Consider the following 72,089-nt stretch of genomic DNA (forward strand, 5'->3'; position numbering starts at 1 on the left):
CATACTACCTCGCCGTAAAGGCAGGGATAAAACAACTCGGACATATACATATGATCTTCAGCAGGACCTAGACAGTAGAGCAGGACATACCATATCGTTCTACGGATCGCGGGGGTGTGCCCCCACACGTGACAACGGCTATCTATTTGGACGCGACAAGCTTAATCATGCACAAGCCAAATGCCGCAAGCGGACTCCATCTGAGCTATGTCGCAATGTGGCCCGATATAGAGGCGCCGCACACCCTCTTTGCTTCACTGATGAAGTAATGGAGCACGAATTCCCAGAAAGGTTTAAACCCATGAATATCAAATCATACGATGGAACAACAGATCCCGTGGTATGGATTGAAGATTTTCTTCTCCATATCCACATGGCCCGCGATGATGATCTCCACGCCATCAAATACCTCCCATTACAACTAAAGGGACCATCGCGGCACTGGCTAAACAGCCTTCCAGAGAACTCCGTTGCAGCTGGGAAGACCTGGAAGACGCCTTTTGCGATAACTTCCAAGGTACATATGTCCGGCCACCAGATGCCAATGACTTAAGTCACATCATCCAACAGCCTAGAGAGTCAGCCAGGAAGCTCTGGACTAGATTCCTAATTAAAAAGAACCAAATTGTCGATTGTCCGGATGCCGAAGCCCTCGCGGCTTTCAAACACAGCATCCGGGATGAGTGGCTCGCCCGCCACCTCGGTCAAGAAAAACCAAAGTCCATGGCAGCCCTTACCGCTCTAATGACCCGCTTTTGCATGGGAGAAGACAGTTGTCTCACTCATAGAAGTAACAACACCAGTGATCCAGGCACTTCCGAAGTCCGAGACGGCAACAGCAAGCCACGATGAAATAAACACAAACGTCGCAATTATAATGAAAGAATGCAAAACACGGTGGTTAATGCCGGATTCAATGGCTCCAAACCTGGTCAACGGAAAAAGCCATTCAAGGCAAATAGAGGAGGACCATCCAATCTAGACAAAATACTGGATCGGCCCTGCCAGATTCATGGCACCCCCGATAAACCAGCTACTCACACCAACAGAAGCTGTTGGTTCTTCAAACAAGCCGACAAGCTTAATGCTGAACACAAGGGGAAGGGGCCGCCTAGTGATAGCGATGACGAAGAGACTTGCCAGCCGAATACCAGGGGTAAGAAACAATTTCCCCCCAAAGTAAAACCCATAAACATGGTATGCATGACGCACACCCCTACAAGGGAGTGCACGCGCGCACTACGGGACGCATACGCCATAGAGTCGGTTCCCCCAAAATTTCGCCATATCCGTCCCGAAGGTTCAGCGGGTCTGATCATCGATCTAATTATCGATAGGTTCCATCTCACGAAAGTCCTTATGGATGGCGACAGTATCCTTCAAGAACCAAGCTCACCACAACTACCCTCATGGGAGCAGTATTCGGCGTAGAAGCTCACTCTAGGGGCTCCATTACACTGGAAGTCATTTTCGGTTTGCCGAACAACTTCCGAAGCGAAGGCTTGACCTTTGATATTGTCTCGTTTAGCAGTAGCTACCACGCACTTCTGGGGCGTACCGCTTTTGCTCGTTTTAATGCGGTCCCACTCTACGATCGCGCAAAACTTAAGATGCCCGGTCCACGTGGTGTCATAACAATAAATGGAAATACGGAACACTCCCTCCGTACGGAGGGTCATACTACGGTTGCTACAGTCGAAGTACCAAGCGGCCTCATGAAGCTGCATATTTCATCAGCCATTAAGCCGCCGGCCTCTATTAAATGGGGCCGATCAATCTCAGAGCTGGATTAGCATTCGGCCTCCGTCATGCGCCTCATATACCCATGAAGCTTGTACCGCGCGTACATAATGATGTACTTAGAAAAACCTAGTCATCGGGAAAGGCACAATACAGACAGGCCTACAAGATCTCCCATAGCCTCCTTTTCTTCGTTTTTTGAACTATTTTTTATCTTTTACCACAGGTGGCTCAAAGACTGGTCATCTCACAGACTCTTTCGGAGTTCGGCTTCGTTCACCTACCCAAAGGATATCCCTGATAAATAGTACTTTCACTAAGGCAAGGCGGCGCAGACGTTCGACAGGAGGTCCAAGTAATTCTTAGTAGACCGCACTCTCTATTTAGAGCCTGTAAAGTGCCTTCTCCCTAAGCCTTCGACCACCGACATGTCAAATAGTCTGGGTCATGGCGTTATTATCTGTAAAATGGCAATCACATATCAACCAGGTTCCAGTGAACATAATGTATATTCAGTATTCACTTTTTCTAGAAAAACTGAATTTTGCTTCTTCGGTTGTTTCACACACACACCTCAGCACAAATTGCCAGGGGATCAATATGGGAACAAATAAGTTGCCGGCAAGTCCGAACAGCTTTATAGCACACTTCGGCGTCACGAGTTCGGCCTTATATGCATCAGCTCCGAATCATGTCTTTGGTCAATAGTTGGGTTGCCCGGCTCCTGTGCTTACTACCTTACGTTCCGCTCTATCGGCTAGGGTAGTAAAGGGAGAACTACCGCGATTGTGTCCCGGTTTATCCGGATGAGCTCCTTAGTAGAGAAAGCCAAAAACTGACTGTCATGATGCCAGGAGAGCTGGTCAACCACTCAATGACTAATCAGAATCTTTCATGATTCCTCCCGTATTACACGAAGGACCATCCTTCCGGTCACCTATGTAACGCACCGTATTCGGATAGCTGCGTACATACCAGGGGCTATATCGTAGACCCACCGTCAAACTCCTATGGCTAAGTGAAAGTGTTAAAGACCTAGAGTCCGATTGCCTAGTTCGCCGCATTGACACCTCCTTCACGGACCAAGATGTTGGGTCAAGAGTGATCAAGTGCTTTTCCGAATAGCCCCGTATTTTATGCGAGTGGGCTGAAGCCGACGACTGGAAAACTTTCAGATTATACAAAAATGGCCACACAGGAGGAGCCAAAACTTTTAGCCATAGCCTTAAAATATCATAATATTGTTTTTACAATTTCGGAACATTCACTCGAAGACCATATCCTTTGAGAACTGAACCTCTATTAAGCAGGCGCCCTCTAGGACATCTTCAAAATAATGCTGTGGCGTGTGTTTGTCCGTGCCCCCGGGTGTACTCTTCGCTGCAAATATCGGTGGCCTTCATTTCCGGCCAATACGTCTTGACTCGGGCAAAGGCCATCCGTGCACCTTCAATGCACGCCGATCGCTTCACGGCGTCGATACGCGACACCGCATCCATAAGTCACTACACCAAACCGAAATAAATATTCAGAATCGACTCAGTCGGCCATAGCCGGACCACGACGTCCTTCATGGCGGAACCAGATATCTTGTGGAGCTCGGCCCACTAGGCCATATGTTCGTTAAGCAACAGCGTGCGCTTTGGCATGCCGAATTGTGTCCAGAAAAGCTTCTCCGTTGCATACCCCTCTTGCGCTTGGTAAATTGCGCTGCATCGGAGGCGCTCTTCAGCAAGTCCAAGCATGCGTCTAGAGAGCTCCACATTTGATTAAGCGGGGCACATTTCGGATTGTCGAATTTAGTCTGTAATAAGAAGGGCTTACCGGCCGCTATCTCCCCAGCTTGTCGGATCTCCTCCCGAGCTGCCCTAGACTCGGATCATGCTTCCCTCGCCTCTTGTAAGGCATTGTCGAGATCGACCGTTTTGGCTTTGTTATACCTCTCGAGCAACTCGCACCGGACAGTGGCTTCCTTTAGCTCGTGAGCCATGGTAGACATTCTGTCCTCGCACTGGCACCGAGCAGCCTGTTCAGCTTTTAACTCATCATCTGCCATCTTGGCAGCCACATTACTCATCCGGGCTTTCTCCTTGGCTCGAGTAAGTTTAGCCCGAAAGGCCTCCACCACAGCAGCACTATCTGCAGTTATGCATGTCTCAGTATACAATTATTAGCTTTGTGCTCATGTTATTATACATACATACACTGACCGCCTCAAAACATACCTTGCGCCTCGTCGAGCCGCCGGTTAATAAGCATGATGTCGTCATTCGCCACATCAAGTTTCTGCTCCAGACATGCAACCTCTATACCGTCGGCAGTCATCGTGGATGTAATAGCCTGTGTTCCAATTAATTAGATTATTTCCTGAGTATATCTTTTTCGATCCTCTGATTGCCTCCATTGGGATGTCAACTGGAGTCTTAGGGGCTACTATCTATACACAGGAGCACTTCGCGTATAGAGCACAATCGAAAATATTACATTACGTACCTCGAAGCCTCTTATCAGGCCCATGAAAGCCTCATTGAATCCACTTTTCATGGACGTAATCCTCTCAACCACCATACCCATCAAGGTACGATGTTCCTATGAGATGGACGAATATCGCAACATGTCCATCAATGTATCCGGTGCCTTCAGACCCCGGGAAGTAGCTGTGGGAGTACAGACTCCCTTTGAAGGATATGTTTGCCCGACCCTAGAGTCGTCTCCGGCTGTAAACCAGATAGTCCTGGGCCTTTATTGCTGGTCCCCATAGGGACCGCACTCCCCGGACCCTGGGTGACCGAAGTTTCACCTTTGGGTGTTGTCTTCATTATCCTCTGCACCACTTGTTGATCGGGAGAGATCCTCCGGGACAACACCTCGAAGTTGTCCGCCCTATTAGGCGAGGAATCCTGTGGAGGCATCTCGCTCTCCATCATCTCCGGAAGAAGGTCCCCCGAAGAGGATTGTTGAGGAAGACTGCGTGCCGAACTGCAAACACATGTATTGTAGATGTTACCCTTGTAATAGGAAAAGGAACAGGATATGTTTAAAACACCCTTGTTCAATTACGATTCGGCTAAAGGCTCGTCCTTATGGAGGAACTGTGCAACAACATTGTCTTCTGAGCCCGAACCGCCTAATAGGAGTGTCTTACCTTGCTTAGGAGCCTTTACCTCCCAACCTTTGTAGGCGGCCCTTTTCTTACCATGGGGAGAAAGGATGTCAGCTTCTCCTTTCCTTTTACCTTCGGAAGAGGGAACCTTAATCTCCCTGGACATCGTGTTTGGTGTACCTTCGGATTGGGGGCCACCTTTGGCCTTCCTGCTTTCCTCATTGTCCTCCTTCTCCGGCACCTGGAATGGTGCCGGGACCAGCATCCTTGTTAGCACAGGACTAGCTAAGTCTTCAGGAAGAGGGGCCGAACACCTAATTCACTCTGCCTTCTTCGTCCAGCCCTGGAAAAAGATGGTTTCCTCAGTATCTTATCACGGGATATTTAACTAAGCTATGTTCGGGAGTCAAGTGCTTACCGAGGTATCCGGATGATTGCAGTCAAGGCCGATGTCCTCGGCAGTGTCCGGCCACTGTTTTCATGTCCCGAAAAATAACTTCCACATTCCTCTGTGCATCATGCCGAAGAAATGCTGAAGGGTTCATGGTCCTTCCATATTAAATTCCCACATACGGAGGGGATGTCGCTGGCACAGGAGGACCCGGTGGACTAATAATACTTGGATCACGTCGGTGAGATCGGTGTCCTTCTCAAGGAGACTCCGGATGCGGCTCTGTATAGTCTGCACTTTGTCGATTGATCCCCAGTCCAGTCCCTTGTTGATCCATGATGCGAGCTGAATTGGAGGGCTAGACCGGAACGCAGGTGTAGCTGCCCACTTGGTACCATGGGGTTCAGTAATGTAAAACCACTCCCGCTTCCATAAGATGGAAGATTCTGTGAAGGAACCTTTTAGCCAAAGAGCGTTGGTGAGCTTGCTCACCGTGGCGCCACCACACTCCGCTTGCTTCCCCTCGATCACCTTCGGCTTCACATTAAAGGTCTTGAGCCATAAGCCGAAGTGTGGGGGAATACAGAGAAAGGCCTCGCACATAATGATGAACGCCGAGGTGGGAAGAAAAGAGTCCGGGGCTAGATCGTGGAAATCTAGCTCGTAATAGAACATGAGCCCTCGAACAAAGGGGTGAAGAGCGAACCCTAGCCCTCGGAGGAAGTGGGAGATGAATACAACCCTCTCGCCGTGTTTGGGAGTAGGAATAACCTGCCCTTGAGCAGGAAGCCTGTGGGGGATTTCCGCGGTCAGGTACCTTGCCGCCCGGAGCTTCACAATATCCTCCTCTACGACAGAGGAAGCCACCCACCAGCCTTGAGGGCTAGGTCCGAACATGACTGGGAAGCTCAAAGCAATTAGATTGAACCTTGGGTGCTAGAACTCGAGGTTGGAGAGGTTGAGGAAAGGATTGGTGTAAAAGAGAAAGCCGGGTCGTAGCCCCTTTATAAAGGCAATGAATATCGAACGCCTCCTCCTAGGCCTTAAAAACTGCCTATTCCCAAGGAATCATGTCAACAAAAGGGTTGAGATAACCACACCCGTATTAATGAGAATCCACAATAAGGGGACATGATCTCTGCTTCGACAAGATGTGCCAATAAAACCGTGTCTCGAAACATGGAGCGACAAGCTAAAAAAGATTCGAAATAATAACCGGGAAGGGACGTGATGTCACGTTACAAAAAAGTTGTCAGCAGATTGGACTCGTGAAATATTATACCCTCTGTGGTGGTTTGTGGTACTTGTTTTGCAGATCCGGACATGTTCGTTGTGTTCGAATACTGTGTTGGAGTATTCGGAGGAGGAACCCGCCTTGCAATGCCGAAGACAATCTGCGTGCCGGACACCTCATCATTGAAGCCTGGTTTAGGGGCTACTAAGGGAGTCCTGGACTAAGGGGTCCTCGGGCGTCCGACCTGTTGGACATGGGCCGAACTGATGGGCTATGAAGATACAATACCGAAGACTCTCACCCGTGTCCGGATGGTACTCTCCTTGGCGTGGATGGCAAGCTTGGCGTTCGGATATGAAGATTCCTTTCTCTGTAACCGACTTTGTATAGCCCTAGTCCCCTCCGGTGTCTATATAAACTGGAGGGTTTAGTCCGTAGAGACAATCATAATCTTATAGGCTAGACTTCTAGGGTATTAGCCGTTACGATCTCGTGGTATATCAACTCATGTAATACTCATATTCATCAAGATCAATCAAGCAGGAAGTATGGTATTACCTCCATAGAGAGGGCCCGAACCAGGGTAAACATCGTGTCCCCTGTCTCCTGTTACCATCGACCCTAGAAGCACAGTTCGGGACCCCCTACCCGAGATCCGTCGGTTTTGACACTGACATGGATCCATATACCTTTTGATCGAAGTCAATACCATTTTCATCAGTGCATAGATGGCCATTTATGGGCATAGGGATTTTCATGCCTTTGCAATCTTGCATGCCGAATTTCCTCAACACATCCTTGAGGTATTTCTCCTGAGATATGAAGATGCCATTTCGTTGTTGACGAATCTAAAGACCTAAGAAGAATTTCAATTCTCCCATCATATACATTTGATATTCTTCACTCATCATATAGGCAAATTCATCACTGTAATGTTGGTTAGTACAACCAAAAATGATATCATCAACATATATTTGACACACGAATAATTCATCATCATAAGCTTGGTGAAAAGAGTTGGGTCAAGTGAACCGGGTTTGAAGCCTTTCTTCATGAGGAATTCCTTCAAAGTGTCATACCACGCCCGACGGGCCTGCTTGATGCCATAGGGGGCCTTATTGAGTCTGAAGACTTTGTCAAGATGCTTTGGATCCTCAAAACCTGGGGGTTGAGCAACATATACTTCTTCCTCAAGCTTACCATTGAGGAATGCACTTTTCACATCCATGTGATATAAGATGATATTATTATGGTTAGCATAAGCAAGTAATATGCGAATAGCAACAAGTCTAGCAACAGGTGCAAAAGTTTCATTGACATCAATTCCTTCAACCTGTGTGTAGCCTTGAGCTACAAGCCGTGCCTTATTCCTCACCACAAGGCCATTTTCATCTTGCGTGTAGCGGTAGATCCATTTTGTGCCGATGATATTGTTCTTGCGAGGGTCTGGTCGCTTGACAAGTTCCCACACATTGTTGAGCTCGAACTGATGAAATTCTGGTTGCATCGCTTGAATCCACTCAGGCTCCAGACATGCTTCATCTACCTTAGTGGGCTCTGTGATAGAGACGAAAGCAAAGTGCCCACAAAAGTTAGACAAATGTGGAGCTTTTGAGCGTGTGAGAGGACCTAGTGCTTTGATGTCGTTGATGATTCTCTCAATCTGCACTTCGTTAGCAACACGAGGATGAGCTGGTTGACGATGAGGAATCTGCTCAACATTTCTTCAGAGCCATTTTCTTCAGGTGCACCAGCATGATGTTCTCAATGTTCTAGAATGACTTCTTCAGCAGATTCTTCAGTAGGAATGACATCCTCAGTAGCCTTGAACTTAATGGATTCCTCGGGTGGTATTTCATCTAGCACATGAGGTAGGTGCTCTCTTTGCGAGCCATTAGTCTCATCGAACCGCACATCTACAGTTTCAACAACCTTGTGGTGATAGGTGTTGGAGACTCTGTAGGTGTGCGAGTCCTTACCATAACCAAGCATAAAACCTTCATGTGTTTTCGGTGCAAATTTAGAATTGTGATGAGGACCTGTAATCCAACATTTAGCACCGAAGACTTTGAAATAACTCACATTGGATTTCTTGTCCGTGAGGAGTTCATATGAGGTCTTTCTGAAGAATTTGTGAAGATATACCCTGTTGATGTTGTGGCACGCAGTATCAATTGCCTCAGGCTAGAAGCGAGAAGGCATCTTGTACTCATCAAGCATAGTGCGAGCCATCTCAACAAGAGTCCTGTTCTTGCGCTCCACGACGCCATTCTGCTGAAGAGTATAAGGAGCAGATAACTCATGAGTAATACCAAGTTCATCAAGATAGTCATCAAGACTAGTGTTCTTGAACTCAGTTCCATTGTCACTTCTAATGTGCTTGATCTTCACACCAAAGTTGGTTGAAGCCCTCGAGGAAAATCGTTTGAAGACTTCCTGCACTTCAGTTTTGTAAGTGATGATATGCACCCATGCATAAAGAGAATAATCATAAACAATGACAAAGCCATATAGAGATGGAGCATTGGTAAATGTGGCATAATGAGTAGGGCCAAAGAGATCCATGTTAAGCAATTCGAATGGACGAGTGGTAGTCATGATGGTATTTGAGGGATGCTTGGCCTTGTTCATCTTTCCGGCTTCACAAGCTCGACACAAATGGTCCTTGAGGAATTTGACATCCTCGATGCTGATGACATGCTTCTTCTTCGTGAGCGTGTGCAAGTTCCTCATGCTAGCAAGATCAAGTCATCGATGCCATAGCCAGCCTTCTGAAGCTTTTGCAAGTAGACATGTAGCAGGTTGTGGTCCTGTAGAGAAATCAACAATATACAAATCTCCTCTCCTAAAGCCTTCGAAGACTTTGGAATTGTCAGCTTCCATGATCACAACACAATGATACTTGCCAAAGACAACAACCATATCAAGATCACAAAGCATTGAGACAAACATGAGGTTGAACCCTAAGGACTCGACAAGCATGACTTTGTCCATGTGTCGATCCTTTGAGATTGCAACATTACCTAGACCCAATACCTTGCTTTTGCCTTTGTCAGCGTAGGTGATATGCTTCAGATGCGATGGAGATAAAGCAGTGTCCATCAATAAGCTCCTGTCACCAGTCATGTGATTTGTACATCCACTATCGAGGACCCACTCAGTGGCTTTGGGTTGATCATCCTGCAGATGAATTAGTGCAGCTTACGAACTCATACACTTCATCAATGAAGAATATGATATCAAATTCATCAGATCAATTTCATCAAGCGATAAAACAGGTAAAGTAGTATGAGGATGTGTGAAATGAAAATTCATTTCTTTGTGATTAGCTTGCGTCCTTTAAAGCATATTCAGGTCTCCAGCAAATTCTTTAGACGTTTAGGTTCGTTTGGAGACCTGACCCTGCATAAGAATTTAGTTCTTTTTCTTCACCACCCACATCTGGAGGGGTCGCAAAGAGTTCATTATTCTGCAAGCTCCATATGAGAAAGGTGGCAGAGATGCCAAACCACTTCATTTCACATAAGAGGGGTTAGGATAAGCATATGAATAAGCAGAGAAATTCTTCGAGGATTTATGAACAGAGTGATTTAAAGAATAATGCACATATCCATAACCCTTAGCCTTTCCCTGCGAAACAGAGGTGTTAGCACGACGATGTTCATATGAGAACTTTGATCCATGTGAGGAATGTGGTCCATATGAGGACTTGGATCCATATGAAGACTTCGGTCCCTATGAAGAATTTGACCTGGGGTTCCTATTCTTCACAGGTGGTGTCATGATGACATTCACCTGAAGACTATCAAGGCACCTTTTGGGAACCCAAATTTTCTTCATAGGAGGACCGTTCTTGTAGTTAGTGCCAACATATCTAGCAAATACTTCACCATTCTGTTTTTTGAACAGCTTATAATTGGAGTCAAATGACTCATCAAAAGAATATGAAGATTCACATGTAAAGCCAGATAAAGTAGATGGATCCACTAAAGGTCCCATTGCAGCAACCCATGAGGTTTTGGGATACCGCTCAGGCTTCCAATAGGTCCCATCAGCATTGAGTTTCCTCTCAAAGGCAATACCCTCTTTCCTAGGGTTCATGTTGAGGATCTGCTTCTTAAGCACATCACAAAGAGCCTGGTGCCCTTTGAGGCTTTTGTACACGCCTGTCACATACAATTCCTTCAGCCCTGCATGGTCAGTGATACTAGCAGCATCCTCAGATAAGGAATTTGTGACAACATAGTCAGGTGAAGAATTTGCAGCAATGGAAGCATTTGAACTTTCAGGTGAAGAATTAGCAGATTCACGTTCAATGCACTTCAAACATGGAGGAATAAATTATTCCTGAGTAGCGCTGATTTGTTGAGCAAGTAATGAATCACGCTCATTCTGAAGATCTTCATAACTCACTCTTAACTTCTCAAGATCTTGCTTTCTTTCAAAAAATCCATAAGAAAGCTTCTCGTGATCAGATAAGAGAGTGTTGTGATGACTCTGAAGATTATCAAACTTAGTCTGAAGTCTTTGAAGATTTTCAGTCAACGTTTTAGCGCGATCCATTTCTTCACCCAACATATCATTGCTTTTGTATAGCATATTTTGAACCTTTTCAAGAGCCTTTTGTTGTTTCACAGCAATGTTAGCAAGTTTACAATAGCTAGGCTTGAGGTTTTCATCAGATTCATTCTCACTTGATTCAGAGGAGGGATATTTGAGTACCTTTGCACCTTTTGCCATGAAGCAATAGGTGGGAGCATAGTTATCATCATCGTCGTCAGTGGTGTTGGGGAGGTCCTTTTCCTTAGAGTTGAAGATGGACTTGCTGACGAACGCAGTAGCGAGGGCTAGGCTCGCCACATCAGAGTCTGACTCCTCATATGCCTCCACTTCCTCATTTTCCTCAGATTCAGCCTCAGAGTCCATTTCCTTGCCAATAAATGCCCGAGCCTTCTTGGAGCTACTCTTCTTGTGAGATGAAGACCTTGAAGGTTTTGATGAAGAGGACTTTCAAGATTTATTCTTCTTCTTTGAATCATCAGAACTGTAGTCCTCGTACTTCTTCTTCTTTGATTCCTTTTCCCACTGAGGACAATCTTGAATGTAGTGACCGGGTTTCTTGCATTTGTGGCAAAGTCTCTTATTGTAATCACGGGATGAGGAATCTGATCTTAAGTCATCACTTCTTGAGGATTTTCCAAAACGACCATGTCTTGAGAACTTCTGGAATTTCCTCACGAGCATTGCTAGCTCCTGGCTCAGTTCTTCAGGATGACCAAGGCTGCTACCAGAATCTTCACCTTCAGATTCAGACACTGCCTTGTCCTTTAGAGCTCGTGATCTGCCATAGCTCGCTCCATAGAGATCTCTCTTCTCAGCAAGCTGGAACTCATGAGTTTTTAGCCTCTCGAGGATATCAGCGGGATCAAGTGACTTGTAGTCTCCACGTTCTTGTATCATTAGTGCAAGGGTGTCAAATGAGGAATCAAGTGATCAAAGCAATTTCTTCACCACCTCATGGTCTGTGATGTCAGAGACACCAAGTGCTTGAATCTCATTTGAAATGTCAGTGAGACAATCGAAGTTTTGCTAAACATTTTCATTATCAGGTCTTTTGAAGTGGTTGAAGAGTTTGTGAAGAATGTGAACTCAAGAGTCACGCTGTGTTGAGACTCCTTCATTGACCTTGGACAGCCTATCCCGGATAAGCTTTGCTGTCTCCAAAGCACTCACTCTACCATACTGCCCTTTGCTCAGATGGCCACATATGATGTTCTTCTCTTGAGAGTCGAGTTGCTTGAATCTCTTCACATCAGCAGCGTTGATGGTAGGAGTGAAAGAGGGAACGCCATTCTCCACAACGTACCAGAGATCGTTGTCAATTGCCTCAAGATGCATTCGCATCTTATTCTTCCAGAAGGGGTAGTCTGTCCCATCGAAGGTAGGACACCTAGCAGAGACCTTGATCATACATACGGTCGACATAACTAAAACCCCAGGCGGTTAAACCAAAATCACACAGAACAAGGGAGTACCTTGCTCTGATACCAATTGATAGTGCGTTAAGTCTACTAGAGGGGGGATAGGCGACTTTTATGAATTCTTCACTAAGGAACTTCAGGGTGAGGAAATTCATAAGCAAAGAACTACTTGCAGCGGAATAAGTACTCAGATGCAGACATGACATAACATAAGCATGGACATCATGATGAAATGAAAACAAACACAGAGTACAGAAAGCGTAAGCACAAGATACAATAGGGTGAAGACAAACAGACTGAGGAAATTGAACTGAGGAAATTGAGAAAGTCTTCAGTCAAAGCCTTCAAACAGATATGAACAGGTACAGAACACAGTAATGAAAAAATGAAAGGGTTGAGGAAATAGAACCAGTTAGCTCGGTGAACAAAGATTTGGTAGACCAGTTCCAACTGTTGTGACAGTTGTACGTCTAGTTAGAGCGTCTCGGTATTTAAACTTGAGGACACACAGTCCTCACCATATTCTCCTTGAACTAAGGTCACACAGACCTCATCCAATCACTCGTGGTAAGTCTTCAGGTGACTACCAAACCTTCACAAACTCGGTCACCCGGCGATCCACAATTTCCTCTTGGATGCTCTAGACCATGACGCCTAACCGTCTGAAGGATGCACAGTCCTCAAAGGTAACAAGCGTCGGTTCCACACATGAACAATCTCTTCAGTGATGCTCAATCACTTTGGGTTTGTAGGTGTTTGGTTTGGGGTTTTGGGTTTTTCCTCACTTGATAATTTTCGCTCAAAGTCCTCAGAGGATGGGATGCTCTCAATGACAAGTGTCAGTTTCTCGCAGAGCAGCCAACCAGCTAGTGGTTGTAGGCGGCGGATATTTATAGCCTAGGGAACAACCCGACATGATAAGACATAGATGCCCTTTAATGATATGACCGTTAGGATGGTAGATATTTTGGGACAGTTGGCGCATAGCACAACAACGGTCGGAAATTTGAGGTTCAAATTCCTCAGGGTTATCATGTTCCTCACTTGTAGGCAATCCACACTAGCGAATTCCTAACTCCTCAGTGAGAACAAATTCCTTAGAGACCAAAAGAACTATGTCTCTGTCACTGAAGAAATTGACTGAACTATATGATATTTCCAATGGCTTCACTCAAAGGGATTGGTAGGTGTAGGATTTTGAGTTGAGCATCACCTGGAAACCTTTCCTTAGTTTTACCTCGACCCCCTTTAATAGTACGATGTTTCCTATGTCTCCAGAAAGATAAAATGAAACTACAAAAACGAAAGTCTTCACGCCTCATGTTCCTCGCATGAATATCAAGTATTCACGGTCACACCAATTTCTTCACTTTCAAAGTCTTCAGAAATCCAAGGTCTTCAATTGAAGACATTCATTTTTAGGGGTTGACTTTCTCTGTAAATATCAAACTCCTCATAGACTTATAGTCTTGTGTACACTCACAAGCGCATTAGTCCCTTACCTATAAGTCTTCAATACACCAAAATCACTAAGGGGCACTAGATGCACTTACACCTCCCCCCCCCCCAAAAATACACTCACGAGCCCACGCACTATATCACTCTACATTTGTATCTCTCTCACACAACCCCACGTAGGTGGTGTACGTACACGAAGAGAATAGGTGCACGTAATCATGCTTAGTGCCTAGCCACACCCGCTCGGGTACACGGTGGAGCTCATTTCTGTACGAAATGGTAGCCCACGTGCTAATTTGTATGCGTGTAGCGGTTGTTTACCTACGGAGGTCGTGTACCACATGAGCACGAAACAAAGTTCGACTTGATGCGTTGGCGCGTTATTTTTAAATGAAGTTATATCGCTCAATGGCACATACACAGAATATAAAACAATTTTTATGGAGAGAAAGGTAGTCCGCTCCACTATATACAATGGAGCCTGCCTGCGTAGGTTTGTCTCTCTTCAGAGTATTTCACACAAGGCGGCGGTGGCCTCTCTCTCTCTCACCGTTGGTCACTGATCCGGCCGCATCCCGTCCGCCGACGGAAAGGGAGGATATGCACCATTGCTCCGTTGGATGGCGCCGAGGCACCACGTCCCATCTGCGGTAGTCGCCGTTCTCTCTGACCAAGCTCCGGCGTGGTAGGGCCTACGCCAGCTGCTTGCTGCCGCAGTATGGGCGGATCCCGCCCGCCACCGCTTACCTAGTTACAACCCGACAACCCCCAGGTATCCCCTCCGGCCTTGCTCCATTGCCCGTCTTCCCGTCTCGCTGCATGTGGAAAATCTTGCATGTGGATCTTCCATGGTTCTTTGCCCAAAATGTAGCTCGTCCAGCGTACTTTCCATATTACAATTTCGTCCTCACACCGTTTTAGACAAACACAACCGTGTTGTTATCTTCCCTTAGGACAAGGAATATGCTTCTTTTTGTTGTCGTATGTGTTATATGTGTCATCAATTGTTATTGGCCAATAATTGTTTCCTTTTTACCTCTTTTTTGCAAACAGGGCTATCCATTTCACCTTGTTACAATTGTGACCTTTTGGTGAACTGCAGAAGTCACTTTTTACTTAAGAGTGTTTTGTGCAGTTGTACTAAAATGTCACACGGGCAACGTCTCTAGATTTCAGTGCGACTTCACAAAGGGAGATTGGTTTTGCTCTATCCTCCTCATCCAACTCCGAGCCTAATCTTCTCCAACTATTTGCTTAATCTTCTCCAACTAGTTAGTCTTGAGAGAGACTGGAAAGGTGACCGACTTCTATTTGTGTGTTTATTGTTTCATCAACAGTCCTCTATTATCGTTATCACACTTAATATCTTTGGAACAGGGACGCTCAGCTCTATTTTAGTGGAACTGCACAAAATGATCGGAATGTTCCATGCTCCAGACAGCTACTTTTTTTCCCAACATGCCTTGTTGATTTAGACAGAGCTGGGGGGACGTTGCTGCCAATGGAAGCATGGATCAATTTTAATTTAACACCTTCTCACAACTTTGTCTTCAGTTGTGATGTAAATATTAGCTCTGATCTACTAATCATTGAGATGCATTAGCAAGGAAGTTAGTTTTTTATTGTTTCTGAAAGAGCATTGATGGCAAGACACATGAAACAGAAGTTCAAAGCTTAGAGCATTGTACAATTTCATGTCACTGCAAAATTATTTGTATAGTACGTCAATTATGTAAACAAATGTTGGAAGCTTGATGGCATTGACAGAAGCCTCTTCAGCATCCGGGTCCATGTGCCATGCACAAAATTATACTCCTCCGTTCCTAAATATTTGTCTTTTTACAAATTTCAAGTGTGCATATTTTAGACTGTAGATTCACTCATTTTGCTTCATATGTAGTCACTCATTGAAATCTCTAGAAAGACAAATACCCCGGAGTATATTTAAGAACCGAGAGAGTAGTGCACAACCGCATGGGAGACTCGGCCCGGTCATTGTGCCGCATTAATAGTGAGTAATGAGTAGTTAAACCATAAGCCCCACCTTTCCCACCGTAAGTTGCTCGGAAGAAGCAACCATCAATACGCTCTTCTTTGAATCCGCTCATACTACTCCATCTTTGACTATTTATAGAGCGTGCTTCAAAAAAAATCTCTCGGACCAAGGTGACTAGCGATCGGCCTGAAAAGTAGCATTGGTAGTTATAGCACGGCGTCTATTAGTGTACACACATGCATGCAGTGCTTCCACCCTGGGTACACAAATGCATGCACTTACTCCACTCCGTAGTACATCGAGAGAGAATTGTGGACTTGATTGCGGTTACCACGCCCTAATTAATTGAGCATTAAACCAAACGCGTCTAAAGTCTCTCTGGTGGTGGAAATGCATGGAGAGAATTGCATTAGAATGAAGCGCGCCCTGTAAACTATGACAGAGGGAGGAGTAGTATGAAGGTGCAAAACCAAGTACGCGTATGGCTAGTTGGTCAACACATTTCCTCTTGGCATATCACTGACATGTGGGACCGGAGTGTGAGAAAACCGATCTCAATTGATGGCAAAATGGCGAACCCGCCGTTCCTTGAGAGAGACGAGGAGCGAAAACACACAAACGGGCTCACACGGAGGTCAAGATATATTCGAGCATGGTTGATCGATATCATCATTACATGTTCGATGTTTTTTAATACTACTATTGGGCTGTCGTTTTCCGCCCTTCTCCCGAATAAATGTGTACTTTATCTGAGGTTAAAATAAAATAAGAGTATAGACGCTCCACCATGCGGTTCTAGTGGTAGTACTACTCGTACTACTAAACCTTGCGCTTGGCTCTTCGCCTCCTCGTGAAGTCGAACAATGATGGTACTCCGCATGTTGGGTACTACAGTGTATGCATCTGGCAACCTGACACCGAATGAACTGATGCATGTCCACCACCTGGGCGAGGGTAGGTTGAATTAGTCAAAAGGCGTAAGCGAGCTTCACCTTGTCCTGCAAGCTTCTCCTCATTCTGCGAGTTGACGGGACACACCGAAAAGTAGTGCTAGTCCATACTCCCTCCTTTCCGGTTAATATGGCTTAATCTTTTTTGCGGGTAAATGAGAGGGCTTAATTCATATATAAGCATTCTTAGGACGATCAGCCAAGAGACTGGTCACTAGGAAGCGAGGTACCCCGCAAAAAAAGAAGAATGAAGCGAGGTGTTTCATCAAGACAGCTCTCGGCCACATTCAAAGTGCAGCAAGCACGGTTCGCACAAAGATGCGCCACAAGGTTTCTGGCCTGTTTACATGTTGAATAAAAAAAAGAGGAAATAGTACCGAGCGCTCCTATTCGTAACAGGATATGAGCCAGAATTAAGCGAGAATTGTGGCGAGTTTTCCATGCAATCAACTTTCATTATCACATGCGAGAATCCTCGAGGAGAATCAAATGTGTTGAAGATTGCTTTATCACATTTTTAAAATATAATAAGAGTGCAGACGCTCCTCCATCCGGTTCCTAGTAGTATAGTACATACCTCTATAGTAGTATTACTAGTACTAGTAAACTTTGTGATTGGTTGTTCGCCTCTTCGGGAAGTCGAACAATAATAGTACTAGTATAGTGTATGCTTCTGGCTATTTGACACCGAATTAACTGTTGCACGTCCACTACCTGAGTGAGGGAGAGCTTGCATTAGTCAAAATTTTCTCCTTGTCCTGCGAGCCACCGCACGCAAGCTTCTCCCGTCCTGCAAGCTTGTCCTCGTTTGGCAAGTTGACGGGACACATCAAAGTAATGCTAGTCCATACTGCCTCCTTTCTGGTTAATTTGTCTTAATTTAAACGGGATAAATACACTATCAGTCACTGTATATTTGTAAAAATATGGTCAATGGACTTCATAATACGCTCATTGCGCTCATATATACATTTTATAGTGTTTATACGGTCACTAGCTCACCCTGGCTGAGTATGTGTGTGCATGCACGTGTAGGTTGAGCACTTGAGCGTGACCGTGTGTGTTCCGTCGTGTGCTCGGACATGCATTCATTAGGGTGGCACACGCGTTTTTGCATCCATGTGTACGGGTGACTGTTGCATGCATGCACGAGGTTGTAGTCCCTCACATTCACATGTTCATAAGTCAATGCTTTGTCAAAATGTTGCATGCAAGGTTTAATCATTCGTTGTTCATGCATGCATTCCCGATATTAATACATTGGTAAAGACAATTTCTTGAGGAAAACGAGCCCATGAATTGATACAAAGGGGACCAATAAGCCAGGATGGAGGGAGTACCAGTAGTGAACTGGAAGGAGGGAGTAGGTACTAGTAGTACTACATAACAAAATTCCTCTATGTTCATCATGTCTACGTGTCATGCAAAAAATTAGAGATAAGTACACGTGAGACTCAGGAACGGTCATACACGTAGGGGGAGTACATGTAGGGGCCACTAAGGAGCAGTCAAATCACACAGTAAGTTAGGGGCTATTTGGATTGTGACTATCATTCCCATATATTGCCACATGATTTTTGCCACACTTGCCTTAGTTGAGTTGCTCAAATTGTTAGCCACACTTTGGCTTGCCTAGGGGAATCTTGTCACACTTCTTGTGTCTATGACATGTGGGGTTCACTGCTCATAAAAAATAATCTTTCCTTAGGTGTGGCTAGAACCAAACTCCTACCTAACTTGGTCAAACTTGCCTAAGGTTAGTTGTGGCAGAGTGTGGCAAGGTGTGGCTAGGAACCAAACAACCCCTTAGTCGGAAGAAGCAACCATCATTTCACTCTTCAATGATACATACACAATATAAAATGGTTGATATGGAGAGAAAAAGAAAACCACTACATATACACTAGCAGGAGCCTAAGCTACAAGCCCGCTTGCTTGGGTTTCTCCCTTCACAAGTATAGAACGACAGTGGCCACACCGCTGGTCACATATCCGGCCCGATCCTGCCGGTGCGGGAAGGGAACAATGTTCTGCGTAGACGCAGTCGACATCGGCGAGGGAGAAAACCCACAGTAGGTGCATCCCAATCAGGGGTCCCCATGGTATCGGCTGATGCCGCGTCCCAACCGCCCTTATAGCTACAACCCAACATCCCAGGTAGTACATCTTCCTTTTGGAGCTGGCTTGCTCCACTGCCGTAGCTCCCCACATAGCTCCATCTCCATGTCGATCTTTCTCTACTTCTACTGGCTTCTATTTGTGATGAGTTTATGTCTCATGAACTACTGCTAGTACTATTATTCTAATCACACTTCTTCAATCTTTTCCATCAGGGATGCTCATCTCAATTTTAGTGGAACTGCACAAAAGCATCATATGATCCGAGGGTGCCAGCCGTCTTTCCTTCGACATGTTCTTCTTAGCTAGGAAATTAAATCATGTTTAGGGTTTAGGGTTTAAGTCATAGTGACCTCATCAGTAGTTTTTCTTTTGTACACGCTCTCACAACTTTTGTCTTTAGTTGTGAAGTAAATATTGGCTATGATCTGTGAATCATTGAGATGCATCAGCATGCGTGTTAGTTTTCCTTTGTATTTTATGGAATGTTGTAAAGAGGCAACCTTGGAGTAGGAATGAAAATGGAGTGGAAAGTTTTCGATTTTCCGCAGAAAAATGGAAACGGAGAGAAACCAACGTTTCGTTTCCTTGGATCGCGCCATCAAGCAAAACCAACATTTAAATCACGTCTGTCGCGTTCGTGTCTCACCTCCTCCACGGCTCCACCCCACACGGTCGCTCGGCATGCCACTCACCGCAAACTGAATATACAATAACTTTCCCGCCTTCTTGTCGATGGATTGCGCCATGGAGTACTAGCACTACTGGAAGAGATTAACGAGTTGGGGGAGGAAAGCTAGTTGTAGCACGGACTCCCAAGAACTTTTTACATGCATGTTGTGGCTGGCTATTATGACCTTTGAACGCGGAGCAGTCGCGTGCACCAGGAAGCGGCACGGGCGACACTCTCGGCCGGCGCGCCGCTTCAATGCTGGCGCCAGTGAGAGGTCGCGTCTGTCGTGGTTCTAAGCCTGACAGTAGAGTGGGGGTAGGTATGGAGAGGCAAGGTCCTAGCTATGGAGAGGTTGTAAACACAAGGGATGTACGAGTTCAGGCCCTTCTCGGAAGAAGTAATAGCCCTACGTCTCGGAGCCCAGAGGCGGTCGAGTGGATTATGAGTATATGAGTTACAAGGTGCCGAACCCTTCTACCTGTGGAAGGGGGGTGGCTTATATAGAGTGCGCCAGGACCCCAGCCAGCCCACGTAGGAGAGGGTTTAAGGTGAGTTAAGTCTGGGGCGTTACTGGTAACGCCCCACATAAAGTGTCTTTACTATCATAAAGTCTACTTAATTACAGGCCGTTGCAGTGCAGAGTGCCTCTTGACCTTCTGGTGGTCGAGTGAGTCTTCGTGGTCGAGTCCTTCAAGTCAGTCGAGTGAGTCCCTCGTTGGTCGACTGGAAGGCGACCTCTTCTAAGGGTGTCCTTGGGCAAGGTACTTAGATCAGGTCCATGACCCTACCCTAGGTACATGACCCCATCATTAGCCCCCGAATGGATTGAGGCTTCGAGTGAGGAAGGAGTTGATGTCGTTTCCGATTAACCTTTGCACTCTGGTCGTGCGTTGTTCTGGACCAAAGAATCTCTTCGTCGATAGTGAGCAACTTGTCTTCAGTCGACTCGATCCATTCTCTTCTTTCGTCGAGTGATCTTTCGGGCTTCGACGATCTCCGAGCGACGGATCGCGGGAAACCCCGCGTCTGACAGACTGATCTGCCGTTCGCGGATTCCGCGGGATGCGAAATTTGGGGACGCGCGCGAAGCGGAGCGGACCGCGGCGTTCGGATGGGACGGGACATAGACGCCTCGATCTCCGCGCCGCTTTCTTCGCCACGTATCCCGTCTGCATAACTGTTCCTGGATATGATTAGATCGACCGGGCCCACCTGTCATCCACTCGGAAGGGACCTTATAAATGCGCCCGGCGAGGATTTTTGTACTGTGCCTCAGCATTCTCTCTCTCTCTTGCTCCCTTCGTCCCCGTCCAGCGCGCTCGCTCTCGCCCCCGCACAACTTCCCCTCGCGCATCTCGCCGGCAACCATGGCCAAGGAGAAGACGGCGGCGCTGGAACGTGCGAAGAAGGCGTCGGCGTCGGAGAAGGCGAAGGGGAGATCTACCAGCCGCGGCGGGTCTTCGTCCAGATCCCGCCTGCCGAAGGGCTGGGTCCAAGGAGACTGGATCCAGTCGACCATCACAGAAAAAGATCTCCTCGACATGGCCAACGAGGGCTTGATCCCTCATGGAGCTGCGAGGCTTCCGGGGAAGGAGTGGCAGCCCCAGCCAGAAGAGGGTGAGTGTGTGCTCTTGGCCACCCATGTTGATCGTGGATTTTCTTTGCCGCCGAGTATTTTCTTCCGTGGCTTCTTGAACTTCTTTGGAGCGCAGCTCCACCACTTTACCCCAAATTCTATCGCCTATCTTGCCGCGTTCGTGTCCATGTGTGAGGGTTTCCTGGGCTGTCGACCGCACTGGGGTTTGTTCAAGCATATATTCACGTGTCGCTCTCAGACCGTGAAGAAGGCGAGCCCAGGCGATGAAAGAACCCGAGTCGTCCAAATGTGTGGGGGTCTGGGGATCCAGGTGAGGAATAAGAGCACCTTCCCGCCCATGACCTTTCCCGAGTCAGTCAGAGGCTGGCAGTCGACCTGGTTCTACTGCCAGGACCAGTCGACGCCGGGGCAGTCGAGTGGACTCCCTCAGTTTACCATGGACCGAGTGAACAAGCCCTCCTCTCTGAAGTTGATTCCGGAGGAGAAAGCTGACGTGAAGATGTTGATGGAGCGCGTGGTGCAGTTGGTTCGGGAGGGAGTGACGGGCATGGATCTCCTGGAGGTCTTCCTTAGGCGTCGCATCCAGCCCCTTCAGTTCCGGAGCCACTGCATGTGGTTGTACTGTGGGACTGAAGACGAGACTCGAGTCCATCCAGAAGCAGTCGACGATGTCACTCTGGAAAGATGGATGGTAGCCGTTACCGGAAACAAGGATAACCCACGCGGAGCCAGAAGGATTCCTCCACTCGACCACAACAGCGATCCAAACAAGGTACGCTTGCTCTGCTCTCCACTGTGTTCTTGTCACATTCATTTCTGTTTATCCTGCCGACTGGTCGATTGATCCTTGTCTTGATATCTGCTAGGCCCTCACCGAGCTGTACTCGATGCCCAATGGGGCACAAGCTCCGACTGAGGAGGGTGAGGCGAGTGGGGGCGAGAGCCAGGAAGAGGAGGAATGGGACTCGGACGTTGCAGAGGATGATGATGACGATGACGATGATGACGGTGATGAAGATGACGTTGAAGACGAGGAAGAAGAGGAGGAGGAGGTCGTACCACCGCGCTCGGAAAGGCGGTCGAAGCTTGTCCACGACCCTTCGACTGAACGTGGTAAGGGGGTTGCGACCGCCGCTCAGTCGACCAAACGCCCTCGGACCACCTCTCCAGTGCCGACTGAAAAGGCGCCGAAGCAGCCCAGGGCGGCCTCGTCGAAGCCGATCAAGCTCCTGCCGAAGATGAAGGTGTCCATCCCCACCATATCAGGGTAATCGTGCTGCTTAAGTCTTCTTATTTTGTGTGAACTTTGTCTCTGGTTGACGCTGAAGTTAGTCGACTGATTCTTTGGAGTTGCAGTGCTGCTACTTCTGAGACCTCAGCCCGGGCTGATGACCATGAGATGGAGGACGCAGCAACTTCAAAACCAGGTACTATATTCTTAACGCCGTTTTTAGTCGACTGACTCGCGATCTCTGATCCTGATTCTTCTCCGTAGCTCCACCCAACGCTGTTATCAATCTCCCTGATGATGATGAGGATGAGGAACCGCTGAAGCGCAGAAGGAGTAGGAAAGCGTCTGCCAGCAAGGTGCCCCAGGATGTGACGGCGCCTGAGATTCTGATTGCGGAGGAAGAGAACACCACTCGACACACGGTGTCCTTCGCAGATCCATTGACGAGTGCTCAGCAGCCCTCCCTCTTCACGACGCACCACGTCCCAGAGGACCAAGCTGGCGCGGCGAAGGAGGCAATACGCCAGGCGGGAATCATGATGGAGCAGTTGAAGACCATCCGGGATGCGAGCCAGGCAGCTTATGACGCCAGTTCTGCCCTCCAAAGCAATGTTCAGGTCAGTCGACCACCGTTTGTTCTGTTGGATATGCTACCAAAAACTTTTCCTTTCCGGAATTTATAGTAGTCACCCACTTGGTGTGTCGATTAAACTCCGTGTTAGCGGGGGCACGCTGAGTGCACCCGCTGGGTGTAGTCCCCAAGGCTAAGGTCGACTGCTGGCAGTCGGCCTTAGGCTTTATGATGTCAATCTTTCTGTTAGTCGACTATGCCGAGTGTGTCGATTAAACTCCGTGTTAGCGGGGGCACGCTGAGTGCACCCGCTGGGTGTAGTCCCCAAGGCTAAGGTCGACTGCTGGCAGTCGGCCTTAGGCTTTATGATGTCAATCTTTCTGTTAGTCGACTATGTCGACTGGATTTCACAAACCGGTGGGGGCACGCTAAGTGCACCCACTGGGTGTAGTCCCCGAGACTGTGGTCGACTGCTTGCAGTTGATTACAGTCTTAAAGAATACATCTCTCTCTTTTTTTTGAGGTCGACTGGTCGACTTTGTCTTCAACAGGATTAGTGGGGGCACGCTGAGTGCACCCACTGGGTGTAGTCCCCGAGACTACGGTCGAATGCTTGTATTCGGCTGTAGTCTTAGAAACGTGTGATTTTTCCTTTTTCACTCGGAAGTGAATTATATTTGACATTTAGTCGATTGGTTCTTCGCAGAACTCCTGTGATCTTGTGGCTCGCTACTCTGAGCTGGAAAACAAGCACACTCAACTCGAGCTGAGCTTGAAGCTGGTTCAGGAGAAGCTGACGAAGGCAAAGGAGGAGACCGAAGGTATGTTTGGTGAGACCCTGACGACTGCTTTTCCCCTTGCTTGTTTCAAAATCTGATCTTGCTGTAACTTGCAGGTAAGGTAAGGGAGGCCCAACAGAAGAAAGACCTCGAACTAGCTGAGAAGATCAAGCTTGCTGACGAGAAGTTAGCTTCAGTCACCAAGCTTGAACAAGACAATACCAATCTGAAAGCTGCTCTTGGGATCGCCAACAAGGAGGTCAGTCGACTAAAAACTGATAAAGCTGCCCTGACCGACCAAGTCAGTAAGTTGACTGGGAAGAAAAATGATCTGGAGGCCTTCCTGAGTGGTCTTGCCAAGAAGCTGTTTCTTATGCTTGAAGGTAAACCTCTATGCTCGGCAAACATTTCCAATTGTGGTTTTTCCATTCGACCATCCCCTTGACTTAGTGATCATCCTTGCAGAATTTTGTCAAAACTTTGAAGAAGAAACTAGCCGGCTGGAGCCAAACCTCGACCCCGTCAATTCTCCGGTGAACGACGAAGTTGCCATGGATGTTTTCCGACTGGAGTCTCGTGTTGCAGCTGTCGTGGACTATCTCGCAAGGCTGAAGGCCGCCACATCTCGCATCGACTCGACGCTCTGGCCTGAGGAGACACTTCAGAATGACCTTGAGTCGCTGATGGCCCGCTTGAACACGATCCCTGGTCGAGTGCAGGAATGGAAGAAGTCCTCGGCTCGGTGTGGTGCAGATGTTGCTCTGTGTCTGGCCCGAGTCCATTGTAAAGATGCGCGAGAAGAGAAGCTGGCGGCCCTTCGGGTGGCCAACACCAAGAAACACGACTTCAGGTCCTTTATGGAAACTTTCCTTGCGGCTGCCACTCGGATCGCCGACGGAATTGACCTTGATGAATTCGTTGCACCTTCCAGCCCTCCACAGGAGGGGTAAAAAACTTCTTCTGGCTCGACGCTTTAAATTTGCCTCGGTATGCCGAGTGGAATTGTAACCGATAAACCTCAACAGGCTTAACGCCTGAGCACTTTCGGTTCCTTTAGATACCGATTCAAACTTGAATTTGGTGCTTGAATACGATTTCTTTTGGCTCGAAACGTCTTTTGCAGGTTCAAAGCAAGGCGTCTTTACTGCAATCGACTTATTCTTTAGTCCACTTAGGCGAGCACTGGGCTGCAGCTAAGCCTCCGAGTGGAAGCCCGGCTTACCACTCGGTAGGATTTCTATAGCTTAGGCGAGTGCTTGGACTGCAGCTAAGCCTCCGAGTGAGAGGGTTGCTCTTCACTCGGTAGGATTTTTGTAACTTAGGCGAGTGCTTGGACTGCAGCTAAGCCTCCGAGTGAGAGGGTTGCTCTTCACTCGGTAGGATTTTTGTAACTTAGGCGAGTGCTTGGACTGCAGCTAAGCCCCCGAGTGAGAGGGTTGCTCTTCACTCGGTAGGATTTTTCTAACTTAGGCGAGTGCTTGGACTGCAGCTAAGCCCCCGAGTGAGAGGCTTGCTCTTCACTCGGTAGGATTTTTATAACTTAGGCTAGCACTGGGCTGCAGCTAAGCCTCCGAGTGAGAGGTTTGCTCTTCACTCGGAAGGATTTTTGTAACTTAGGCGAGTGCTTGGACTGCAGCTAAGCCTCCGAGTGAGAGGGTTGCTCTTCACTCGGTAGGATTTTTACAACTTAGGCGAGCACAGGGCTGCAGCTAAGCCCCCGAGTGAGAGGGTTGCTCTTCACTCGGTAGGATTTTTGTAACTTAGGCGAGTGCTTGGACTGCAGCTAAGCCTCCGAGTGAGAGGCTTGCTCTTCACTCGGTAGGATTTTTGTAACTTAGGCGAGTGCTTGGACTGCAGCTAAGCCCCCGAGTGAGAGGTTTGCTCTTCACTCGGTAGGATTTTTACAAACTTAGGCGAGTCCTTGGACTGCAGCTAAGCCTCCAAGTGAGAGGTTTGCTCTTCACACGGTAGGATTTTTGTAACTTAGGCGAGTGCTTGGACTGCAGCTAAGCCTCCGAGTGAGAGGGTTGCTCTTCACTCGGTAGGATTTTTTACAACTTAGGCGAGCACAGGGCTGCAGCTAAGCCCCCGAGTGGAAGTCTGGCTTACCGCTCGGTAGGATTTTGATAACTTAGGCGAAACGGATTCGCAGCTAAGCCTCCGAGTGGGAGTCTGGCTCACCACTCGGTAGGATTTTTACAAACTTAGGCGAAACGGATTCGCGGCTAAGTCACCCACTGAGGGGGAATTTTATTGGACAAAAATAAAAAGTGACAAAAATTATGGAGGAACTATGACACTATTATTTTGAGATCCATGAACTACAGAAGTACTTTATTGCAACTCATCTGAGTGATAAAACTTAAGTATAAAATGGGCGGAGTAGTTCCGCGTTCCAAGCTCGGGGCTCGTCGATATTATGCTCGACGTTGTAAAGACGGTACGCCCCGTTGTGGAGAACCTTGGTGACGATGAAGGGACCTTCCCAAGAAGGAGCAAGCTTGTGTGGTTTGTGCTGATCCACTCGGAGAACTAAATCTCCTTCCTGGAAGGCTCGACCTCTCACATTTCTGGCGTGGAAACGACGCAAATCTTGTTGGTAGATGGTCGACCGGATCAGAGCCATCTCCCTTTCTTCCTCTAAAAGGTCGACTGCGTCCTGCCGCGCTTGTTCAGCCTCTGCTTCGTTGTAGATTTCAACTCGAGGAGCATTGTGGAGAAGATCACTCGGCAAGACTGCTTCAGCTCCGTAGACCAAGAAGAATGGAGTTCTTCCGGTCGACCGATTAGGTGTGGTCCGCAGCCCCCAAAGCACTGAGGGAAGTTCGTCGACCCAAGCTCCAGCCGCGTGTTTGAGATCACGCATCAGTCGGGGCTTCAATCCCTTAAGAATCAGTCCATTAGCTCGCTCTGCTTGTCCATTCGACTGCGGATGGGCGACTGAAGCGTAGTCGACCCGTGTGCCTTGGGAGTTGCAGAAATCTCTGAATTCCTCCGAGTCAAAGTTCGACCCATTATCCGTAATGATGCTGTGCGGGACTCCATATCTGAACATTAGTTCCCTGATGAAGCTAACAGCAGTACCGGTGTCAAGGTTCTTGATTGGTTTAGCCTCGATCCACTTGGTGAACTTGTCGACTGCCACCAGTACATGCGTGAAGCCACTTCGTCCTGTTCTCAAAGGACCGACCATGTCCAGTCCCCATACTGCGAAAGGCCAGACGAGTGGGATGGTCTTCAGAGCCGACGCAGGCTTGTGCGACATATTCGAGTAGAACTGACATCCCTCGCACTTATCCACTATCTCTTTTGCCATCTCATTCACCTTTGGCCAGTAAAATCCGGCTCGGTATGCTTTGGCCATGATGGTCCGAGAGGATGCATGATGACCACAGGTTCCCAAGTGGATATCATTGAGGATGAGTCGACCATCTTCTGGTGTTATGCACTTCTGACCAACTCCAATCGCGCTTTCTCTGTACAATTGTCCTTTGATTACGGTAAAGGCCTTAGATCGACGGACGATCTGTCGAGCCTCTTCCTCATCCTCCGGAAGCTCTTTTCTCAGGATATACGCGACGTATGGAACTGTCCAGTCGGGAATGACCACCAAGACCTCCATGATCAAGTCGACCACCGCTGGGACTTCAACCTCAGTCGGATCTGTGGCACTCTTGGGCTGTGGAGTTTCTTCGGTGAAAGGATCTTCTTTGACTGACGGAGTGTGTATATGCTCCAAGAACACACCACTCGGAACGGCTTCTCTCTTGGAACCTATCTTTGCTAGATCATCAGCTGCTTGATTTTTCAGTCAGGGTATATGATGGAGCTCCAACCCCTTGAACTTCTTTTCCAGCTTCCTCACTGCACTGCAGTATCCAGTCATGGCTGGGCTTCTCACGTCCCACTCTTTCATCACCTGGTTGACCACTAAATCCGAGTCGCCATAGACCATCGGGCGACGGATGCCGAGTGAAATGGCCATGCGCAACCCATATAAGAGGGCCTCATATTCTGCCTCATTGTTGGAGGAATCAAAGTGAATCTGGAGCACATATCTGAGCTTATCTCCTCTGGGGGAAACCAGGACAACCCCAGCACCGGAACCATTCAACATCTTAGAGCCATCAAAGAACATGGTCCAATGCTCCGAGTGAACTTCAGTCGGCTGCTGTTGTTCAATCCACTCGGCGAGGAAATCTGCTATTGCCTGGGACTTAATGGCTTTCTTTGCCTCAAACTTGATATCAAGGGGAAGAAGTTCAATCGCCCATTTGGCCACTCGACCAGTTGCATCTCTGTTGTGCAAAATCTCTGATAGTGGAGCGTCGCTGACGACTGTGATGGAATGATCAGAAAAATAATGAGCAACCTTCTTTGTGGTCATGTATATTCCATACACAAGCTTCTGATAATGAGGATATCTCTGCTTGGATGGAGTCAAGACTTCAGACAAATAATACACTGGGCGCTGAACTTTGAGAGCTTTTCCTTCTTCTTCCCGCTCGACCGTAAGCACAGTACTGACGACTTGTCCTGTGGCTGCGATATAGAGCAACAGAGGCTCTTTGCTGATTGGAGCAGCAAGCACCGGCTGGGTGGAGAGCAGAGCTTTTAGCTCGGCAAACGCTGCATCAGCTTCTGGAGTCCACTCGAACTTGTGTGTCTTCTTCATCAGTCGGTAAAGAGGCAATGCCTTTTCACCGAGTCATGAGATGAATCGACTTAATGCGGCCAAGCATCCAGTAAGCTTCTGGACATCGTGCACTCGCACAGGGCGTTTCATTCGGAGAATAGTGCCAATCTTCTCTGGGTTAGCGTCGATTCCCCGTTCGGAAATGAGAAAACCGAGTAACTTGCCACCAGGAACTCCAAATGTGCACTTTGATGGATTGAGCTTGATATCATATCTTCTGAGGTTGGCAAATGTTTCGGCGAGATCAGCGAGCAGGTCGGAACCTTTTCGTGACTTGACAACGATATCATCCATATATGCTTCCACATTCCGACTGATTTGAGTGAGTAGACACTTCTGAATCATTCGCATAAATGTGGCTCCGGCATTCTTGAGGCCGAATGGCATGGTGATATAGCAGAAGCACCCGAATGGAGTGATGAAAGCTGTTTTTACCTCGTCGGGTCCGTACAGACGGATCTGGTGGTACCCGGAGTAGGCATCTAAAAAAGACAGCCTCTCGCATCCCGCGGTCGAGTCAACAATTTGATCTATGCGAGGGAGAGGAAAATGATCTTTTGGGCAGGCCCGGTTGATGTGCTTGAAATCAATGCACATTCGGAGCGACTTGTCCTTCTTAGCAACCATGACGACATTAGCGAGCCACTCAGAGTGGTATATCTCTCGGATAAATCCTGCCGCCAACAGTCGAGCCACTTCCTCACCAATGGCTTTTCTCTTCTGGACGGCGGACCGCCGAAGATGCTCTTTGACTGGTTTTGCAGATGAGTCGACTCTTAGGCAATGCTCAGCCAGTCCCCTGGGAACACCTAGCATGTCAGCGGGCTTCCATGCAAAAATGTCCCAGTTCTCACGGAGGAACTGGATGAGCGCTTCTTCCTATTTTGGGTCGAGTGTTGTGGAGACGCGGGTCGGAGCTGCATCAGGGTCGGTCGGGTGAATGTGAACAGGCTTCGTCTCACCGGACGACTGAAATGCAGACTCTGTGGCGGGTTTCTTGGATCGCAGCAAGTCACTCGGATCTGCATTTTGCTTGTATTCTTCGAACTCGACCGCTGTCACCTGGGAATCGGCAATCTTTGAGCCCTTCTGAAAGCACTCTTCTGCCTTTTTCCGATCACCGGTGACAGTGATCACTCCTTTGGGGTCGGGCATCTTCAATTTGAGGTACACGTAACATGGTCGAGCCATGAACCGTGCGTAAGCTGGTCTCCCCAAAATGGCATGATATGCACTCTGAAAATCCACGACCTCAAACGTCAACTTTTCTTTGCGAAAATGTTTCGAATCACCAAACACCACGTCCAAAGCTATTTGGCCGAGTGACTCGGCTTTCTTCCCTGCTATAACTCCATGAAAGCTCATGTTACTAGTGCTCAGTCGGGACATCGGGATGCCCATTCCTTTCAGTGTGTCCGCATACAACAAATTCAGCCTGCTTCCACCGTCCATCAGCACTTTTGTCAGTCGAGTGCCTTCGACAACTGGGTCGACCACCAAAGCTTGCCTCCCAGGGGTGGCAATATGAGTCGGGTGATCAGATTGGTCGAATGTGATGGGTATTTGAGACCATTTCAGATAATTTGCTTTCAGTCGACTCCTGCTTTCCACATCTGCAAAGATCATCAGAGTGGAGTTGATATGCGGATATCCTTCCTCACTGTCCTCCTTGTCTTCGGCCTTGTCCGACTCCTTCTCCTTGTCCTTAGACTGTTTTCCCTGAAACTGCTGGATCAGGAGTCGACATTGGCGAGTGGTGTGCTTCGGGTAGATGATATTCCCCTCTTCGTCTTTCTTCGTGTGGATGTGACATGGCATATCCATTACGTCGTTCCCTTCTTTATCCTTTACCTTCTTGGGGTTCCAGGATCCTTTTGGTTTCCCCTTAAACTTTCCTTGAGTCACGGCCAGAGCCTCTCCAGGAGCTGCCGGTTCAGCCTTCCGCTTCTGTTTCCGACTGGTGTTTCCTTTTTCCGACTGACTCGGCTTGTGCTTGCCGCTTCGGAGTCGGTCTTCTTCTTCGCCGTTGGCGTACTTGGTAGCAATCTCCATCATCCGACTCAAGGTCATGTCACCGGTTCGACCAAACTTCAAACTCAGTTCTCTGTTCTTGACGCCATCTTTGAAGGCGCAGACTGCCTGATGATCAGACACATTCTCCACAGTGTGGTGCAAAGTGATCCATCTCTGAATATACTCTCTGAGAGTCTCATTGGTCTTCTGCATGCAGACTTGCAACTCTGTCAGTCCAGCTGGTCGCTTGCAAGTTCCTTCAAACGTTCTGATGAACACTCGGGACAAATCTTCCCAAGTGTAAATGCTGCTAGGCGGTAATTGAGTTAACCATGCACTGGCAGAACCTTCCAGCATGAGGGGTAAATGCTTCATGGCCACCTCGTCGTTCCCACCACCAATCTGAACTGCCACTCGGTAGTCCTCAAGCCAAGTTTCAGGCTTAGACTCACCAGTGAACTTGCTGACTCCTGTTGCCAACCTGAAATTGGGAGGGATAACTGCGGCTCTGATAGCTCTGCTGAAACATTCAGGACTAGAAACATGCACTCGACTGCTTGTGGGTGCATCTCTGTCGAGTCCGCCTCGATGGGCTCTGTTCCGGTCGACCAAACCTTGCACGATAATGGATCGCGTGTCGAAGCCTGGTTCTCTGGGGTCGACTGGAACCCTTCACCCTGTACTGTACTGACGCCTGTCATCTTGCTGCCGAGGAGCGTAAGACCCACCCCTCGGAGGGGAATTGGGCACTCGACGCCTATCATCTCGGTCGAGTCGGTCGCCATATTGATCTCGCCGATTCTCGCGCCCTTCACGCCGCGGAGGCGATCTGGGGCTGTGAGCCGACTGAACCGTATTCGCAGTGACGGATCGACTGTGAATTCTGTTGCACGACTGAGACACGGCTGAATTCTGATCTCCTGCTGCCCGGAGCAGATCCCTGATCTGCAGCAAACCTCTGCCAGCTTCCGACTGCGAAGGCTGGATGGACTCTGCTATACGGTTCGCAGCTGCTAAATTCTGGATTGCGGTTCGATATACCTGAGTCGGCGGGAAGAGTTGACGTCGACTGGTGTCGGGAACTCGTTGCCGCGCGCGCTCGTCGAGTGCTCGCTGAAGATTCTCCAGTCGAGTGCGTTCGGCCAAATTGGCCAAACGTGCCTCCTCCAAGGCACGAGCCTCGGGGGTTTCTCCTGCGATGGGAGTACGCAGAGCATCCACGTTCCTGCGGCGAAGTTCCTCTCTTTGCAGAGAGTCGAGTGGCTCGGGCTGGTACTCTTCGTGGCCTCGTGCGGGGTCGCCTCCGTCACCTGCTCCACCATCACGGGCGAAGCCAGGGGGACTGCGGGGCCCGTCGACCATCAAGATTTCCGCCGCTGGATCACTGCTACCGCACTCGGATGCAGTCTCTATGGAGCCAGTCGACAGATCGAACAAGCCGTAGAGAGATTCGTCGGGCTCGATTGCCGCAACTTGGGTGGTGTCCGATTGGTGAGCCACCGCGTGCCTCACCCATCGCTGAAGCCTCGACCGGCCCGAGCGCTTGCGCTGGCGGGAGACCGGGAGGGTGGACGATGGAGGAGTCGTCCGATACGGGGTCGACGGTTGCCGCAGCAGAACGCCGCGGACACATGCGCGAAAATGTGTCGCACCGCGGACGGGGAGCGCATCAACGTCGAGTGGAGCCTCCTGGAGCCAGGCGGAGTCGTCGGCGATGAAGGTGAGAGTGCCGAGACAGATCTCTCGACCTTCGACCAAAACTCCAGCAGACACCATGATGAAAGTACTCGGAAGAATCGCAACTTCTCCACAAAATCGCTAAAACACCTGCCCCATGGTGGGCGCCAACTGTCGTGGTTCTAAGCCTGACAGTAGAGTGGGGGGTAGGTATGGAGAGGCAAGGTCCTAGCTATGGAGAGGTTGTAAACACAAGGGATGTACGAGTTCAGGCCCTTCTCGGAAGAAGTAATAGCCCTACGTCTCGGAGCCCGGAGGCGGTCGAGTGGATTATGAGTATATGAGTTACAAGGTGCCGAACCCTTCTACCTGTGGAGGGGGGTGGCTTATATAGAGTGCGCCAGGACCCCAGCCAGCCCACGTAGGAGAGGGTTTAAGGTGAGTTAAGTCTGGGGCGTTACTAGTAACGCCCCACATAAAGTGTCTTTACTATCATAAAGCCTACTTAATTACAGGCCGTTGTAGTGCAGAGTGCCTCTTGACCTCCTGGTGGTCGAGTGAGTCTTCATGGTCGAGTCCTTCGAGTCAGTCGAGTGAGTCCCTCGTTGGTCAACTGGAAGGCGACCTCTTCTAAGGGTGTCCTTGGGCAAGGTACTTAGATCAGGCCCATGACCCTACCCTAGGTACATGACCCCATCAGCGTCCGCTCTGGTAGGGCATGAATGCGGCACTGATTGTTTTGGGCGGGAAGCACGCGCGGGTTATGAAGAGGGTTCAGGTTGGTCAGGAGCGGGCATGGCAGTGGTCTGGACGCCCGCAAACAAGAGATGGTGTACATTAATATTGTTGCATATATAATTAACAACATAAATAATGTGCCAGTTGGACAAATATGATTGGAGATGGAGATGTCTATGTGTGTGTGCGTGATGACTCTCGCGACCTTGAAGTGGGGGCCTGTTTTTGATCTAGTTTTCTTTCTTGGTACGTTAAAAAAATTGTCCACCAGTTTTCGTTTCTTTTTTAGGGAACACGCGTATTCTATTTAAGACCATTGCTATGGAGAGATTTTTTTACTCCATTGTATATATAGCCTCTTGTTTGATAGGGTTTCTCTCCTCTCGCTCTCTCGCCCTCTCCATATCAAAACAAGATGACAGTGTCCACTCTATCTCTCTCCTCACCGGTGGTCATAGATCCAGCCGAATCCTGTCTGCTGCGGGAGGTGAGGAGGTGCAGAGTTGACGTTGTCGCTATCGGTGATGGAGGAAGCCGATGCGCACCATCCTCTCGGAGCCGGCGGTGGTGCGGACAAAGGTCCTCTACGGCCTTGGTCGCTATCATCGTGTGGGCAGATCCCGCCCGCCCGCCTAAGCGACATCTCGCCCACTTGAGGTATAACTTCTTGTACTGGTCCAGCTCCCTAGGTCACTGCATGCGGGTTTTCTTCTATGCAACTACTCCCCAGCTTCCCATGTATAGTAGCTAGGGTTCGTCGGCTGGTCCAACATCACCTAGTATTATAGAGGAAATGCCACTCGAAAATTTGTCCTGGCTTATGCCTCGGTGGAGGTATACTTGTTGTTTCGACAAAAAGTACATGGTGGTTGTGCGGTCATTGTCCATATGCTCCTATTGCTACTACTAATCTAAAACTATCACTAGTTAAGTGAAGAAATGCTTTTTCTCGGGTATCCTGGTTTAGTTCCCATCAAGATAATCATGATGCTTCTGTTTGTTGGTGTACTTCTCATTAATTCCTATTGACAATTGAGATGTCACTGTTAATCTTGTACCACTGCCAAAACAAAGTAACAACACTATATCCCTTTTTATATTTTTGCAAACAGCCATGCGTATCTCCATACCCGGGCATATCTTCCTCAATTTTAGTGGAACTGCACAAAATTGGATGGCCATTGTTGTTCCGCCTCACTGTCCTATGCCACGTGGTTCTTCCTTCCTCGAGCTTGATTAATGAGAAGAAACAGACCACACTGAGGATTTGTCGAACTTCATAGGTGCCTCAGCCAAACTTGATGCCAAATGGATGATGCATCACCATGATGACCTATCGATGCTCATGGTTGCATCAGCTGGTGAAGCTGATCGATTTTCGACGAAAAACAAGTTGTCTTCCATCAGCGCTCTTTGCCTGTTACCCACAAAGATGATATCCTTCATCAGCTGGTTGCGTTGGAGATGCAGTCGTCTTCCACGTTGGTGCAATTTCATCACACAATTGGCTATGAACCAAATGTTTCCTCGAAGAAGGATCGATGTTGGTACTAAGAGCATAAGTTTTGTATTGATTTCTAAGCCTTCTCACAACTTTGTCTTCAGCTCCCCTGTAATTTTATTTGTCCATCTATTAACTTTGATTAAAAAATGGTGTGGACTAAAAACCCGGATGGACGTAGTAGCCCTCCATTTTTATTTACTCTGCATATTAGATTTGACTGAAGTCAAACTTTGTAAAGTTTGACCAAGTTTAGGCCAAACACAACAAACCATAATTATTTAGAGAAGGCAAACTGTACATACTCTCAATCCTTTCCGAAAATTGAAATTAAAATTCTTTATATGTACACACTCTCACACGTTTCTGATAATTTGGCGCATGTGTGGTTGTTCACTTAAGGGAGGGTAGTGTACCGCATGTGAATGACAAGAAGTGCGACCAGGACGCGTGGATCGTTAGTTCATCAGAAGTAGTAGTTTTATTCACTGGTATGTTAAATAAAGAGTTTTGTTTCGTACTTACACAATTTAAAACGGTTGTTATGGAGAGAATAAGAAAACCACTCCACTATATATTATTAGTATACACGAGTACTATATGGCCGCAGCTTCATTGACTTAGTGCACCTGCCTTTAGGTGTATGACAGGTGGGCCCAAAATGTGGCTGGCCCACCTGTCATATAGCCAAAGGCAGGTGCAGTTAAGGTACCGGAGCTCAGTCTGTAATACAGTATATATGTAGTACACTATATAAGCTGGAGCCTCAGCGCTTGTTCGCTAGGGTTTGCACTCTGCACACTCTCGCCGCACTACATATATATACACGCTGGAGGCTCAGTGTTCCTTTGCTAGGGTTTGCTATGTTCACAGTCTCTCACCCTCTTCACCAGATCTAAACAAGACCGTGTTGCCCTCTGTCTCTCTCTCCCTCCTCACAGCTGGTGAAGGAGGCGTCCGGATCCCGTCACACCGGTAAGGGGAGGAGGTGTAGCGTTCACTCTATCGCCTTCGGCGAGGGAGGCAATCCACTATAGGCTGCGCTGTTCTCTTTCACCCAGCGCCTATGCGGGAGGGAAACCGACCCCTTCTTCCTCGATGTCATACATAGCGTGGGCAGATCTGGCCTCCCACCGCACGCCTTGCCACATCCCGACGACCCTAAGTTATAAGTTTCTTTGAAACCGTCATTGCTCTAGCTGCATGCGGATCTTTTTCGATTCTATAGTCGAATCTAGGTCTTGGTTCAAAGAGGAAAGAAGGGTGCCGTGGGGTGGAGCATGAATCTAGGACGTGGTTCAATGAGGAAAGGAGGGAGGGAAAGTAGTATAGACTGGCTATCCAGATGCTTTGTTGGTCGAAAAGGGGAAAAGGGGGTAACCAAGTACATACATCTGTCAGGAACCGATCTCTTTGTTGAAAAGGGAAAGAAACTAGGGGGTCGGGTAGTTTGTGTTGGACTAGATTTGCTGCCCTCACATAGGAAAAAGGTTCAAAGAGAACAAATATGGGACCAACGCAGATATGCTGCTTGGCTACATACTCTGCATCACCCATTTATACGTGTGGACGCACATGGTGTTGGCATGTCCCATGTCCCATGTCCTATACAACTATTTTACTATTGTTAATCTAAGAATGTTGTTGGAAAATTGAAGCAATGCCAGTGTTAAAAGTAAATTACATTTTTAACGAATGTTGTTTTAAGAGAATGTCTTTGTAATATGAATCAATGCGACCATTTTAGAAATGCTACTATCCTACTTTGTTTTCCATCAAGGTAAGTTAGATGCTTCTTTTTGTTGCCGTTTGTTTCATCCTCCTTTATTAGCCAGTAACTGTTTACTTTTTTCCTTTGTTAAAACAGGGATATCTATTCAACTTGTTGCTATAGCAAACTTAAATGTCACACCGGCGACTTTGCTTGATTTTAGTGCAACTGCACAAAATGAGATTGGATTTCCTATCCGTGTTGGCAGATTCGTACGTGATCTTGTGCGCGTCATGACATGTTGGTACTTGCCTTCATCCACATGATCTTGCAGTGTGTTTTGAGACGCTGTGCTACTTGTATTGGTACTATTTTAAATAAATGTTGAATTGAAGATATTGTATTGCTCTCTTTTCCCATTAAATAGTGAACAAAAATGGTACCAACCTAGACATGATGCTTGTTACTTTGTTACAACAAACTCTGCATCACCCCCTTTATAAGTAGATGGAAGCACATGGTCTTGTTGCACCCACTCTCCCATGGAACTGTTTATGCTTTTGGTTAATCCAATGCCGCTGGTAAAATTAAGAAATGCCACTCTCAGAATTAACTACTAAATCTTAGTTCAAAACTGTAAAACTTGTTAGCGATTCACGGAATTACCATTTTTGTGGCCGCATGTTTCATCCTCCTTTATTGTCCAGTAATTGCTTCTTTTTTTGCCTCTGTTAAAACAGGGATATCTATTTAACTTGTTGTTATTGCGAGATTTTGCTTCACTATGCGAAACACTTTTGTTTTAATAGTGTTTTGTGTAGTTCAACTTGAATGTCACACGGACGACTTTTCTTAATTTTGGTGGAACTACACAAAAGGAGATCATGGATTTTCATATATGTGTTGGGATTTCTTTCAAGTACTCCTCGCGAGTTGTTTCGAATCTTGGTCAAGAAAGGTCAGTACCGACTTTCATCCACATGATGCTGCAGTATGCTTTGAGAGGTTGTGCTACTTGTATTGGCACTCTTTTTGGATAAATGTTGAATTGAAGCTATTGAACTGCTATCTTTTACCATTAAGTGTGAAAAAATTGTTCTAACCCAGACATGATGCCTATTTCTTTGTTACAACAAAACTCTGCATCGCCCCCTTTATAAGTAAATGGAAGCACATGGTGTGGTTGCGCCCACTCTCCCCTGGAACTATTTATGCTTTTTGTTGATCTAATGCCGCTGGTAAAATTAAGCAATGCCACTCTTAGAATGAACTACTAAATCTTAGTTCAAAACTGCAACACTTGTTAGGGATTGGCGGGATTACCATTTTTGTGGCCGCATGTTTCATCCTCCTTTATTGGCCAGTAATTGATTCCTTTTTGCCTTTGTTAAAACGGGGATATCTATTCAATTTGTTCCTATTGCGACATTTTGCTTCCCTAATTTTGGTGGAACTGCTCAAAATGAGACCGGATTTCCATATATGTGTTGAGATATCTGTGGGTCTTCCTCACGAGTTGTCTCAAATCTTGGTCTTGAAAGGTCAGTACCGACTTTCCTCAGAATTAACTACTGAATCTTAGTTCAAAACTGCAACACTTGTTAGGGATCGGCGGGAGTACCATTTCTGTTAGGGATCGGCCGGAGTACATGTTTAAGAAATGTATTGTTCAGATAATGTCTCTGTTATTATATATCAGTTATAGTGTTTTAAAAATGGTACTATCCTGCTTTGTAGTTATTTCTACATGTTTAACCAAGGTATTGTTAAGATAATGTCTGTGTTAAAATGAATCAGTCGCATTGTTTTAGGAATGGTACTTTTCTGCTTTGTCGTTCTTTATACATGTTGAAACAAGGCATTGTTAAGATAATGTCTCAGTTAATATGAATGAATCACACTGATTGAGAATTGCTACTCTCCTGCTTTGTCTCCCATTAAGATAAGGTAGATTAGTAGATGTTTTTCTTCTGGGAGTACAACTCATCAATCAATATTTCTCAATAATTGCTTCCCTTATAACTATTGTTGCTTACAGGGATATCAAAATTAAAGCTCGGTTTTATTCCGACTTTGATTTTATTTGAACTGCACAAAAGGAGCCAATGTGTCTAAGGCAAACTGCTGCATTAGTGGGTCCAGTTGGTCTTACCACTTTGCAGAAAGAAGCAATCACTGTTTGCGCCACATTATAGAAGGAATGATCGAGAAGTTTTACAGAGTATTAGTAGATGCTGGAGACATGACTAGTCTGCAGAGAGCATAGGCAACTCTACAACACATGGAGTGCATTGGGCAAAAAGTGCCCAAACAAGTACAAGAAGCCAGGACAGTACTCCAAGTCTGTCAATGTCATTCTAAGCAACAATGATGGGGCATCTGGGTATGGTAATCTGTTTATCGTACTTTCAGTTTGTTAGTCCACCGATTGGTGGGTTGACACTGGGGCCAACATTCATGTGTGTGTTGATGTGTCTTTGTTTTCTTGCAGCATATAACTACGAAATCCACAGGGATGCTCAGCTTGATTTTAGTGGAACTGCACAAAATGTTCAGATGGTTCATGTCCTCCATAATACTTCATCATGCACAATACATCGAATGGTTCTCTAAGCATTCGTTGTCACCTTGAGCCACCGGACTATCAGGTGATAAACTGATGACAAACCCTGCCTGTTCCACAATCATAGGCATTATATATTTTGAATGGGAAAATCTTGTCAAAGTTTAATCATTGATGTTAGCAAGAAGACATTAGTTTAATATATTGGAATTGGAAAACATTGTCAAATTTTGGTCATTGATGTTAGCCAGAAGACATGCATTTTATATTTTTGAGTGGGATGCCCTTTGCTGCGAGCAACATCGATCGTTTTTTCCTATTCCTATCTTCAGTTCAGAAATATTTACTCTGCTGAGATGCATAGTCACATGAATGTTGACTTATGTAAGGTATTTTAAGAGTTTGTTCTGAATGTTGTCTATGTAATGCCAGGCCTGGTGAGTTTGATTGCAAAGTTGAGCTTGGAATGTTGTGGCATGCGGCATGATGAGCTGTTCACCGTGCCTCCTGAGAATAATGCTTCATATTGTTTTGCATGTTGAGCTAATGCCTGTCATTTCGATGTTATGAAGATCATCCTCTTCTATTGTTTCTGTGCTTAAGAAGTTCATTGTCTTATGTTTCATTCATAGCCTATACGACAACTCGAGTAGGTTAGAGGTGAAACCATATGATCTTTCGACCAACTCATCATCTTAGGCCGTGATTGGATCGTCATTTTCCAAGCAAAACCGCTTGTAAAACTGACGCTTGTAAATAAAAGCAGATGGTCTCGGGCGAAGCGCTTGGTTGGTCGATTTCGACTAGGAAAATATACACTGGTCTCTCAAATTACACGCGTAACACGTCGGTTTTCGTTACAGACCTCGGGCCCTCGGTTTCATTACGCGTGTATTTTACGCATTGTTTCCGATGACGAGTAAATTATAGTTGTATCTTAATACAGGTGTGAAATAAACCAGAGCTCCCAAGTGTGGCCTTACCGTTTCATGTCGTCTCATTCTGTCGAAGGTGCTCGTAGGTGTCCGATGGTCCTGGCTTCCTGAATGAGTAGCGGGCGCTATACTAGACCATTTGTAGGGCCCACGAGGCCCTCTCTGTCGTCCTTCGAGTTGTTGCGATCGCCATGGCGCCGCCATCTCGCATTGTCAACATGGTAAACAGACATGAGGAATGAGGAGATGACTTTACTTGGAGAGGATGATAGTGGGGACCCACCAGGGCCATAGCCGCATGTACGCAAGTGCCTCCTTATTATATACAACTGTAATTTTTTTTGATTCCTCTTGGTTTCCTGACATCACGGTCCCACACCATTGTCAACCTATGTAGTCAATAAACGAGAGAATTGCACAAGGAGCGGCTGACAGCTGGGACCAAGTAGCTCAAGCAGTATTTGTGTTTTTGGGGTGTGAGCACTGCAGAGTTTTTCTTGAGCGATGTTTTTGTTGTTGTTCAGAGGAGAGCAGGGTATTAACTGGGCGGGCTGTGGCCCGTCTAGCCCAGATATTAATTTTTTTCAAGCTGAAAATGGCTAGGCCAGCTACACTTTTTTTTGAGGAATACCCACGCAGGGTCAACTAGTTATTCAAAGAAAATGGGCTTTAAGAAATAATAAATGGGATGTAATTATAAAAACTGGGCTGTAACTATAAAAAATACACCAAACACGTAATTACTTTATAAAATATTATTTTTGGATTTTGAAAATTTTAATTTCATTAATTGTTGCACGCGCAATGTTTCGTTGGATTTTTACGTAATAGAAATTTGCATTGAAATTATATTTAATCTGATTAGAAATTTCAGGATAAAAATATTTCGGATCCCATCAAAATGTGGGAAATTTTTATTGAATTCTGTTTTGAACGGTTGGTTGAAATTATTAATCGTCATCCTAGCTAGAAAATGGGATGTACTTTTAACAAACTGTAAATGGGCTGTAGTAAAAAAATGGGCTGTAAATTCTTACAAATTGCAAATGGGCTATAAGTTCTCTGCCACACACATGTGGGCCGACTAAGTTGACGTGTTCCCTAAAAAAAGTAAGTTGAAGCGTATGCAAGGCTTTGTCAACTTATAGTCAACACACGGTTCTAGCAGAAGTGGCCGTTGGATGTCCATCCAATGGATGTTGTGCTTCTTCTTCAATGTCGGATATTCTAGCTTCAACCACCCAAAAAATAATTCCTCCCCCTGACATCTGGGGCACACCATTTCGGAGGCTGACTTGTGGGCCTACTAAGTTGACGCATACCAAGGGCTTTGTCAACTTAGTCAATATAAACGATTCTAGCTGAAGTGACCATACGATGTCCATCCAACGACCGTCGTGCTTCTTAAACCTCTGGTCTTCTTGCTCCAGCTGCCCAAAGCAGCGGCGGTCGTGCCGCCTGCTCCTGCCTCCCGTGGCCGGCTGCGCTGCCGCGGAGGCCTCACTGGCCCTACTACTCCCACCGCTTGCCAGGCCATCCCTCTACTCTTCCTACTCCAGCCGCTCAAACAACCACCGGCGGGACTACCTGCTCCCTCCTCCCACGGCCGGCTGTGGTGCCGCGCGAGCCTCACTGCCCCACTGTACTCCCACCGCTGGCCTAGCCATCCCTCTACTCACCCACACCTGCTATTATTCTCTGGCGATGGCAGACGAACCAGTAAACTCTCGTACTCCCCTCCATGTGGGAAACAACTGATGAGTCTTACCTAGCTCCGTGTCGTTTCCTTCCTAGGCCTCGTCGTCATCCACAGCCCTGGTGCTCTTAGCACGGCGTGGTCAATGTGGTCAATGAACGACATCCATCAGAAGTGGACTGTATGTGGAGACGCTGACAGCTGGTCCACGACCGCACGCAAGGAAATGCCTCCTTATTACGTGCAAAATAATGATTCCTCGACCTGACAGCCGGGACCCATCGGAAGGGCCTCTGTATTTCGAGAAAAAACTTTCCCCTCGCTGACAGGTCAGACGCACCAGCTATATCTTCGTACACAAGGAAGTGCCTCCTTATTACGCACAAAAAATGAATACCCCCCTACTAGCTGGGACCCACCATAGTGGCAGGCTGACTTGTGGGCCTACTAAGTTGATGGGCATGGAGGGCTTTGTCAACTTAGTCAATATGAACGATTCTAGCTCCAGTGACCATACGATGTCCATCCAACGGCCGTAGTGCTTCTTCAACCTCTGGTCTTCTTGCTCCAGCCGCCCAAAGCAGCACCGATCATGCCGCATGCTCCTGCCTCCCATGGCCGGCTGTGCTACCACGGAGGCCTCACCGCCCCTACTATTCCCACCGCTGGCCAGGCCCTGCGGTGACGGCAGCCTCACACCGCAGCCGAACCAGTGAACCCTCATACTCCTCTCTGTGTGGGCATCCACTATCGCGTCTTCCCCGGCTCCGCATTGTCCCCTTCCTAGGCCTCACCGTCGTCCATCGCCCTGGTGCTCTCGGCGCGGCGTGGTCAACGTGGTCAAGGAACGACTTTCATCGGAACAGTATTGTACGTGGAGAGGCTGACAGCGAGGTCCACGGCCGCAGCAAGGAAGTGCCTCCTTATTACATGGAAAATAATGATTCCTCCACCTGACAGCAGAGACCCACCGGACGGGCCACCATATTTCATGGAAAAAACGTTTCCCCCCTGATTGCTGGGACCCACCAGCTACATCTTCGCACGCAAGGAAGTGCGTCCATATTACTGGCAAAAAAATTGATTCTCCCCTTGACTGCTGGGACCCACCAGCTACATCTTCGCACGCGAGGAAGTGCCTGATAGTCGGGACCCACCTGGTCGAAGCATACGTAGCATTGTCATTCTAGTCGCGAACGTGTACGCACATACTGGTCGATGTAGAGGCGTGCACATGTCATAGTAGAGGCACACACATAGCATGTACACGTACATACAATGGCCAAGGTGCAAGATCATAAATACGAGCACGTGCATACATACAGGCGGGGTCTCGAACACCTACTCGCGCATACGTACAGCCAGGGCTCGTGTACATGGCTGGGTCAGAACGGAGAAACTGCGTCGTCGTCATGTTCATGGGGAGGCAACGGAATGCGTCGTGTTCATCGGGAGGCAACGGAATGCGTGTTGTTCATTGGGACCCAACCGACTTGGACGGAACAACCGATGGAAACAAGGCCTGGCGTACCACGGAACGGAGGAAACGACCTTGTGTTCGACCGGCCACGGTCGAAACGGGATCCTGTTTATCGGGAGGGGCCTGACGTACCTCAAAATGGAGGAAACGGACTTCTCTTGGACCTCCTATGGTCGAAATGGGGTCCTGTTGATCGGGAGGGGTGTGGCGTACCGCAAAACAGAGGAAACAGACTTGTGTTGGAGAGATACAGTCGAAACGGGGGTCCTGTTCATCGGGAGGGGTATGGCGTACCGCAAAATGGGAACTCCATGGGATACTGTTCATCTCCACCGTCGACTACGTCCACGGGCTACTGTTCATCCACCGCCGACCTCCTCCAGCCTCCACCTGCGACTGTTCATCCCTGGGCTCCTGTTCATCCAGCCTCCACCGCGCGCATCTCCACCGGCTACTGTTCAACTAGCCCTCTCCACGGGGTCCTGTTCAACCACCCCTCCACGGGCTACTTTTCATCCATCCCTCCACGGGGTTCTGTTCAACCAGCCCTACACTGGGTCATCATGTTCATCCAGCCCTCCACGGGGTTCTGTTCATCTAGCCCTCCATGGGGTCCTATTCAACCACCGACTCGATCGATCGGGGTCCTGCTCATCCAGCGGCAACACCACGGGGTCCTGTTCATCCAACCCCCACCCGGAACTGTTCATGCAAACCCCAACAATGCTCACTGTTCATCAAGAAGAAACATCGATCGGCTTCAGTTAGCAGCAGTAGCAAAGGAATCGCTTGATCGGGTTTAGTTAACAGCCATCGATCAATCGCTCGGGTTCAGTAACACGTAGCCTGTAGTGCAATCGCTCGGGTACAGTAGGCGAACGCCTCGCTCAGGTTCTGTTAGAGCCCAACGCCACGCACCCATGCGTGTATGTGTACGAGAGAAACGTGCATCGCTCGGCCCCCGACCACCCACCGTAACCGGGAACTCCCCGATATTTTCCTCGCCCTGGCTTCTACCATGGTTGTTTCCGTCATGGACGGCCCAAAGAATGTCATGCAGCTACGTCTCCGGCCCGCCCAGGACGAAAAGCCCATTTTCTATCATGATTTTTTGTCATAGAAGTAGGAGCCCACCACATCTATGATGATACCGGGTTTTGTCACAATTATCGTCATAGAAGTGTCATAAATATGATAGAAAAAAATTCGTTCGGCCCAAAATGTCATGGTGTGTCTTTTTTTTGTAGTGCAAGCTTAATTCCTGCTCGTCCTCGAGTAGGTAAATGATAAAAACTGAATTTTTGATGTGGAATGTACCTAGCATAATTATCCATGTAATTTTTCTTTATTGTGGCATGAATGTTCAGATCAATAAGATACAAAGGTGCATAAATTAATTTTTGATGGAGACTCAAATTAATCTTTGATGGAGACTCAAATTAATTTTTTTTTTGTATAAAGTAAAAGAAAGGCCCGTCCCGGAGGGAAGTAGGGATTTGTAGAGGTGCGAGAGCTCATAGCGAAAATTGAGAGATAAAAATATTTTGGGAGGCATACTTTTCCCACCAACAAAAACAATTTAGAGTTCCCAACACTTTACATGCTAGATATATCATAGGCGATTCCCAAACAGAAAATAAATTTTATTCCTTTTCCACCACTTTCACTTTCCATGGCTAACTGTATCCACGGGTGCCTTCCATACCAACACTTTCCAATGAATTTATTATTTGACAACATAAAGTAAATTCATTTTTCATTTTGGGACTAGGCATCCCTACTACCTTCGCCTTACTCTCGTGCAATGACAAGTGAATAAACACTCACCGTAAGAATAACACATCTAGCATGGAAAAAATTAGCCACCCCTACCTTTTCATGAGCGGTACAAGCACACAAAAGAGAAATTTATTTTGAGTATTAGAGATGGCACATATAAATTTGCTTAGAACAGCAAAATAATACCGCATATAGGTAGATATAGTGGACTCATGTGGAAAAAATGGTTTAAAGGATTTTGGATGCACAAGTAGTGATCATACTTAGTGCAAAATGAAGGCTAGCAAAAGATTTAGAAGCGAACAACGAAGAAATGAATAATCTCATAAGCGAGCATTAAGCATAATTAACACCGAATAATGCACCACAAGTAGGATGTAATTTCATTGCACAACTAATGACTTTCGTGCTTGCATAGGGAATCACCAACCTTAACACCAATATTCTTACTAAAGCATAATTACTCATCAACATGACTTACATATCACATCATCATATCTCAAAACTATTACTAAGAATCAAGTTTATTTTAACCAATGATCTTCATGAAAGTTTTTATTATATCCTTCTTGGATATCTATCACTTTGGGACTAATTTTCATGTGTTGCTTTTGATGAGCTCAAACAAATCTAAGTGAAGAACATGAGCATAAAAATTTTCTTCTCTCAAAATAATTTAAGTGAAGCATGAGAGAATTTCTTCAAAATTTTACTAACTCTCAAATAAATCTAAGTGAAGCATGACAGAATTTCTCCAAAAATACTAAATCATACCGTCCTCAAAAAGATCTAAGTGAAGCACTAGAGCAATTGCATAGCTCAAAAATATTTAAGTGAAGCATAGAGAGCAATTCTAACAAGTCATGACATAATTTTGGCTCTCTCAAATAGGTGTGTTCAGCAAGGATTCATGACTAAAAAATACAAAGCAAAACAAGCAAAGACTCATATCATACAAGACGCTCCAAGCAAAACTCATGATATGTGACGAATAAAAATATAGTTTCAAGTAAAATACCAATGGTTGTTAGAAGAATGAAGGGATGCCACTCGGGGGCATCCCCAAGCTTAGTTGCTTTATACTTCTTGAATATTATCTTGAGGTGCCATGGGAATCCCCAAGCTTAGCATTTTTCTAATCCTTATTCCTTCATCCATCGTAATGTCACCCAAAACTATGAAACTTCAATCACACAAAACTCAACAAAACCTTCGTGAGATCTGTTAGTATAAGAAGGCAAAACACTACATTAAGTATTGTTGCAAACCCATTCGTATTTCATTTTTGCATTATATCTACTGTATTCCAACTTTTATATGGAAAAAACTCTTCAAAGGAAACCATAGAATCATCAAAACAAGCACACAACACAAAGAAAACAGAATCTGTCAAAAACAGAACAGTCTGTAGAAATCTGGAAATTTTGAATACTTATGTAACTCCAAAAATTCTGAAAAATTGGAACAGCATGAGAAATTTGTATATTGATCTTTTTCAAAAACAATAAGTATTTTATCACGCTTCTGTTAAAAATTAAAATTATTTTCCTGGGCACAAAAGTTTCTGTTTTTCAGCAAGATCCAATCAACTATCACCCAACATGTCGGGGAAACTGATCCACGAGCACCTATGGGGCCGGCGGACCGGGCCCCTTTCGGTTCGGCAGGGGGCGGAGATCGCACGAAGAGCAGATCGAGGCGAGGCACATGAGTAGTTTACCCAGCTTCGGAGCTCTCCGGAGAGATAACACTCCTACTGCTGCTTGTCTGATTCTATTATGTTCTTGCTCGAGAGAGCTAAGTGTTTTCCTTGCTTTTGAATGAGTCGGGCCTCCCCTATGTTGCGCATGGGCCTCCTTTTATACGCTAAAGGGGTCACCGGCAGGTGGCAATGCAGAGAAGGGTAAAAGTGTAAAAAGAGGAGCGGTTGGTACAGCTACTTGTACAGTGCACCCTACCTAACTCTGACGGCAGGGGACAAGGGCATTAAATGCCCGTCTGAGTCGCCCGAATAGTGCAGAAAAGGACCGTTAGGGGCGCCACCGTTCGCCACGATGGCGATCTTGTCAGCTTCGCATGCCGCTGCGCACCGCTGGCTGCACAGCCTCCTGCCACGCGCGCCCGGGGAGGCCCCCAGAGCGACACGTTGGTGGATGCGCTGGAGCGTGGACGCAGAGTGGCCGCCTGCTGCGGCAAGTGTCTTGCCGCTGCTGCTATCTTGTCGGGCCCGGAGGCTTGTCGCTTGCCGGGCTTCGAGGTACTTTGGTTGGTCTTCCCGGCAAGCTCCTCTTGCCGGGGCCTTGCTGCCTTGCCGGAGCGAGTGGCGCGTCGCGGCAAGTTCCTTGGTGCGCCTTGATTGGCCTTCCTGACAAGCTCCTCTTACCGGGGTCTTGTCTCCTTAGCTTATATACTTTGTTCTTGCATGGCTCCAAGGGAACCTTGGAGGGTCTTGGCGTTCGCCCGGCAAGCCTTGCCGCGGGGTGCTGCAACTGCCCATGCACAAGTTCGGGGTACTAGGGTACCCCTATTCTAGTACACCGACAGGAGCCCCCGGGCCTGGGCCAGACACGGTGCCGAGCGCTGTTGGGCCAGGCCCAAGACAGGGCACGGGCACACGCGGGCTGGACTACACCAAATCTCGCTCCGTATCCACCGCGCTCCCCCATAACGGCACGCGTTGAATGCGGCATCGTGGGGGAGATCGTGGGTGGTTGTTTATTAGGAAGGGCGAAACGTCCGCCCCATCCCTCTTTATAAGCAGAGGAAACAGGGGTAGTTCGTTCCCCCCCGTTGGTTGCTGCTACTCCTTCTTCACAAACTCCGCCGCTCCCCCCCCCCTTCTCCTCGAAGCCGAGAGAGCAGCGCTCCGCTCCTCCCATTGTTACCAGCATCACCACGCTGTCGACCTTCTCCACCACCTCCGCCATGGGCCCGAAAGCCGACAAGGGAAAGGGTGTGAAGTCGGCCGAGGCGCAGCGGCTCGCGGCGCTGCGGAAGGAGCGGGCGATCTTCACCCCCCAGCTCGGCGTGCAGGAGCTGAGGGAGTACTTCTACCTCTTTTGGGCGATGGAGACGCGTGCGCATCCGCGCACGAGGGTACTCCCGGCTGCTGCCTCGGAGTCGGCTCCAAATGGGTACCCGTTCTTCCCGCTATTCTTCTATTGCGGGCTCTGTCCGCCCTTCTCGGAGTTCTTTTGTGACATTATGAACACATATGGCTTCCGCCTCCTTGACTTCACCCCCAATGCTGTCCTGACCATGGCAGTTTTCGCACACTTGTGCGAAAACTTTGTCGGAGTCCACCCTAGTGTAGCCCTTTTCCGCCACTACTTCATTCCTCGGGTAGAAAGAGGAGAGCCGCTTGCCGGAGGGATTGCCTGGGTCTCGAGAGTCGGCAAGAAGGAGGCGTACTTGGATGGTGAGCTCCGCAGCAAGTGGGAGGAGTGGAGAGCGGAGTGGTGTTGGATCGTCGAGGAGGATCCGCAGCCCTTCACCGCCGTGCGCCAAACTCCAATAGTGTGCGGCAATGACTGGAGCAACATGGCCCCGGAAGACGAGAGGCTGAAGATCGCCATCACTAGGATTCTTCGCCTCAGGCTTGCCGGGCTCACCATAGGTGCTGTCGGGGCAGATTTCCTCCGCCGCCGCATTGCCCCCCTGCAGGAGAGGAGGAGGCCCGCCTGGGAATTTAAGAATTCGGCGGACATCATGAGGCTGCGGCCGGGCCTCAACTACAACTTCACTGTCTTGGAGTTGGATGCAATGCTCTTGGAATTATTCAAATGCGACCCCCAGCACCCATTCACACTCCCGAGGGGCGTAGTTCCTTTGTGCAATAACTCTTCGCTTGACCGGATCCGCGCCATGATGCCGTTGTGCGATTCACACGGCATCGTCCCCACTTGGCAAGAGCCTGCGGACGACGTTGTGCGAGCGTTCTTCAACACCTTGGAGGAATTGCCGGTCCATGCCGACGAGCAGAAGAGCCTCACCCGTGACACCACCGACGAGGAGCTGCAGCTCATCGCTACTAGGGCGGAAGAGGCTGCGGCCGCAGCTGCTGCGGGTGTGTTTGGGTTCACTGTGGAGGAAGCGGAGGCTGCAGAGGCGGCAAACCTTGTCGAACGCGCGGAGTTCATGGGCGAGGAGGAGCCTGCCGGTTCTGAAGCCGAGTCGAGCGAGGCCGGCGAGGAGGAGGATGAACCTTCAGAGAGCTTGCCGTAGGCGGAGCCCCCGGCCCCGCCAAGGAGGCGCCTTCGCAGGACTGGGGACGCAGCAGGGCGGCAGCCGGCTCCACAGCCACCGAGCCGCGCGACGCGCTCTACCGCGGCAAGCAATGTTACCGCGGGAGCGCCTCACGCAACAGCGGCAACTGGAGCGGGATCTTCCCGGGCCACCGCCACTGCCCCCGCCAAGCGGGCAAGGGATCCTACTCCTCCACCTCGCCGCGCCGGAGGAGGGCCGGACTTCGATCTTTCCGTGCTCAGCTCCGACGAGGAGGAAGAAGAGTAAGTCTCTTTGGTGCTCTTGTAGTTCTTCAATCTTGCTGTTTATATCTTGTATCTGACTTGCTCCAATCTGGGCTTCTTTCTTTCCAGGACGCTGGCCCAGAGAGCGGCGAAGAGGGCCAAGGCCGCGGTGATCGTCATCGAAGATGACCCCACCTTGTCGATAGGGGGTGGGTCCGAGATCACCTTGACGGACCCGGCAATCACTCCTCAAAGCAGCCCCGAGCGCAGCCCCCAGCGTAAGTTCATAGTTTAGCCTTCTGCTGCCGGGCGCGCTTGAGTGCTTTTTCCTTTGTTGACATCTTGCTTGTTGACTTGTGCAGGAGCAGAGCAGCCTCATCAGGAGCGCCCGGAGGCCGGTCCCGAAGTGCCACCTGCTTCGACTGCGCCGCCAAGGGAGGAGTCCCCGGCAAGGGAGCGCTCTCCGGCAAGGGGGGACTCTCCGGCAAGGGACGGCACTGCTGATCCTGCGGCGACCAAGGCCGCTACTGAAGATCTTGGCGCAGGTAATCCACTTGCCCAAAAACTTTCCCTTGGGTTCTGCTTCTTTCGTTCTTCCTTTCTTGGATGTTTTTGATTGATTTTCCTCCCCTCTTCGTTCTTCAGACCCACCTTCGGCTGAGCCAATGGAGACTGAGGGCCCCGGCGAGGAAAGTGCCGGTGCTGATGCGACCGCCGGCGTGGAGGCCACCGGGACTGCTGCTGCGGAAGCCGGTGAGGGATCGGGCGATCGCACTGACAACCCGGAGGCCGCAGGAGCGCCGGGCACTGCACCGACCGCCGAACCTTCTGCCGCTTCCGCGAAGCCGGGCTCCGAGGAGCCCCAGCCCGGCGCCTACTTGCAGGCCGGTGACAACATCTTCATCAAGCTACCCTGGGCATCGAGCTCCAGGGCGCCAGTCGAGGGGGAGACTTTTGACGGGGAGGTGCTCGCCTCTGCTGGGCTGTCATTGGTTGACGCGCCTGGCAGCAGCAGCGGCGAGCCTGAGGAGGAGCAGCTGCTGCGGAAGCTGCTGTCACTCTACCGCACCCGGCAAGCCAAGCTGGCTTCCCGGGAAGCGCTTGTCACGAAGGCGGGATTGGACATGGAGAAGCGCGCGGAGGAGCTCCGGGGACAAAATCAAGAAGCTCTTCGATCCCTGGCGCAAGAGCGGGAGCGAGTAGACGAGGAGCGCACGGCCTATCTTCTTGAGAAGGCCGAGGCTGAGGAGGAGCAAAGGCTTGCTGCCGAGAAGCAGTCCGCACGGGAAGGCGAGCTAGTGCAGCAGAAGGCCCACCTCGACAGCTACGAGGAAGAGCTCGCCGAGCATGAGCGAGCACTTGGCGGGGCGCTCAAGGAGGCAAAGGATGCCGCGGCAACTGCAGAGGCCACCAAGAGGGAACTAGAGGAGAAGGTGACGCGGCTGGAGGCCGAAATTGGGAAGAGTGGCGAGGAGCTTGCCGCGCTCAAGCATGAGCGCGAGAAGGATGCTGCCGCCCATGGTGAGCTGCAAGGCCTTCTCGCTGAGAGGGGCAAGGAGCTCAGAGCCGCCAAGGATTCCAAAGCAGACCTGGAGCTGAAGCTGGCCACGCTGACGCAGACACTGGAGGCCGCCAAGGAGCGGGAGAAGACCTTGGTGGAGAAGGTCAAGGCTGACGCAGCGCTGCTGGAGAGCATTGCAGTCACCCAGAACTCCTTCAGAGACACAGTGGAGCACTGGACCGAGGGTCTGGTGAACACTGCCGCCGTCATCAACGAGGAGCTGGCGCAACTAGGGATGGAGGACTTTGGGTATCCTTCCGACGAGAGCCTTCAACCCAGCGCCAAGCTCAGCCTATTCTTCAAGGGCGTGGCAACGGCACTCCAGCGGCTCCGGGAAAGGATCCCGAAGCAGCTGGCCGACGAGTCGCGCAAAATCTGCGCCGGGGTTTTCCAGAAGGTGCTGATGAAGGTGGCCTTCTGCAATCCAGGCCTCAACTTCACCAACGTCCTCAGGTCCTTGCCGCCTGACGCTGATCTGGACGCACTCAAGGCCCTTGTCGCACCCATTGTGGACAAGGTGAGCGAGATCAAGCGAGTCGAGGGCGTACGCGTAGATTAGGCCGCCCATTTCTTCTTTTCCCTTGTCGCTGCTAGTCATGTCATGAAAACAGTCTATTAGAGCTGCGACAAGTTATCTTTGTAATATAACTTTATTTCTGTCTATCAATTGCAATGTTATTTCCTCTACTAGATTCCTTCCTTTGTATGTTTTTACCCTACGCTTCTAGGGAACTTGTCGGCGCAGGCGCCCGAGCCGCGAGCGCTGAGTGCGGAACTTCAGCAGCCTGCTGGCGGCGCTGCTTCCGACAAGAAACCTTGTCGCGACTAGTTGCAACACGCTTAAGCTGTTGAGTGGACTCGAAACAAAGTAAGGGCGCAACTAGCCACGAGTAGGTTCCTCCGCGCACAGGTTTTCCATACAAAGCAGGGTCGTTCGAGGAAGATAACTCAAAAAATTTAAAAAGTGATTGCTCAAACTTTGGCAACTTAGCTTTTCTGTCATTTGCTTCCCGGTAAGGCAAGTCTTCGCTTGAACGACGCCTGGCTCATACCACAATCTTCTCCTTTCCCCCCGGCAAACTTGTGTGCGGGAGAACCTTCTTTTCCTTTAAAAGAAAAAGAAAGAAGAGAAAATAATAATATGGAGCTCTTCGGCTCATTACTGCTTACCGGATGTAGGTGCTGCACAAAGTGTCAGATAATTGCATGCAAGAAAGGAACTAACGCATGAAATGGACAGGCTGTGCGGAGCACATAGAGTTTTACTTATGCACGGGATCTGCGCCCGGCTTTGTACAAAGGATTACATGCAACAGCGACAAGACTTGTACAAAAGGTGGTTGCCGGAACGGGTTCCGGCAACCGCGCCTTATGGGAAAAACTTACGAAGATGTTCTATGTTCCAGGAGTTGCTCACTAGAATGGCATCTTCGGTCTCAAGGCGGACAGCGCCAGGCCTTGTGACTTGTCTCACCCGATAAGGGCCTTCCCACTTCGGCATCAACTTGTTGGAATTCTTGGCGGATTGAATGCGCCGAAGAACAAGGTCGCCTTCCTCGAAGCTTCCGGCTTTAACTTTGCGGCTATGATAGCGGCGCAAAGCTTGCTGGTATCGAGCAGCTCGTACAGCAGCCTGAAGACGATCTTCCTCAAGGAGCAGCGTGTCTTCTTGCCGCAGCTGTTCTTGCTCAAGCTCATCATAAGCGACCACTCGAGGTGATCCGTATACGAGTTCCATGGGGAGAACTGCCTCTACTCCATAGACTAGAGCGAAAGGTGTCTGGCCAGTGGCTCGATTTGGCGTCGTTCTGATCGACCAAAGAACCACTAGCAGCTCCTCGATCTAGTTCCTTCCGCACCTGTGCAGCCTGTCGAAAGTTCTGGTCTTGAGCCCCCGCAGCACTTCAGCATTTGCCCTCTCTACTTGACCGTTGCTTCTCGGATGAGCAACAGAAGCGAAGCAGACCTTGGCGCCAAGGTCTTGGACGTACTGCATGCAGGTGCGGCTCGTGAATTGCGTGCCGTTGTCGGTGATGATCCTGTTAGGGATCCCGAAACGGCAAACAATTGACCTGAAGAACTTGACTGCTGACTGTGCTGTCACCTTCCTCACTGGCTGCACTTCCGGCCACTTTGTGAACTTGTCGATTGCGACGTACAAGTACTCAAAGCCCCCGACAGCTCGGGGGAAGGGGCCAAGAATATCGAGCCCCCAGACCGAAAATGGCCAGGATAAAGGGATCGTCTGGAGAGCTTGAGCTGGCTGGTGTATCTGTTTGGAATGGAACTGGCACGCTTCACACTTGGTTACTTGTGCAGTTGCATCCTGGAGGGCTGTCGGCCAAAAGAAACCTTGCCGGAAAGCTTTGCCGGCAAGTGCTCTTGCGCCTATGTGGTGGCCACATATTCCTCCATGTATCTCTGCCAACAGCTTTTGTCCATCTTCCCGGCGAATACACTTCAATTTCACACCGTTGAGTCTTCTTCTGTACTGTATGCTATCGACAAACTGGTACATACTTGACTGCCGGGCTACTCTTTCCGCTTCTTCTTGCTCTTCGGAAAGTTCTCCTGTCTGAAGGAAACGGACAATCTGCTGTGCCCATGCTGGAGCCTGTGGCTCGACAACAAGGACTAAAGGCACATCTGCTGCTGTGGGAACATCTGCTTCTGCGGCAAGGACTTGCGGCCCTGCCGGAGCTCGATGTTCCCCGGCAAGCTTGCCGGAGCAAAACTTGTCGGGGGCGTCTGCTTCAACGGAACAAACCATTAGGCTTGCCGGAGCAGACTGCTCCTCAGCATCCTTGGTGTTGATCTTGGGGACTTTCTTGGCGGCGGCTTCGGGGAGCTCTGCCGGAAAGTAGTCACCAGAAACCAACTTCCTCTTTTTGCTTTGTCCAGTTGATGGTGTTACGAATGGTTGAGTCAACTTAAGCACAAAGATCCCTGGTTCCACAGGTAACTTTAGTGCGGCGCACTTTGACAAGCCATCAGCAATGTCATTCTGAGCTCTTGGGATATGCTCCATCTGTAGGCCACCAAAGTGCTCTTCTAGTTTTCTCACTTCATCGACATACGCTTCCATCAACGGACTCTGGTAGTTCTTGTTCACTTGTCGGACGACAAGCTGTGAGTCACCCCTGACAATGAGCTTCTTAATCCCAAGGTCTGCTGCGATTCTGAGACCGGCAAGCAATCCTTCATACTCTGCAGTATTGTTGGTTGCTTGCTCTTTGGGAAAGTGCATCTGGACTACATACTTGAGGTGCTCTCCGGTGGGTGCGATAAGCAGCACGCCTGCACCGGCGCCTTGCAGCGAGAAGGCACCATCAAAGTACATCAGCCACTCTTTCCTTGCCTCTTTGACGGGGATGCTTGTTTCTGTAATTTCTTCATCTGGGGTTGGCGTCCACTCTGCTATGAACTCTGCCAATGCTCTGCTTTGGATAGTTGAGGTGCTCTCAAACTTGAGGCCAAAGCTTGACAGTTCCAGCGCCCACTCAACAATCCTGCCTGTTGCTTCTGGATTTTGTAGTATCCTCTTCAGCGGAAAGCGAGTGACGACTGTGATCTCATGTGCTTGGAAGTAATGGCGCAGCTTTCTCGAGGCCATAAGGAGGCCGAAAAGAAACTTCTGCACACCAGAGTACCTTGATCTAGCCCCCTGCAAAAGGGAACTGACAAAGTAAACTGGGCGCTGCACCATTCTCCTCGGCATCTTATCATGCTCCTGCGCAAACCCATGTTTGTCGGGACCAGAGCTTGTCGGCAAAGCTCCCTGCTTGTCGCTGGATGGATCTGCCGTGGTTGCTGGCTCATCATCCGCCTTCCTCTCCGCCACTAACGCAGCACTAACCACTTGATTGGTCGCTGCTATATACAGCAGCAACTTCTCTTGCGGCTTAGGTGCGACAAGCGTTAGAGTGGAGGATAGGTATCTCTTCAAGTCCTGCAGCGCAGCCTCCGCTTCCGGAGTCCATTTCATTGGACCTGCCTTTTTCAAAATTTTGAAAAATGGCAGGGCGCGCTCAGAAGATCTAGAGATAAACCTGCTGAGAGCAGCCACGCAACCGGCAAGCCTTCGTACATCCTTGACGCGCTTTGGTGCTTCGATCTGCTCGATGGCTTTGATCTTGTCGGGATTGGCTTCAATTCCCCGCTGAGACACGAAGAACCCGAGAAGCTTGCCGGAAGGGACTCCAAACACGCACTTCTCGGGGTTAAGCTTGAGGTTGATCTTGCGCAGGTTTGCAAATGTTTCATCTAAATCTTGAACCAAGGTCGCTTTGTCCTTGCTCTTGACCACTATGTCATCCATGTAAGCTTCCACATTTCTGTGTATTTGTGGCTCAAAAGCATGGTGGACTACCCTTGCGAATGTTGAACCAGCATTCTTCAAACCGAAAGGCATCCGTACGAAGCAGTACGTGCCACACGGGGTGATAAATGCGGTTTTCTCTTCATCTTCTTCTGCCATGAAGATCTGATGATATCCTGAATATGCATCAAGAAATGAAAGCAAATCACATTCGGCTGTGGAGTCAACAATCTGGTCAATACGCGGCAAGGGAAATGGGTCTTTGGGACAAGCTTTATTAACATCAGTGAAGTCAATACAAAGTCTCCATTTCCCGTTAGCCTTGCGCACAACAACAGGATTGGCCAACCACGTGGGATGGAGTACTCCTCTGACAAGGCCTGCTGCTTCCAACTTCTTGATTTCTTCTGCTATGAATTCTTGGCGCTCTACTGCCTGCTTCCTGACTCTCTGCCTGACGGGCCGCGCATGAGGAAAGACGGCAAGGTGGTGCTCAATCACTTTCCTGGGAACACCGGGGATATCAGACGGTTGCCACGCAAACACGTCGACATTCGCTCGCAGGAAAGCAACGAGCGCGCTTTCCTATTTGGGGTCAAGAGTGGCGCTGATGGTGAAGGTACCACCAACGCCATCCTCCTTGGCGAATACCTTCTTGGTCTCAGGTGGAGCTGCCATTGCCTTCTTATACTTGCCGGTGGAGCTCGATGGTGCGTCCTCGACGGTAGCACAGCACTCCGAAGAGGTGCGCTTGCCGGAGTGGGCATCAGAGCTCTTGCCGGACTTGGTCTTCTTCTTCCCCCCGGGAGCTCCAGCGGCAAGGGTCTGGTGTTCTGCTGCGGCTGCTGCTTCCCGGTAGATCTTGTCGGCACAGATAAGAGCATCTTTCTTGTCGCCAGGGACATAGATGACACTTATTGGGCCTGGCATTTTCAGTATGTTGTACGCATAGTGAGAGGCTGCCATGAACTTGGCGAGTGCCGGACGGCCAAGGATTCCATTGTAAGGTAATGGAAAGTCGGCAACGTCAAACGTGACCCTCTCAGTCCTGAAGTTCAGCTCACTACCAAATGTTACCGGCAACGTAATCTTTCCCTTTGGCTTGCTCCTTCCCGGGTTAACTCCTTGAAATGTGCCGGTCTCTTCGAGCTCGCTGTCAGGGATCTGGAGCTTCTGGAGCACCGTGGAGGAGATCAGATTCAAGCCGGCCCCGCTGTCAACTAGCATCTTAGTGACCTTGAGGTTGCGGATTGTTGGTGAAACCAACATCGGCAAGCACCCGACCGCAGTTATGCGATCCGGGTGGTCCTCAATATCAAAGATGATAGGCGTGCCAGACCATTTTAGAGGCTTGCGTGACTCGACGGGTGGTTCTGCTGCATTAACTTCCCGCACCCACTGCTTGAGTTGGCGGTGCGAGGCATAAAGAGAAGCTCCACCATCAACGCACAGGACCTCTGTGGCTTTCTAGAACTCCTGCTCATCAGTCTCCTCATCATCCATATCTTCATCGTCGCCGTCATCTTCATCCTTGTCGCGGCCGCGAGGAGGTCTGTCTCCTTGCCGCTGCTTGGCCTTGCCGCGGCGTCCTCCTCGGTCGAGACGTTTCTTGCCGGATCCACCAGCTCCTTCCTGGGCCTTCTCCTTGTCGCGCTGCTCGTATTCAGCTTTCTGTTGCTCAACAAGTTGCTTGACTCTCTTGCAGTTCTAAAGATCATGGCCCTTGGTGCGGTGAATCTTGCAATACTGCTTGTTGGCGCCGTCTTGCTTGTCGGCGACCGCCACCTCCGCGGCAACCTCCTTGCCGGAGTCACCAGCTTTGGCCTCCTTGGCGCCGCCGCCGTTGCAGGACTGCTCAACAACTAGCACTTCTTTGCCTTTCCTCCTTCTGTTGTTCCGCCGCCGGTTTTTCCTTGTCGAGGCAGCATCTTCACTGTCAGATCCTCCCGCTCCTATATTTTCTCCGGGGAGTCTCCTCCTTCTTCAGCACGTGCACACTTGTCGGCCAGTGCATATAACTCACTGACGTCCCTGATCTTGCACATCGCCATTTCCTCCCGCATCCTGCGGTTTCGCACATTCTGATGGAACGCGCTGATCACCGCGGCAGGGTGGACGTCTGGGATGTTGTGCTGCACACTACTGAATCTCTGAATGTACTTGCGCAGGGGTTCTCCTTCCTTCTGGGCGAGCAAATGAAGATCGCTCTCCTGGCCATGAGGCTTGTGTCCGCCGGTGAAGGCGCCGACAAACTGATGGCACAGATCAGCCCAAGAGGATATGGAGTTGTCCGACAAGTGCATGAGCCAGGATCTGACATTGGGCTTGAGCACCAGCGGGAAGTAGTTGGCAAGGATCTTGTCATCTCCTCCCCCGGCAGCTTGCACCGCAATGGTGTAGATGCTGAGGAACTCTGACGGATGCGCCTTGCCGTCGTACTTCTCCAGTACATCTGGTTTGAAGTTCTTTGTACTGGGCCACTGGACTTGCCGCAGCTCACGAGTGAACGCAGGACAACCTACCGCGTACGGCAGATCGCCTGGTTCCCTTGGCGCATGCATGTCAACAGAGGGCCCAGCGCGCTTGTCGGATTGACGTCGCGCTTCTCTTTGGTGCTCGATGCGGGTTCGAGCGTCTTCTTGTTGTCGATCATGAAGAACTTGGCGCTGATCACGACGAGCTCGTGGATCCGACGATGCAGTGGAGTAGCTGTCGAGGTGGATCCGACGAGTCGGCGATCTTGGCCTTCGGGGCGGTGATTGCATGGTAGTTGCACCTCCGCCCGTTTCGTCGCCACCGGCGCGCGTCCGGCGGTCCTGCCGCGGCGGCGACGCGCTCGGCCGCCATGGAGTGCCGCCGTTGGCGTAGCCGATGAGACTCTGAATGGTGGCCCTCCATTCGTCGATCTTGTCCGACATCGGAGGGTAATCTAGGAGAAGTTGAGCTCGCGCCAAAGCTTCTGCTAGGGTGGTGGGTGGCAGTGGCGGACGGCGCGAGGAGCGGGACTTGCTCGAACTTCTAACTATGTTAGAAGGAGCAGTATCCCGTCTAGGCGACCGTGCCCCGCTCGTGCCAGCATGCCGGCATGCATGCTGGTCTTGAGCGGCCCGAGATCCACCAGCTTGGCCTTGGTCTAACATGCGCATGGTGCTGCGAGCGCCATGATGCTGTTGATCTTGCGCCTCTTGAGAGTGGCGCGGAACTTGTACAGTCGCCGAGGTTTGTGCAGCCTTGTCCTTGGACTTAGCAGCACTGTGAGCACCCTCATCGACGGCTGTTCTTCCGCCGGCGTCCACTCCACCACTCGTTTGCTCCAACCTGGACGGAGCGGCTGCCGCCGAAGTCTTCTTCTTCGGTGGCATGTTGATGAAGGGAATGAAGATCTAGCTCATGTGAACACCGGATCAGGTTCACACAATCTCGACGCCCCCTACCTGGCGCGCCAAAGATGTCGGAGAAACTGATCCACGAGCACCTATGGGGCCGGCGGACCGGGCCCCTTTCGGTTCGGCGGGGGGTGGAGATCGCACGAAGAGCAGATCGAGGCGAGGCACACGAGCAGTTTACCCAGCTTCGGAGCTCTCCGTAGAGATAACACTCCTACTGCTGCTTGTCTGATTCTATTATGTTCTTGCTCGAGAGAGCTGAGTGTTTTCCTTGCTTTCGAATGAGTCGGGCCTCCCCTACGTTGCGCATGGGCCTCCTTTTATACGCTAAAGGGGTCACCGACAGGTGGCAACGCAGAGAAGGGTAAAAGTGTAAAAAGCGGAGTGGTTGGTACAGCTACTTGTACAGTGCACCCTACCTAACTCTGACGGCAGGGGACAAGGGCATTAAATGCCCGTCTGACTCACCCGAACAGTGCAGAAAAGGACCGTTAGGGGCGCCACCGTTCGCCACGATGGCGATCTTGTCAGCTTCGCATGCCGCTGTGCACCACTGGCTGCACAGCCTCCTGCCACGCGCGCCCGGGGAGGCCCCCAGAGCGACACGTTGGTGGATGCGCTGGAGCGTGGACGCAGAGTGGCCGCCTGCCGCGCCAAGTGTCTTGCCGCTGCTGCTATCTTGTCGGGCCCGGAGGCTTGTCGCTTGCCGGGCTTTGAGGTACTTTGGTTGGTCTTCTCGGCAAGCTCCTCTTGCCGGGGCCTTGCTGCCTTGCCGGAGCGAGTGGCGCGTCGCGGCAAGTTCCTTGGTGCGCCTTGATTGGCCTTCCCGGCAAGCTCCTCTTACCGGGGTCTTGTCTCCTTAGTTTATATACTTTGTTCTTGGATGGCTCCAAGGGAACCTTGGAGGGTCTTGGCGTTCGCCCGGCAAGCCTTGCCGTGGGGTGCTGCAACTGCCCGTGCACAAGTTCGGGGTACTAGGGTACCCCTATTCTAGTACACCGACACAACATGATCCCAAAGGCTTTGGTTGGCACAAACACTGATTAAAACACAAAAAACGCAACCATAATAGAGACATAATTGTGCAAACACTCAAGAACAGAAAGTAAAAGACAAAAATAAATTTTATTCATTGGGTTGCCTCCTAACAACGCTATCGTTTTATGCCCCTAGCTAGGCATAATGCGAAGGATCTAAATATTGTTATCTTTGTTTCTAGATCCATATGATGCCCTCATGATTAATTCATATGGTGGCTTAATTCTAGTTCTATGGAAGTGTTCCATGCCCTTCCTTAGTGGAAATTGAAACTTAATATTTCCTTCTTTCATATTGATCACGGCACCAATAGTACGTAAAAACGGTCGACCTAGAATAATTGGACAAGACAGATTGCAATCAATATCAAGAACAATAAAATCTATGGGCACATAGTTCCTATTTGCAAGAATAATAACATCATTAATTCTTCCCATAGGTTTTTTAATAGTAGAATCCGGCAAGTGCAAATTTAGAGAACACTCTTCAATATCGGTAAGACCAAGCACATCACTTAAAGATTTCAGAATAGTAGAAACACTAGCACCCAAGTCACATAAAGAAAAACACTCATAATTTGTAATCTTGACTTTGATGGTAGGTTCCCATTCATCATGCGATTTTCTAGGAATTGAAATTTCTAATTCCAACTTTTATTCCAAAGCTTTCATCATAGCATCAACTATATGTTTAGTAAAAGCTTTATTTTGTTCATAAGCATGGGGTGAACTTATCATGGATTGCAACAAAGAAATACAATCAATCAAAGAGAAACTATCATAATTAAAGTCTTTGTAATCCAAAAGAGTGGGCACATCACTAGTCAAAGTGTTAACCTCTTCAAACCCACTTGTATCAATTTTCTCAACAAGATTTTCACCCTCCGAATTATCGGGACACCTTCTAGCTAAAGTTGAATCTTCTCCAGTCCCTTTATTATCAATTTTAATATTACTAAACAAAGAATCAGTAGAGGAAACTGTTGGGGAACGTAGCATGCAATTTCAAAAAAATTCCTATGGTCACCCAAGATCTATCTAGTAGATGCATAGCAACGAGAGGGGGGAGTGTGTCCACATACCCTCATAGACCGAAAGCTGAATCGCTAGTTTAACGCAGTTGATGCAGTCGAACGTCTCCTCGATTCAACCGATCAAGTACCGAACGTACGACACCTCCAAGTTCTGCACACGTTCAGCTCGATGACGTCCCTCGAACTATTGATTCAACAAAGTGTCGAGGGTGAGTTTCGTCAGCACGAAGGCGTGGTGATGGTGATGGTGAAGTGATCCGCGCAGGGCTTCACCTAAGCACTATGACAATATGACCAGAGGCGTAAACTGTGGAGGGGGCGCCGCACATGGCTAAAAATGTTTGTTATGTGTTCTAGCGGTGCCCCCCACATATATATAGGTTGGAGGGGAGGAGAGGGAGCTAAGGGGGCGCCCCAAGTAAGAGTAATCCTACGTGTTTCCCCTCTTGGTCCATTAGGCCCATATAGCTTGCCGGGGGTTGCCCGAAACCCCTTCCGTTGACCCGATACCCCTAGAACTATGTAGGCATGACCGAGACACCTCTCGTGTCAATAACCAATAGTGGAACTTGGATGCTCATTGTGACACAGCTGATTTGACCGTACACTAACCATACACGCAAATGTGTACGATCAAGATCAAGGACTCACAGGAAGATATCACAACACAACTCTAGACACAAATTAAAATAATACTAGCTTTTATATTACAAGCCAGGGGCCTCGAGGGCTCGAATACAAGAGCTCGATCATAGCCGAGTTAGCGGAAGCAACAATATCTGAGTACAGACATAAGTTAAACTAGTTGCCATAAGATGGCTAGCACAAACTGGGATACAGATCAAAAGAGGCGCATGCCTCCTACCTAGAATCCTCCTAAACTACTCCTGGTCATCATCAGCGGCCTGCACATAGTAGTAGGCACCTCCGGTGTAGTAGGAGGTGTCGTCGACGATGGCGTCTGGCTCCTGGGCTCCAACATCTGGTCACAACAACCAGGTATAGAAAGGGGGAAAAGAGGGAAGCAAAGAAACCGTGAGTACTCATCTAAAGTACTCACAAGCAAGGAGCTACACTACATATGTATTCATATCAATGAAAGGGGTAGTATATGTGGATTGAACTGCAGAATGCCAGAATAAGAGGGGGATAGCTAGTCCTATCGAAGACTACGCTTCTGGCAGCCTCCATCTTGCAGCAGTAGAAGAGAGTAGATGGTAAGTTAACCAAGTATCATCACATAGCATAATCCTACCCAACGATCCTCCCCTTGTCGCCCTGTGAGAGAGCGATCACCGCATTGTATCTGGCACTTGAAAGGGTGTGTTTTATTAAGTATCCGGTTCTAGTTGTCATAAGGTCAAGGTACAACTTTGGGTCATCCTTTTACCGAGGGACACGGCTATTCAAATAGAGAAACTTCCCTGCAAGGGTGCACCACATTTCCCAACATGATCGATCCCTTTGGACGGACACACTTTCCTGGGTCATTCCCGGCCTCAGAACATCAACACATCGTAGCCCCACCTATGCACAACAGAGAGGTCAGCACGCCGGTCTAAATCCTATGCGCGCAGGGGTATGGGCCCATCGCCCATTGCACACCTGCACGTTGCGAACATGGCCGGAAGCAGACCTAGCCTCCCTAATACAAGAGCAAGCGTTCCAGCCCAATCCGGCGCGCGTTGCTCAGACGCTAACGTCGAGAAGGCTTCGGCTGATACCACGAAGTCAAGTGCCCATAATTGTTCTCACGTAGTTGGTTAGTGCGTATAGGCTAGTGGCCAGACTCAGATCAAATACCAAGATCTCGTTAAGCATGTTAATTTAATTAACCGCGGACGCCGACCAGGGCCAGGCCCACCTCTCTCTAGGTGGTCTCAACTTGCCCTGTCGCTCCGCCACTAGGGTCCACTCAGAGGGCCGTTAGGACAAACGTCCTTTCGGTTCCAATCCATGAATCATTCGCGGGTACTCTACGAGCCGACCCAACTTTAGTCACCACATATATCATGTATTATGTATACAAGTATATACCCGTGACCACCTCCCGAGTGATCACGGCCCGATAGTATAGCATGGCAGATGGACAAGAATGTAGGGCCACTGATGGAATACTAGCATCCTATACTAAGCATTTAGGATTGCAGGTAAGGTAGCAACAGTAGTAGCAAAGACAGGCTATGCATCAGGATAGGATTAACGGAAAGTAGTAACATGCTACACTTCTCTAATGCAAGCAGTAGAGAGAATAATAGGCGATATCTGGTGATCAAGGGGTGGGGGCTTGCATGGTTGCTCTTGCAAGTAGGGGTCATCAACAACGTAGTCGATTGGGGCACCAACAGCGGCGTCAGTCTCGTACTCTATCGGAGAGAAGAGGGGGAAGAAACAATGAATACAATGCAAACATATGCATATCGATGCATGACATGACAAGTAACAGTGCCAGGTGTGCCCTAGCGCAGTAGGAGGTGATATCGGTGAAGGGGGAAAACATCCGGGAAAGTATTCCCGGTGTTTGACATTTTCGGGCAGATGAAACGGAGGTGGATTGTTGCATGTTCGCTATGCTAGGGATGTGTGGATGATGATCGGACTGTGTATTTGGATTCTTCTCGTCGTTTTGAGCAACTTTCATATATAAATTATTTTCATCGGAGTTATGGATTATTTTCTATTAATTTCTAAAGTTTTAAACATTTCTTGAAATTTCTTGGTTTACTTAATAATTCAATAAAAATAGTAATTCAAAATTAATACCGACTGTGGGCTAGCCACAATGGATGACAGATGGGGCCAGGGGGTCCAGTTGAGTCAGTCAATGTCCAGTAATAATAAACTAGTTTGATTGTTGAGTTGGTCAAACTGGCTGATGGAGCCTACATGTCATAGGCACAATGCCCTTTTTTAACTAATGATATTTTAACAGTGTGTGCAGGGCCCATTTGTCAGTGCCACATTTATCTGACGAAGAGTTATTTATAACCAGTTAATTTGCATGGGGCCCGTTGGTCAGCCCCTCAAGGGAATTTAGTGGTTAATTCAACCAACCACGTCGGCTAAATGATACCCACTGCCGACGCTAAGCAGACGCGGTGGCACTTCTCATTCGGCCATCTCCGACGGAGAGAGCTTCCAAGGTTGGGCTCGTGGTGACTAGCATGGAGAGGCATGTTGGTTGGTGGAGGTTTCATGGCCGGAGGTGGCCTGTAGCGGCGCCGGCGTCAAGGCCAGCAGCGGCCGAAACTCAGGCTTGCACCGGCGGTTTGAGCAGCAGCAGGTGCGGCTACCGCATGCGAGCGCGTGATGGGGGCGCTGATACGTCTCTGCCGTATCTATAATTTTTGATTGTTCCATGCCAATATTCTACAACTTTCATATACTTTTGGCAACTTTTTATACTATTTTTGGGACTAACATATTGATCTAGTGCCCAGTGCTAGTTCCTGTTTGTTGCATGTTTTTTGTTTCGCAGAATATCCATATCAAATGGAGTCCAAACGGGATAAAATCTGAAGGAGATTTTTTGGAATATATATGATTTTTGGGAAGAAAAATCCACGTGAGACGGTGCCCGAGGGAGGCACGAGGCAGGGGGGCGCGCCCCACCCCCCTGGGCGCGCACCTGACCCTCGTGGCCACCCCGTAAGGCGGTTGATGCCCTTCTTTCTCTGCAAGAAAGCTAATATCCGGATACAGATCGTGTTAAAATTTCAGCCCAATCAGAGTTACAGATCTCCGGGAATATAAGAAACGGTGAAGAAAGGGAAGAATCTGAGAACGCGGAAACAGAGAGGGACAGAGAGATAGATCCAATCTCGGAGGGGCTCTCGCCCCTCCCACGCCATGGAGGCCAAGGACCAGAGGGTAAACCCTTCTCCCATCTAGGGAGGAGCTCAAGGAAGAAGAAGACGAAGGGGCCCCCTCTCCCCATTTCTTCCGGTGGCGCTGGAACGCTGCCGTGGCCATCATCATCACCGCAATCTTCACCAACAACTTCACCGCCATCATCACCAACTCTTCCCCCATCTATGCAGTAGTGTAACCTCTCTCTTACCCGCTGTAATCTCTACTTAAACATGGTGCTCAACGCTATATATTATTTCCGAATGATGTATGGCTATCCTATGATGTTTGAGTAGATATGTTTTGTCCTATGGGCTATTTGATGATCAAGATTGGTTTGAGTTGCATGCTTTATTATTGGTGCTATCCTATGGTGCTCTCTGTGTCGCGCAAGCGTGAGGGATCCCCGCTGGAGGGTGTTGCAATACATTCATGAGTCGCTTCCAGTGGGTTGCGTGAGTGACTCGAACACAAACCCGAGTAAGGGGGTTGTTGTGTATGGGATAAAGAGGACTTGATGCCTTATAATGCTATGGTTGGGTTTTACCTTAATGATCTTTAGTAGTTGCGGATGCTTGCTAGAGTTCCAATCATAAGTGCATATGATCCAAGTAGAGAAAGTATGTTAGCTTATGCCTCTCCCTCATATAAAATTGCAATAGTGATTACCGGTCTAGTTATTGATTGCCTAGGGACAAATAACTTTCTTGTAACAAAAATCTCTTTACTAAAACTAACTTAGTTGTGTCTTTATCTAAACAGCCCCTACTTTTTATTTACGTAATCTTTATTATCTTGCAAACCTATCCAACAACACCTACAAAGTACTTCTAATTTCATACTTGTTCTAGGTAAAGCGAACGTCAAGCGTGCGTAGAGTTGTATCGGTGGTTGATAGAACTTGAGGGAATATTTGTTCTACTTTTAGCTCCTCGTTGGGTTCGACACTCTTACTTATCGAAAGAGGCTACAATTGATCCCCTATACTTGTGCGTTATCAAGACCTTTTTCTGGCGCCGTTGCTGGGGAGCAATAGCGTGGGGTGAATATTCTCGTGTGTGCTTGTTTGCTTTATCACTAAGTAATTTTTATTTGCTGTTCTTAGTTTTTCTTTATCTTTAGTTATGGATATGGAACAAGAAATACCAAAAAAGGTGTACTTGCTGCTCATGGAGATGAGGAACCTCCTAAAACCCTCGATGCTCGTTATGTGACAGATATTATGTACTACTTTGATAATCCGGAGAAAACCCCATTCAATTTGGTAATGGGAGACACGTTGGATCAACGTGAATACTTTAGGGATTATTGCTTGACTCAAATAGGGAAACTATTATGGGATCAAATATATATCTTGTATTGGAATGCTAGGCAACTATGCTTGAGATATGATTATACTTGTTGCTCTAGGATGAAGGCTCCACACCTTCCCTTTTCATGTGAATTTAAAGATAATGAAACTTTGGCTTCTTATGCTAGAGGTATATATGACTACTATGATGTCGAACAAATAGAAGAATTTGTTGCTTTTATGGGTGCTTATGAAATTGAATCTATGTTCAAAAAATACGAAAATCTTTATGATGTTGTCCACAGACCTGAAAATTTAGCTATCCTTAAATATTGTTATGAGAATTATGAATATAATTCCGATATTGATGCATTTATTGAGAAAGTCTCCGCTGTCCCAGAAGAGACTAATATTTTGCAGGAATCTATGGAAGAAGAAATTGATGAAACTGTGAGCTCATTGGATGAAAAAGATGAGGAGGAGATGTGAGAGCCTGGGTTTTGCCCTTTCTTATTTGTTTGATTTTTCATTTGAAATTTTTTGAAACCTGGAGTTTCTAAATCTTTTCATATGGACTTAAACACTTGGGCATCCTTGGCTTTCACCCAAGTGCTTCACTTCCCTCCTAAATCATCATTTCACTTCTGACCCACCAAAAAATAATCTTTGGAATATTTTTCTTAAATGAAAAATATTCATTTTCTTTCCAAAAACCCTAAGCCAGATCTGTTTGCTTCAAAGCAACCCCAATTTTTATGGTTCAGAAAATTTTGAGATAATTCGCAAATATTCTATGAACCCTAGTGCACCTTCCTGAGCAAAAATATTTCATCACTTTTTGGAATATTTTTGCTACAGAAAATCTTTTCTATTCTGGGCTGAAATGGTGGTTTCTACAACAACTACCATTTTACTTGCTCCATTTGACCTGAACTTTCTTGTGCATCTTTACCTTAGTAACTTATCACTAGCCTCCAAAAGAACAGCTTCAAACTCCAAGCCATTTGACCACAGTAACATCACAAAGTTACTGACCAGAAACTTACTTGGTGTGTGAAAACTTCTCTACTACACCTGGATCCAAACCAAATCATGGTCACACTCAAAACTACCACGAACAGCATGCCAGGCATTGAGTTTTTGCTTAGATCGACCTGATGTCGTAGTCCACGTGGTGACCGCGTTCGTCCAGGCGTGCTGGCATGCAGCCGATGCGCTCTGCGACACGCCCGAGCCTCTATTGTCCACGTGCTTGCTTCCCCGCCTGCCCAACCATGCCAAACCTCGCCACCATCATCGTCTCAATGTTCTTAAATCCTCCCTAGCGCTTGTCGATGCCGGAGCTCGCTGCAGCGAGCACGAGCAAGGTCCGGCCAGCCCAACAGTGTGGAGCGCACTGTGCTCGTCGCCATCCTCTTGATCTTGTGCTCGTCTCCGCCCGCTCACAGTGGCCGCGTGACCTCCGTTGCCTTCTCCCCCTCTCACTGACGCCGCTCGTCGCCGGGCGCCGTGGACAGGTGTCCACCGGCGGAGCCCAAAGCACCCTCGTTGCTCGCCTATAAATAGAGCCCTCCCCAGCCTCCTCGAGCACCATCCAACACTCACACACACCCCACGATCGAGTAGGAAGCCGAAGCCCGGCCGGGCAGGCCTCGGGCCGCCGTCCCCGAGCTCGAGCTCGCCGGCGATCCCGTCTGGTCGCCGCAGTAGCTCCAACCCCTCCCAGGCCTGGGCGACTCCTCCAGGGCCTCCGCCTCTCTTTGGTGAGGCCGTCTCGCCCGCCTGGAGCCCCTGGAGTGGCCACTGCTTGCCGTCTTCCTCAACTCCGGTGACCTCCACGTTCTGCCTCCGCTTGCGAGGTTGATTCGGACGCCATCCGACCGCCCCTAGCTACGCTACGGGTACGGGCAGGTGCGCCTCAACCCCATCTTGCCATCCCTCCCTCTCGTTTGGGCCAAGGATCCCTCTTTGTCGGCGAGAGCTCCAGCGAAGCCGCGGACCCCTCCGTTTCCTTCTCCCTCTTCCCCCACCTGACTAGCGGGGCCCGCTAGTCAGCCACTCTGTACGCATGCCAAGCGGTACGAGTGGTGGCACCCCTGGGCTTTACGCCTTTGACGTCACCCCCCAGTGTATTTCTTTCATTCAATTCATTTGAATTTACAAAACACTTCAAACCGTTATAACTTTTCAACCATAAGTCCAAATGAATTGATTCTTTTTGCATTGTGTTCTTTGATTAGAAATCTAGCAACTCACCAAAGATGAGATTTTTCTGAGCTGTTTATAATTTCTGGTGATTTTCAGAAGTATTCTTGACATTTTCTTTTTTTATTTAAAATTGTTTTCAGAAGGTGAGGCTTGTCTTGAGGATCACCAGGAGGCTTGTGAACCTCATCTGCACTAAGGCAAGCCACATCAACATTTTCATGATGCCATTTCCATATTTGGGATTTTCTTACTTGAATGAAATGATTAATCCATGCATTTAAATAATTATGGAGTCATTTATATCCTCTTAAATATTGGTTAGTTGTTATGCTTGATTTACAGAATGGTTGACACTAGTTTAGTGGATAAAGCAAGTAAAGATTTATTTGAGGTGATGTTAGAAATAATTTTGTTATGCATGTTAGCAATTATTTAAAGCTATGTTTTTGCCCTCTTTGATTGATAAAAATTTGTTAGAAAATGTTCTGTTAAATACTTGTTTAATCATATTACTTGTCTTACAGAAAGTTTGGACCCAATTTAGTGATAAAGAAAGTAAGAGTTATTGGTAGTGAAATCTTTTTGACAAGCATATGAGAAATTTATCGGAGTTACTTTCTTGCTTAAGAAATTAATAAAACTTGTTGCAAAATATTTTGGTTAAGTTGTGAGTCATTTGAGCAAGTAGAGTAATTTGAGTTGTTGACGTTATGCTTGGTGTGTATAAGGATGACATCGGTCATTTTTATCACTATATGATGCATGTGTTGTTTTGCATTTCATGGCATGCTATGACACCGGTCATTTTTAGTTTAAAGTTAAACCGGAATATAACTCAACTTGAATATACCTTTGTGGTTAGGCCTTGATTCGGTCCATTGACACGGCCTCTGGTCGGTGCCTCCATCTAAGGAAGGTTATGTCGTGCTTGCCCTGGGCCGGTAAGCAGACATAATCTTGTGTGCTCATTGATGAGATTATGGTACCGAGTCCCCGAGTGGGAGTGTCCCCGAGTGGGAGTGTTTTGACCATGACGGTGGTTGGGGTGTCTTTGGTAGACACAGGGCCACCCAGGACCAGCCCGTTGGGGATTTGGGTTGGAGTGGCCGGGAGAGTGTTGTGGCAATGGAGGGGTTTTGACGGAATGTTGTTGATCCACCCGAATGGGAGTGCGAGGCCAGGGGTTCCGTGGTGTGGGTACAGTGTGCTACCTCTGCAGAGTATGTAATCTATCAATAGCCGAGTCCACGGTTACGGACACCTCGTAGTATGTCCCACCATGAGTCAACGTTTAATAAAAATTGCACACTAAGCTATGAACTTTGCATTGTTGATGGATGGCAGAAAGGCCATCGAGGAATTTGGGACCAAATGATGGTCGTGGTTGTGATCGCCGTAAGGATCACGAGTTGTTCTTGAGAAAGACCACTTTGGTGGTGGCTTTGTGATCTGACCACTTTGGTGGTGTGTTTGTGATCTAGAGATGATCACAGTTGGTAAGCTGTCCCGAGGGACGTTCGAGCATGATCATAGCATGTTGACATATAGTGTTGCATTATTAATAATTGGTTAAATATCATGATATTGTTTGCCATTATGATTATGCCTGTTGTGAGCTTGCAAGTACATTCAATGTACTGACCTGTCGTGTCATGCCAGATTTCAGGAAAGTATCATTGGAGAGGAGTGCTATTCGTGTCTAGATGGTGTCCACATCGGTGTCCCTGTGATATGGAGCTTCCTCCATGACGTTATTCCGCTGCCATGTAGTTGTTCGGATCGAGGCCCCTTTATGTTCACTAAATAATGTACATATTGTTCAGCCGCACCGAGTGTGCCGCTTGGCCTCGACAGCTGTTGTAATGTAACTCTATTCCGCTAGCATCTATAAAGCGGTTGTTATTTTGTATCAATAAAGCGGTTGTTATTCATGTACCGCTTTATGACTTCAAGCCATGGGTAGGCATCCACAAGCCGCCTCACCAGACCGAAGTAGCTGCCGGGTAGGGGCTCGCCGGGCCATATCCGGACTATAAGGCCCTTCATGGCCTGTTCGGCCGCCTTGTGAAGCTCGACAAATTGCTTCAGCTGGTCACTCAAAGGAATTGGGTGTTCGGTCCCAGTATACTAAGACCAGAACAACTTTTCCGTCGAGCTCCCCTCCTCAGCTCAGTAAAACTCTGCGGCATCCAGTACACTGTGGGGAAGATCTGCGAACGCTCCTAGAGAGCTCCGAACTCGGGTAAGTAAAAGGAAAGTTTCCTCCACATGCTTGCTTTGCATAATGAATGTCTTACCCGCTGCTATCTTCTTCACCGCATCAATCTCCTGGAGGGCCTTGTGGGCTTCAGCCTTGGCACTCCGGGCGCTTTCAAGTGCCTTTGCAAGCTCAGACTCTCGCGTCTTAGAGTCAAGCTCCTAGGACTCGTGTTTTATGGCAAGAGCCTCGAGCTCTTGATGCACCTCGCCTACTCGGGCTTCTTGCTTATTCCGCTCAATGCGCTCCTTGGCCGCTTTGTCTTCGGCCTCGGACAGCGCCTTCTTCAGGGTCGCCACTTCGGTCGTGGCCCCTGGCAAATTCATGATGATCCTATTACTTTACACACGAACTTATTTTTTATATATAGACAAGGTATTGCTTACCTTTGCTCTCCTCGAGCTGCCTCTTGGTAAGGCCGAGCTCGTCCTTGGACCGCTCCAGGTCCTGCTTCAGTGCAGAGACCTCCGCAGTACGTGCGGCAGCGGCCAGCAGTGAAGCCTGCACATACACATAGACATATTCTGATTAGACTCCTGAGTTATCATTTGATCCGCTATTCGGCCTTTCTTTGCGAACGCCAAACAAAGCATCAAGGCTATTGTCCATGCGGTAATATTTTCTTATATTTTGATTGCTTACCTCAAATCCTATTAGGAGGCTGGCGCAAGCTTTGGTCAGTCCGTTTTTGGCGGACTGAACTTTCTCGATCACCGCACTCATGATAGTGCGGTGCTCTTCGTCGATGGAAGCGCTGCGAAGTGCTTCCAGCAAGTTGTCCGGTGCCTCTGGAAGGACAGAGGATACCGGCACGGGAGGCTTGCCCCCCTTAACGGGGATCGCCTGCCGGAGTCCGGAACCACCGAACGTTCCGGGGCAGTATTCGGCTGGGGGCCGAACTTGGAGCCCGTGGGAGTCTTGCTCCCTTTGCGCCTAGGGTTCGGAAGGTCGCCTCGAGGCGCCCCCAAGACTACCTCCCCTCGGCTTGGTGCCTTTCGGGACAACACCTCGATGTTGTCCGTAGGGCAAGGGGTGGAGGCAGTTGGAAGTGAATCACTATTCATATCTGACGAGTCCAATGAACCGTTTGACGAATCTATGTCGAGATGAGCTCGGGACGGACTGCATAATCATATGTGGCGTAATGAGAAACAACGCAATAAGACATACCATGAATTACTATGGTGTCCGGATTCTTACGACTTCGCCAGGGGCTTCTCCCTGGGTAACCACTCATCACCGCTATAGGCGGCCGTCGTGGAGCAGTCCGGAGGGAGGGTCCTTCCCTTCTTGGACCCTTCGGCCTCCCCGGTTCGGTCGGCCTTCCTCTTCTTGTCTCCCCCGGCTAGGGGGGGAGAACTTTCCTCCTCCTCCTCCTCGTTTTCGTGGGAGGAGTGCGTGTTGGAGTCATCGGACGATGAGTCCGATACAACCTTGTGTCAGAGACACTTTCGAGGCCCCATGGCCTTCTTCTTGGTCTTCTTCACCGGCACCTCATAAGGTGCTGGAGCCAGCATCTCCGTTAGGAGAGCATCTGTAGGATCTGCAGGCAGGGGGCTGGGTAATCGAGTTGCTCCGCTATCTTTATCTAGTCCTATTAATGACATGGCAGCTTAGATCCCGCACATGATTTAACTGGGGCAAATGAATACCATGTGAGATATAAAAACTTACCAGATTGGCACGGCGCTTTGCGCCGAGTCCGCGGTCCTCGGTGAGGGAAGGAGGTACCTCGGCGCCCTTGAACAACACCCACCAGACGTCCTCATGCGTCATGTCATAGAGCTCTCGCAGCGTCTGGTGCTTGGCCGTGTCGAACTCCCACAAATGGAATGCTTGTCGTTGACATGTGAGTATCCGGCGAAAGAGCATGACCTGGACCATGTTGACAAGCTTCATTTTATTGCTCATCATGTTCCTGATGCAGGTATGGAGTCCGGTCAGCTCTACCGAAGAACCCCAGGACAGGCCCTTCTCTTTCCAAGAGGTGAGTCGCATGGGGATTCCGGATCTAAATTTGGGGGCCGCCACCCAGTTGGTGTCGCGCGGCTCGGTGATGTAGAACCAC

Source organism: Triticum aestivum, chromosome 2A (genome assembly GCF_018294505.1).
Source record: "Triticum aestivum cultivar Chinese Spring chromosome 2A, IWGSC CS RefSeq v2.1, whole genome shotgun sequence".
Taxonomy (NCBI): Eukaryota; Viridiplantae; Streptophyta; class Magnoliopsida; order Poales; family Poaceae; genus Triticum; species Triticum aestivum.